Raw genomic sequence first — 72,089 nt, forward strand, 5'->3', positions numbered from 1 at the left:
GAATGGAGCAACCCTTAAATTTGGGCATCGCCTTTCAAATCTGGCCTTCCGCGTATTCTCCCATCGACCTAAGTAGTGTTGTTCTTATGCGCCTTTAGGCTGGAATAAGTCCAGCGCCCCTTGAAGGTGTATTATTATATTGCACTTGAAGTGTTACATGCATTGTGCACCACACATAATAACATTATAAAAGAAACTTGTCAGAAGCTGGAAGAGACGGGACGCAGACTGTGAGGAAAAAAATACTATTATTTATATAAACAGAAGGCGATAAATTAACAGAAAACTGTCTCACAAAATGATCGGTGAAAAACAAAAGAAGGCAAGTGCAAAAGTAGATGCACAGGGCATAAAGTATCTTTTGTCAAGGGAACAACACGTGTACGTCAAGCAAAGCAAAGCAGTGCGCGAAGCAATGATCCAACCTTGTCTGAAATAGGAGACTGATTGACAACCGGGTACAGCTGTGTCTGGGTTGCCAGTCAGGCAGCAGGTGTGGAAGCCTGTGCACGGCGCGAGGAAGTGAAACTTCCAAAATAAGGTCACAGGAAAGGAACTGAAATGCACACACAGAGAAAAAGCAAACATGAGTCCAAAAACAGCTATGATGATGTCACCAAACTCTCAGCAAACTATCAAATCTATTTTGAATGCTTTGAATAAGAAACCTGGAAACTTCCATTGAGATGAAGACAAAAGGACCATAATGCTACTCTGTATTAACTAACTAAGCACAAAATACACACTCTAGTCTTGTGAGTGTGACCCCAGTGGAAGGGGACTCCGTGTATATCTGCCATGTTTGAATATCCTGGTACAAACGTTCAATGCAGCAATTTCATCTGGATCTGTGATCATTGAATTATGCGACTATTTAATAGAAATCGCAAATATAATGTAGCGTCTATCAATTGATACCATTCATTTCTTTTGACGGTTTCTGTCAGCTGCTACGCATCCCGTGCAAGCACACGGGGACACACAAACAGCTGTCTTCGTCTCCTCTGACGTGTCACAGCTTCACAAATATTCACACTTAACAGAACTATTAACATCACCAGTAACACGGTAGTTATAATAACAAGTAAACAAAGTTTAATCTACAGATTATTATTTGCATCCAGCCAGGAAGAAGAAGCTGTTGTAGCGTGCATACACGCACTACATTACCATGACGACACACGTTCAAGTGACAATCACTGCCTGGAATAATACGACCTTTTCAAATTTAGTGTTATCTTTTACACAGGTTTCTACAACTTTCGCAGGTGTTGGAAAAACTTCACCTTCCACAATTTTCCTGCAACCGAGAAAAAAAAGGCATCCACCACATTGGTAGTGAGCTCGCCTTCATTCACGACTTAAGCACATTTGCCTGATTTATGCGGGGTGGGCGAGTCCGCGGGCTAGATAGGGAGAATACGAACAAGAAAAAGGTGCAAAACTTCAGCCATGCAAAAAAAAATCACTTAAGCACAAACTGAAGAATAGGGCCCATGTTGCTTTTTACAATATAGATGTTCACATAACTCTTTATGCAATATATATGTTCACATAGCTCTTTATACAATATGGATGTTCATATAGCTCTTTATGCATTATATATGTTCACAAAGTTCTTCTTTTCAAATACATGGACCTTGTTACAAATGCAACTTCTATGTTGTTTCACTTCCTCCTAACAATGTTCCATCGTTCTGTTTCTATTTGCAGTCACATGCTGCCAGACCGACTCTCCAAGGGGGAGGAGGTACACTCGCTTTTCTTCTGTCATTCTCTGTTTGTATGACCATAACAATGATGGACTGAGTGTAAGGAGGTCAGCTTACAAACAGGGGATCAAATACTTATTTGACATACTTTATATCTTTCTCTTTTTTTTAAAAAAAAGGCAGGATGGAGACTTTCCAAAATGCGGCCTTTGGGGCAAGATTTCAAACTAAAACATACAAAACATGAAATTGTATAAAAGTTATTTGAAGGCTGTATAAACACATTTTATTGTTCAGAACATTTAAAATACAAAAAACAAATGTCTTTGTTCCTAAACCAGTTGAAATCATATACTGTCAATCATTGTCTCATTCTCAGTTTGTTGGCAAGAATAGACAATAAAATAATAAAAAATGACTTGATGAATTACTTATACATATTTAACAGAAGGGTTGTGGTTGGTAATGAAAATGTCTGCTCAACGCTAACGATGAATGAATGTTTGTCATTTAATTTGGTGTTCCTCCCTTTGACCAAGGTATTCTTTCTCCTTCAGATTTTCTTTTTCTGCTTCAATTTTTTGAAGCACATTGTCTCAGAGAAATTCTCTGCTGTTCGAAAACAGAGGTGTGTTGTATGTTCATGCATGCCATCCTGATGTCGAGCTGCTGTTTTTCATCGTGCTCTTTGCTTGCAGAAGGAAGAACTCCCACTTGAAGGAGAGCGACTTCACCCTAGAGGACCTCTGCCAATTAAGTAAGTCACTTCATGTTAATCACCGCTCGGACAAAGACATGCACGTGAACAGCGTTAACAATTATGTTGCAATCGCCCCTCCACGGATACATCTCACAAACTACTTTCACTATAGAAAGACCTAAATGTGTGGTTGAATGAATGTGATGATGTCACGACCCGGCTTTAAAGCAACAACAAAGCAAAGGAGACTGGACTACTTATACACTTGACACACTTTCATTGGCAAACAACTGTGACAAAAACACTTCAAATAAAACGCTGCACCAGGGTCCAGGTGTAGATAGTTCACCTGATCAGTCCTGCAGGCCTTGAATTTTAACTTTTTAAGGTCAAGGCAAGTGTTCCTTAAAGGAGGGCTCGTATTTTAGGGCACCAAGGCAAACATTATTTTCTTTGGAGGCAGGGGCTCCCAAGCATGCCTTTATCTTTATTTTTACATTTTGATAGAGGGAGGTTTTTTTTATTTTTTTTTATTTTTTAGTTATGTACCTTTATATGTACATGTAGATGATGTATCGGGACAGATCCATTAAGAGTTTGAGCAGATGTGATATAGGAATTAACTATACACAATAACACATTAACAAAATGCTGTGTCACATGAATGGTTTTTGAAGTAATACGCTTGTGACATGAAAAAAACACAAGTAATGTATAAAAACCTTGTGTTTACTTTTTAATATTAAAATAAAAAACAAAGCAGTTTGGCTAATGAAGATGAAGTCTAATAAACAAGCTTTGTTCTTCTCTTGGTTCAGTGCAACAGTTTGGCCAACAGAAATAAAGAGTGACACCTCTCACATTGAATACACAATCTTCACAGCCGTCGTTCAGTTCGATGAGATGACAAAACATTTTAGCCAGTATTGATGTTATTTGAACACTAATACAGTTTGCAGTTAAATAAAGGAGGAGTGAACATCCCAGTAAACAAAGTAAAGACTTTATAAAGAAGTTGTGACAACATTCACGACACATCGCCTGCTGCAAAATATCAGTTTTCTTCTTCGCTGTATACCTTTAGTGTGGGGACAAGTGTTTCCAATATTGTCCACACCTGTCTCCATCTAAACACAGCAGTGCGCTCTTAAATGCATGGTGGGAAGCGAGGGAAAATGACGTTAAAACAAGTGCTTGGCTCCTCTTTGAGGGGAAATCTCCGCAGCCAAGTCTGTGTCGCTTGTCCGCCATGATTATCAAGCCAAACGACGCTAGTGCGCATGCCCCTGACTTCGTGTTGCCTAAAATGCATTAATAAATGACAGTTTTTCGATAATCAAAAAACTTGACGGTATTACTAACCGTCTGGAATTGAATCGCTAATTATCATTACACTGTTTACTGTTACATCCCTCGTCCCTTAACAAGTAAAAAGTCAAGGGCGGTCACGTCATGTTCTTGCCGCAGATATTGGTCAATTTTTTAGGGCTCACTGCAAATGACGGAGACGGTCGCGGCTTTTGTCGCAGTTGCCGTGGTTAAATTCGAGCCCTGGTCCTGAGATAGAGAGAGGAGAGGAAAGAATAGCAAAAGTGAGAAAAGGATAGAAGGGTGAGAGAGAGGTAGAGAAAAGACTAAAGACGTATGATTCTTTCAATCTGACCTGTATGCTGTGTTCTTCTTGGTGAATCTGCACCACAACACACTTCTTGCTTGATAAATGTGTAATTTTCACACACAGTGCTGAATGTTCGTCACACACGTGAGCTCTCCCAGTGCTTTTCTAGTTATTTATGTGTTTATTATTATTTGGCTGTTATGCCTGTCTACAAAGCATATGTATTACCCAATCACACACTCTATATGTAATGCATGTATTGGTAAAAAAAAATCAAGATGGTCGAAAAATTCAAAATAGCTCAAACCTGCGTATAGTGGCCCCCTGTCTATAGTGGCCACTTTGCTGTTTCCCTTGAATGTTGGCTATAGACAGCTTAGACCAGGCCTGGGCAATTATTTTGCCTCAGGGGGCCAAATTTAGAGGAAAAAATGTGTCTGGGGGCCGGCATATCTATTTTTAGGAACACTAATACAAAACTTTTGCGATGAGGTGGCGACTTGTCCAGGGTGTACCCCGCCTACCGCCCGAATGAGATAGGCTCCAGCGACCCCAAAAGGAACAAGCGGTACAAAATGGATGGATGGATAATACAAAACCTCACAATAATGTCTGAATGCTAAAAACGTTATGACAGACCGCCTTAAAAAACTGAATGGAATTTAATTTTGTTTTTACTGAATGAGACACCCAGAATGTACATGAAAATAAAGAATGTGGGATTTACAATATTAACTATGAACGATAAAACACTGAATATTGACAACATATGAACGTCACACCCCCTCTCCATCGACATATTTTACAATCAAGCGAAATGCAACAAAAATGCAACAAACGCGAAGGCTAAAAAAAACACCTACTATCTGACATATAACTAAGCTTTACAACTTTGTTGTAAAAATCTCCTTCCGCGTCTGTCCCTGACCTGATAAATGGATGCATACAGTATAACATTACACAGTTTTGAGACACAAACATTAGACATTAACAAAAATTAATTACAAACATACAATTCATCATACAAAAATACATGTTGCTTTCATATTTGGCTGTGTTGTATGATGTTTATTCATCAATAGGCTGAGTGTAATTAGTCTATCATTTATAACAACTTAAAAACTACATTTTAAACCCTGTGTATTTTATTTGTGGTATTTTCTACCTGTTTTTATTGTGGCTTGAAATAGCTGTTCTGGTTTTTTAAAACTTGACTTTTCATTTCGTGATGTGTTGTTCCAGAGTCTAGGGATCATGGTAGTGTGACCAGTCTGAGCAGTGAGTTTTCCCTAATCACTGAGGAGGCAGGTGTAGCTTCCAGCTTCACCAGCGACACTGTGGACCTCTTCACCAGCCAGCCTCCACTGTCCACTTGGTCGGTACCACACACTCGTATTAGATCTTCTGTGGCATCCTATGCTCACTGTTTGACTCCTTAGGAAAAAAGGCACCACTTCCTCTCCTCAAATGGTCGTGTGGGCCAAACCGAACCCTCTAGATGAACCGCTCCCAAACCCCCTCAGTGAGGCCAGGTCTTCCAGCAGTTCCTCCTCCAACCATTCCGAACATGCCGTCACACGCACTGGCAGCAGCCCGTTGGCTGTCCCTGGCCGAAGGTGAGGAGAACCAACAGAATCTGGTAAAATTGCACTGCTTTACAAGGACTGTGACAAGAATGTTTTTAAAGCCAACATGCACACAAGTGTAGTCAATTATAAAAAAAAGGACTGAAATGGGATGGAGTGGATTTATACTCTTTTAAGAGAAATAGTGTTCTAAAGAGTAGGGATTCCTAAACTGTGGTACGCGGGCATCAACGTTCCCTCTAAGGTGCGCGCCTGCGCAATTGCGCACTGCTCAAGCGTCCTCTGCGCACAGCAAATATATGCCGCGCACCAAATCAAATCCCATCTGAATTCTAAACAAAATAAACACATTTATTCTGTGTAATTTTGCAATGCAACTCTGAGTGACAGTGACAACAAGCGGCCCTAACGGTGTTCGTCAACACCGTTCAATTGAACACCGTTCAATTATTGTAACGTCTATCGAGATGCTTCGAGGACAGGAATTATATCGATCACTTTATTGAGCAAAACTCTTTATATTCGGCCATAATCACACCAAAAACATGAGTAAAAAACTTCTATCTCGAAAAACTAGTCATTTTCTGCCGTACAAACCAGGCCAAAACCAACTTGTCATCTGTCACCAACACGCATACCACTAAGCCACTGGTGCGTTTACGGCCACACAAAAAGTCGGACAACGCAAACACCACACAAAGTTACACTATGACTCCTCAGTCATACATATGCTTATTCTACTGTCATTTATTATTAATGTTAATTTATTGATATTAATCATAGAATGCTGTTACTAGAGAAAGTTACAGGAATGCACACTTCATCCTATGCTTACATTTCATTGTGCAACATGAGGATGTTTAAGGGGAACTAAATGTGATCTCTGAAAGGGGTACAAATGATTTCCAAAGCAGGACCCCCACCCAGACATATTGTACAATACTAATCCATAGCTTAAGAAAAACAACATTTATTTTATTTTCATTACAAGTGGGCCAAATCACTAATATTACAAAATAATCTCATGAAAATGACTCCTCTCATTTGAGTGTTATTATAAAAGATTGGTTTGAGACAGGTGTGCTGCTAGTATTGCCACGTGTGATGTTGCTCACATGTGCTCCACTGAATGCTCAGGGAGTTTTTGTGTTTGCTCAGACACATGAACAATTAGAGGGAACATTGGCGGGCATCCATCTAGTCGTACACCAAATAATCATTTCAATAAATATTCAAACAGTGTTACTGTTTAAACTGTGTGCAATGTTACAGTGGTCAAAATATTAAATATACTTGTTAAATAGAACTTCTGTCTTGTTTTTAATGAATATCAATAAATCAACGTTTACTTATATAGCCCTAAATCACGAGTGTCTCAAAGGGCTGCACAAGCCACAACGACATCCTCGGCTCAGATCCCACATCAGGGCAAGAAAAAATTCAACCTAATGGGATACAATGAGAAACCTTGGAGGGGACTGCAGATGTGGGCGACTGGTGCAATGGACGTCGAGTGGATCTAGCATAATATTGTGAGAGTCCAGTCCATAGTGGATCTAGCATAATATTGTGAGATTCCAGTCCATAGTGGGGCCAGCAGGAGATCATAAGTGGAGACAAGTCAGCAGCGCAGAGATGTCCCCAACTGATGCACAGATGAGTGGTCCACCCTGGGTCCCGAGCAGAAAATAAACGGCAGATCAACTGGTCTAAAAGGGGGTCTATTTAAAGGCTAGAATATACAAATGAGTTTTAAGATGGGACTAAAATGCTTCTACTGAGGTAGCATCTCTAACTGTTAACCGAGAGGGCATTCCAGAGTACTGGAGCCCGAATAGAAAACGCTCTATAGCCCTCTATAGCCCGTAGACTTTCTTTTTTAGGTAGAATACTAGAATATAAGTAGTAGAATACTTAGGTTTACTATTCTACTGTTATTTAATGTTGGTCATTAAGGTTGTACTTGGAGAGACAATTATTTTCTGAGGTAGTACTTGGTGAAAAAAGTTTGAGAACCACTGATTTGAACTATTCATCTTCACTGAGGTCGGCTATTCAAGTTACTTCCTTCTGCAGTCACAATGTTCTAAAGTATAAAATATGTCTTTACAGCTGGAGGGGTCCACCTATTACGCCTTAATCTGAGAAAAACAATGTTGGACTTACTTGTGCATCGCTAGGTATTGTATTTGATTTGACAATAACAAGTGCCGTATTGCTGTGATCGTGACGTTAATGAGAAAAATAATTTGTTCAGTTTTTGCTGTTGATTTCCTGGTGCAAATATGTGGCTGTCCTCTACCGTCCATGTCTGCAGTTTTAATGGTGTGAAGTTCATATTTTGTCTCATTGTTTAGTTAGATTTCTTGCTCAGCAATCTTTGGTTTCCAACATTATTTAGCAATATCGAGATACAGTATGGTGATGCTATTGAATATGCAATTAGATTATTAATCTAGTTATTTAATACTATTAAGGATATTTTCTTGCTAAACATAGCACCAAAGACGCAATAGCGTCAACAACGCCCATTCCGTGTGAGTTTCCTAAATTAAAGGGGAAATATGGAAGTTTTGAAGAATAAAAGTATATCATAAGCATGCTTTTACAGTTTAAGTTCGTACAGACATTGACAAAGTAAACGCTGGAAACTCCAATTGGGTTTCTCACTTGGCTCCACTCGATGTGTGACAGGCTTGAAAACGGAGAGCAGCAACCTTGTCTCTGCTTAAATTGATACATTAAAGCCAAAATACCAATCACATATGCAAGCGCTTTCTGTCCCGTCCTCCTGCAGGTTAGCAGCCGACTACGCTCGCTCTGGGTCTTCCCTGTCGACAGAGTACGGCAGTTGGCAGATAGTATCAGGTTGCGGCAGCATCCATGATCATCTTCCCTTGCCGCCGCCTCTGGCCTGCGCATCCTCCACCTCGTCTGCCGTGGCTGCTCCCTATGACTCCCCCCTGCCTTTCAGCTTCCAGGAGGAGGGTCCCAATGGGCGCATGTGAGTACAGCTGCTTCCTCTGGTGGAGGCGTGCTAAAACACTTGTTCAATTAAAGTTATTCATTTTCATTTACCGTATTTTACGGACTATAAGGTGCACTTAAAATCTTTTTTTTTTCTCAAAACTCGACAATGCGCCTTGTAACCCGGTGCACCTAATGTACGGAATAATTCTGGTTTTGCTTACCGACCTCGAAGCAATTTTATTTGGTACATGTTGAAATGATAAGTGTGACCACTAGATGGCAGTCATGCAAAAGAGATAGTGTAGACTGCACTATGATGACAATATGACCATTTTATATGTGCCATTGATAATATAGAACAATCCACATGGCGCTCAAAAATCTGTCAAAATGTTTTAGTAAGACTTTGTAAGGTAGGAAGCCGCACCGCTTGATGGATTGTACTGTGCTTCAACATAGGAGTATTATTATGGTGTGTGTGTATAAGGTTTAAACATATTATCTGGCGTTTTGTTTTCGCAATATTATGCAAAAGCAGCTTTTCTTACCTTCTGGTACCTGCTGATCTGTATTTGGAATCTGCATTAATCTTGAAAAATTGCGCGCGTCCGTCTTTGTAGTCCATGTCGACACCGTAGTTAATAAGCTTCTTCTTTTTCTCTATCTTCTTGTTAAGGGACATTCATCCTCTGCTGTTGCCATTTCTAATATGAAGTAGCGCCTATGAAAGCGCTAAAACATAGCGGTGTAGTGAGTTTACATTATTCACCCACTGAGCTTTAGTAATTACAGGTAAAAGCCAGTAAATTAGAATATTTTGAAAAACTTGATTTATTTCAGTAATTGCATTCAAAAGGTGTAACTTGTACATTATATTTATTCATTGCACACAGACTGATGCATTCAAATGTTTATTTCATTTAATTTTGATGATTTGAAGTGGCAACAAATGAAAATCCAAAATTCCGTGTGTCACAAAATTAGAATATTCCTTAAGGCTAATACAAAAAAGGGATTTTTAGAAATGTTGGCCAACTGAAAAGTATGAAAATGAAAAATATGAGCATGTACAATACTCAATACTTGGTTGGAGCTCCTTTTGCCTCAATTACTGCGTTAATGCGGCGTGGCATGGAGTCGATGAGTTTCTGGCACTGCTCAGGTGTTATGAGAGCCCAGGTTGCTCTGATAGTGGCCTTCAACTCTTCTGCGTTTTTGGGTCTGGCATTCTGCATCTTCCTTTTCACAATACCCCACAGATTTTCTATGGGGCTAAGGTCAGGGGAGTTGGCGGGCCAATTTAGAACAGAAATACCATGGTCCGTAAACCAGGCACGGGTAGATTTTGCGCTGTGTGCAGGCGCCAAGTCCTGTTGGAACTTGAAATCTCCATCTCCATAGAGCAGGTCAGCAGCAGGAAGCATGAAGTGCTCTAAAACTTGCTGGTAGACGGCTGCGTTGACCCTGGATCTCAGGAAACAGAGTGGACCGACACCAGCAGATGACATGGCACCCCAAACCATCACCCAACCATGCAAATTTTGCATTTCCTTTGGAAATCGAGGTCCCAGAGTCTGGAGGAAGACAGGAGAGGCACAGGATCCACGTTGCCTGAAGTCTAGTGTAAAGTTTCCACCATCAGTGACTGACCTTAGCCCCATAGAAAATCTGTGGGGTATTGTGAAAAGGAAGATGCAGAATGCCAGACCCAAAAACGCAGAAGAGTTGAAGGCCACTATAAGAGCAACCTGGGCTCTCATAACACCTGAGCAGTGCCAGAAACTCATCGACTCCATGCCACGCCGCAGTAATTGAGGCAAAAGGAGCTCCAACCAAGTATTGAGTATTGTACATGCTCATATTTTTCATTTTCATACTTTTCAGTTGGCCAACATTTCTAAAAATCCCTTTTTTGTATTAGCCTTAAGTAATATTCTAATTTTGTGACACACGGAATTTTGGATTTTCATTTGTTGCCACTTCAAATCATCAAAATTAAATGAAATAAACATTTGAATGCATCAGTCTGTGTGCAATGAATAAATATAATGTACAAGTTACACCTTTTGAATGCAATTACTGAAATAAATCAAGTTTTTCAAAATATTCTAATTTACTGGCTTTTACCTGTAGAGAGTTCTGGGCGGACGTTTTTTCACGGGACACATTTCCGGTGTTGTTGTTTCCGGATGAGGAGATGCTGCGCCGTTATTGATTGAAGTAAAGTCTGAATGTCATTAAAACAGTTAGCTCCATATTTTGACACTTCAACAAAGATGACGGGGAGAAGACGCTGTCGAAGGTGAGCCACGTAAATAAGACCGCCCACAAAACGGCGCATCTGGAAGCGACTGTCAGAAAGCGACTTGAAGATGATCTGTAAAACATCATCGATGCAACATTTTGACCAAAGAACCACCATTATATTTTATGTAGACCAGTGGTCCCCAACTACCCGATTGGTACCGGGCCGCGGCCCGATTGGTACCGGGCCGCACAAGAAATTTAAAAAAACAAAACAAAAAAATAATAATGTTTTTATTTTATTATTTTATTAAATCAACATAAAAAACACAATATATACATTATATATCAATATAGATCAATACAGTCTGCAGTGATACAGTCCGTAAGCACACATGATTGTATTTCTTTATGACATCCTCAAAGTTGCTTAGTGCCAGTGAAAGCGATACAAACCCCCTCAGGCCATGACAGAGGAGTCATTCAACTAGTTGTATGTCCATGTAAAAAAAAAAAAAAAACAGTGAAGTTGTCACGTTGTGTAAATGGTAAATAAAACCTGAATCCAATGATTTGCAAATTCTTCTCAACTTATATTCAATTGAATAGACTGCAAAGACAAGATAATTAACATTCGAACTGGAAAACTTTATTTTTTGCAAATATTAGCTCATTTGGAATTTGATGCCTGCAACATGTTTTTAAAAAAAGCTGGCACAAGTGGCAAAAAAGACTGAGAAGGTTGAGGAATGCTCATTGAACATTTATTTGGAACATCCCACAGGTGAACGGGCTAATTGGGAACAAGTGGGTGCCATGATTGGGTATAAAAACAGATTCCATGAAATGCTCAGTCATTCACAAACAAGAATGGGGCGAGGGTCACCACTTTGTGAACAAATGCATGAGCAAATTGTCCAACAGTTTAAGAACAACATTTCTCAACCAGCTATTGCAAAGAATTTAGGGATTTCACCATCTACGGTCCGTGATATTATCAAAAGGTTCAGAGAATCTGGAGAAATCACTGCAAGGCCGAAAACCAACTCAGGCGATACTGCATCAAAAAGCAACATCAGTGTGTAAAGGATATCACCACATGGGCTCAGGAACACTTCAGAAAACCACTGTCAGTAACTACAGTTCGTCGCTACATCTGTAAGTGCAAGTTAAAACTTTACTGTGCAAAGTTAAAGCCATTTATCAACAACACCCAGAAATGCCGCCGGCTTCCCTGTAAAAGTGTTCTGTGGTCTGACGAGTCCACATTTCAAATTGTTTTTGGAAACTGTGGACGTCGTGTCCTCCGGAACAAAGAGGAAAAGAACCATCCGGATTGTTATAAGCGCAAAGTTGAAAAGCCAGCATCTGTGATGGTATGGGGGTGTATTAGTGCCCAACGCATGGGTAACTTACACATCTGTGAAGGCGCCATTAATGCTGAACGGTACATACAGGTTTTGGTTTGGATTTACAAATCATCGTATTCTGTTTTTATTTACGATTTACACAGCGTGCCAACTTCACTGGTTTTGGGTTTTGTATCATCCCAAAAGTTATTAAACTATTTTAAAATGGTTGAAAAGTTACTTAGTGCTGCTTTAATGCAGCATATTCTTTACTTTCACTTGAGTATTTTGTGAAGAAGGATGCTATCTGAAAGTATCTTTAAGATCTCGTATGCGACGTAAAAGAACAACAAAAAGACAGAAGAATGATAATTGAATTAATTTACAATGAATTGATTAACGTGGACCCTGACTTAAACTAGTTGAAAAACTTATTTGGGTGTTACCATTTAGTGGTCAATTGTACGGAATATGTACTGTACTGTGCAATCTACTAATAAAAGTTTCAATCAATCAATCAAAATTTGTATTTTAAACATTTGATTTGCTTTTTATGTTGTTCATTCACTTTTTATCATTCAATTTAGACTTTTTCAGTGGTTTGCATCTTGGTGTTTGCCAACAAAACCTCCTTGTTCTTCAACACAGGCGTTGCTTGCCCTCCGAGCGTCAGGCCCGTCTAGAAGCGGTACGGGAAACCTTCCTGGCAGCCTACAGCTCCACGGTAGGTTTGAAGTCCGTGGTGTCCAGCCCCTCCGCCGCAATCTCAGGCCTCCTCGAGCAGTTCGCCCGTGGCGTCGGCCTTCGAAGTACCAACGCCATCGTCTGACCGCCTTTTCTCGGAATCGACTGTGGACGACAGTAAAGTGCCAAACATCCCTCATACAGGAAGTTCTTCTCCTCTTAAAATCACCCTTTTCTTATGTCACTTTTTCATCAGTCCATCAACAAGTTGAACCTGGTCCAGACCCTCTCATGGAGTCTGGTTCCACCTGGTTCCAATCACCTTTATGTTTACCCCATTGGATGGTGGCTCTATGGGGGCGGGCCTTTTTTTCTTTAGGCACCTAACTATTCAATCCCATTTCTGGGGTGACGATTGTATTCAGATTCATTCTCGATTCAAATCGAGTCTCGCAATGTATTATTTGGTTGAATATACAGGTAAAAGCCAGTAAATTAGAATATTTTGAAAAACTTGATTTATTTCAGTAATTGCATTCAAAAGGTGTAACTTGTACATTATATTTATTCATTGCACACAGACTGATGCATTCAAATGTTTATTTCATTTAATTTTGATGATTTGAAGTGGCAACAAATGAAAATCCAAAACTCCGTGTGTCACAAAATTTGAATATTACTTAAGGCTAATACAAAAAAGGGATTTTTAGAAATGTTGGCCAACTGAAAAGTATGAAAATGAAAAATATGAGCATGTACAATACTCAATACTTGGTTGGAGCTCCTTTTGCCTCAATTACTGCGTTAATGCGGCGTGGCATGGAGTCGATGAGTTTCTGGCACTGCTCAGGTGTTATGAGAGCCCAGGTTGCTCTGATAGTGGCCTTCAACTCTTCTGCGTTTTTGGGTCTGGCATTCTGCATCTTCCTTTTCACAATACCCCACAGATTTTCTATGGGGCTAAGGTCAGGGGAGTTGGCGGGCCAATTTAGAACAGAAATACCATGGTCCGTAAACCAGGCACGGGTAGATTTTGCGCTGTGTGCAGGCGCCAAGTCCTGTTGGAACTTGAAATCTCCATCTCCATAGAGCAGGTCAGCAGCAGGAAGCATGAAGTGCTCTAAAACTTGCTGGTAGACGGCTGCGTTGACCCTGGATCTCAGGAAACAGAGTGGACCGACACCAGCAGATGACATGGCACCCCAAACCATCACCCAACCATGCAAATTTTGCATTTCCTTTGGAAATCGAGGTCCCAGAGTCTGGAGGAAGACAGGAGAGGCACAGGATCCACGTTGCCTGAAGTCTAGTGTAACGTTTCCACCATCAGTGATGGTTTGGGGTGCCATGTCATCTGCTGGTGTCGGTCCACTCTGTTTCCTGAGATCCAGGGTCAACGCAGCCGTCTACCAGCAAGTTTTAGAGCACTTCATGCTTCCTGCTGCTGACCTGCTCTATGGAGATGGAGATTTCAAGTTCCAACAGGACTTGGCGCCTGCACACAGCGCAAAATCTACCCGTGCCTGGTTTACTAAATTGGCCCGCCAACTCCCCTGACCTTAGCCCCATAGAAAATGTGTGGGGTATTGTGAAAAGGAAGATGCAGAATGCCAGACCCAAAAACGCAGAAGAGTTGAAGGCCACTATCAGAGCAACCTGGGCTCTCATAACACCTGAGCAGTGCCAGAAACTCATCGACTCCATGCCACGCCGCATTAACGCAGTAATTGAGGCAAAAGGAGCTCCAACCAAGTATTGAGTATCGTACATGCTCATATTTTTCATTTTCATACTTTTCAGTTGGCCAACATTTCTAAAAATCCCTTTTTTGTATTAGCCTTAAGTAATATTCTAATTTTGTGACACACAGAATTTTGGATTTTCATTTGTTGCCACTTCAAATCATCAAAATTAAATGAAATAAACATTTGAATGCATCAGTCTGTGTGCAATGAATAAATATAATGTACAAGTTACACCTTTTGAATGCAATTACTGAAATAAATCAAGTTTTTCAAAATATTCTAATTTACTGGCTTTTACCTGTGTGTATATATAGTACAGGCCAAAGGTTTGGACACACACTCTCCTCATTCTATGTGTTTTCTTTATTTTGATGACTATTTACATTGTCGATTGTCACATCAAAACTATGAATGAACACGTGGAGTTATGTACTTAACACAAAAAAAGGTGAAATAACTGAAAACACGTTTTATATTCTAGTTTCTTCAAAATAGCCACCCTTGGCTTGCACACTCTTGGCATTCTCTCGATGAGCGTCAAGAGGTCGCCGCCTGAAATGGTTTTCACTTCACAGGTGTGCTTGAAGCTCATAGAGAGAATGCCAACAGTGTGCAAAGCAGTATAATATAAAGAATATAAAACATGTTTTCAGTTATTTCACCGTTTTTTGTTAAGAACATAACGCCACATGTGTTTTATATTCTAGTTTCTTCAAAATAGCCACCCTTTGTTCTGATTACTTTTTCGCACACTCTTGGCATTCTCTCCATGAGCTTCAAGAGGTAGTTGCCTGAAATGGTTTTCACTTCACAGGTGAGCTTGAAGCTCATGGAGAGAATGCCAAGAGCGTGCGTAAAAGTAATCACAGCAAAAGGTGGCTATTTTGAAGAAACTAGAATATAAAACACGTTTTCAGTTATTTCACCTTTTGTTAAGTACACATGTGTTTTATATTCTAGTTTCTTCAAAATTGCCACCCTTTGCTCCGATTACTTTTTCGGACACTCTTGGCATTCTCTCGATGAGCTTCAAGAGGTAGTCACCTGAAATGGTTTTCACTTCACAGGTGTGCTTGAAGCTCATGGAGAGAATGCCAAGAGTGTGCAAAGCAGTAATCAGAGCAAAGGGTGGCTATTTTTAAGAAACTAGGATATAAAACACGTTTTCAGTTACCGTTATTTCACCTTTTGTTAAGTACATGTGTTCATTCATAGTTTTGATGTGACAATCTACAATGTAAATAGTCATGAAAATAAAGAAAACGCATTGAATGAGAAGGTATGGCCTGTACTGCATATATATATATATATATATATATATATATATATATATATATATATATATATATATATATATATATATATAAATAATTATTTTATTTTATTTTTTCAAAACAGGTTATAGGTTAGAAAAGCAAAAATGTTTCCTTTTTTTTTTTTTTTTTTTTTTTTTAATCCATCGATGTTTTTAAAATTATGGATCGATTTAGAATTGGAATGAATAAGAATCACAATTTGATTGTGAATGGATTTTTACCAGGCCCTCACCTCAAAGCCCCTCCCCCACATCCAGGTTTTCTTAATCACTAATCTTTGTCTGTCCTTTATTGGATTGCTTCATCTGTTTACTGCCTTCAGAGTTTGGGAGGGAATGGTTTTCATTCATGTAACAAAACGGGCGTGTGATCAGACTCCATTATTGCCTTCTGTTGGATTTAACGCCAATTTAGACCAACTCAGCACTTATTGGCTGGTGACGAAATTGGCATCCTCATGCTGACATGTCTTCACGGACATCCCATTGAGGATACTCGTATACAAAAAGGTCTTGGACCCCCTGCTGCTTGAGTGCGTTGAACCCTTACAAAGATGTGAAGAGTAGAGGGACAGAATGTCAAAGAGAATTAGTTTAACAGTAAATATTCACCATTTCTTGCCCAAATAGTGCTCTCTTTCTCACCAAGCTTCTTGTTGATGATCCACTCCAGCTCCTTTCACAGCTCTTTGAGATCAGGAGTACTTTCTTTAAGGAACAGGACTCAAAATGTGTGTTTCATGGACACTCAACCACTTTGTGGGGTCACAACGCTTGCTACTCATTACAGGAAGTTATGTCATCCTTGCTGTCGGTCAGTCAGTTAGTCTTCAAAATATCTCACAGAGTTATGGCCAGATGTTTGAAATAGGATCAGGAACAGGCGTTTAGATTTTGGGCCTAATCCGAACCGTTTCTGTGGATGACTGACAAGAGAGTTCGCTCTGTTTCTTTCTTTCCGCTTTAAGTAACTCAAAAAGTTATGAACGGATTCTCGTGAAACTTTCCAGAAATGTCAAAAACAGGATAAGGAACAACTGATTCGATTTTGGGCCTGATCCTAATACTTTCCACTGTGTTGCTTTACGTTTGTCTTCTGTGTGTGTGTGTGTGTGCGCTCGCTATCCCGTTTCCACCCACAGAGACAAAGAGAGGCTTCACTTTGTAGCTTTCATTCCGTTATAATATAGATGGCTCCAAACGTTATGGCTGTATTTTGACAAAACTCTCAGAAATGGGATAAAGAACTCGTGATGAGATTTCGGGGCTGATCCAGATCACCGTCTGCATTCAGGACTTGTTTGATATTGGGAAATAAGGCCTGGTGGAGGTCTGCGGCTCAAAACTTTGTTTTACATTCTGTCTCTCTGTGACAAATAAGAAATGTTTATATCTTTGAAGGGGGTAACGTTACAAACTCAACAGGGGATCAAATACTTATGTTGCTACTGTACGTCAGGAAAGCTGTTGTGTAAATGGAGGCGGGGGTTGTCATCCAGACACTCGTATTCTAAGGACTCTGTATGGGTTACATGATTTGTTTGACATTTTGTTGATGTTCTCTTCAAATTTTAGTCACCAGCTTTGATGGCTTTTGTACCTCAGGATGCTTTTGGTGCTTTTTGTGTTCGTGTTCATGAACGACTGATCCCTTCTCGAGACTTTGGCTCAACGGTTCAGGTGCGCTCACGTGGTTCATGTGGAAATGTTTAGTTTCAGGACTTGTTCGAATATCTTTTTTTTTTTTTCTCCGAATTGAGCAGTAGCATCGTTAGCTTTGCAATAAACAATATGTGTTGATGACATAATCATATCACAATCGCTTGTGTGTCTTACGGCCGAAGGAAAGTCACTATTTGGAGAAATGCACTTACTTCCTCATGCCAAGACTCCAATGAGAAGGGGCTTTGTATGCTTTTATTTTTTCTATTTTATTTTATTTTTTAGATCTGGACATTTCTGAAAGCTCTCCAAAAGTGACTACCGGTACTCAAATAAACATGGCACTTCTGCTGATTCAGAGTGTTCACATTTTTATACTTCGGACTTTTGATCTTTTTTGAGCACACATCTCACAGGCGGGTAAGGGAATAATTATGATGCTGCTCGCAAATGTTCCCTCTAATTTTTTCATGTGTCTGAGCAAACGCACAAACTCCCTTAGCTTTCAGTGAGCAACATCACACCTGTCCTAGGGCCGACATAAGTTCAATTTCTTATTATAATAATGAAATAACAGCAGTCATTTCCATTGTATTATTTTCTAATATAAGTGATTTGGCCCACTGACTGAAAATTAAAAAAAGTTTGTTTTTCATGAGCTGTATGTTGAATGTCTGGGTGGGCGTCCTGAGGTCAGAGATCACATTTAGTTCACCTTAAAACATTTACATTTTGCACAATGAGCTGTAGCACAAGCATGGGATAAATTGGACAACTTTTTGTCTGTAAAATATATATATCATTGCAGAGTTTTTATTAGCATTTATGTAATCTAGTAACTGCATTTCATGATTATTATCCAAAAATTAACATTCTTAATACATGACACTGGTAAAGTGCGATACCACTGATTTACTTTACGATTTTACTCAGTAAAATTCAGGCTGGTATCGGATACATTGACCTAATACTTTGTGGAAATATATTTAACGAGTCTGGTAAAATTTTAAATTGTGTATTTTTAAATACCATATCTATTTTAAAAAAACAACAGAAAAAATGTAAGAAAAAAACAAAAAAATGGAATGTAGTTAGAAATATATACACACACACATATATATATATATATATATATATATATATATATTGTGTGTGTGTACAGTATATATGTATGTGTGTGTGTATATATATATATATAATGTGTGTGTACAGTATATATGTGTGTATATATATATATATATATACACATATATGTATGTATGTATATATATATATATATATATGTAAAAATACAGTATATGTATGTGTATGTATATATATATATATACACATATATGTATGTATATATGTATATGATATATATTTATATATGTATATGATATATATTTATATATGTATATATATATATATATATACATACCAGAGGTGTGGACTCGAGTCACATGACTTGGACTCGAGTCATGAATTTGATGACTTTAGACTCGACTTGACAAAATGTAAAAAGACTTGCAACTCGACTTAGACTTTAACATCAATGACTTGTGACTTCACTTGGACTTGAGCCTTTTGAATTGACATGACATGACTTGACATGACTTGCTACTTTCCCCAAAACCCAAAGATGAAAAAGTTATTCGGGAGCGCTCCGTATTTTTCATTGTGTACTTGTCTATCAGCGTTGCGTGTGTCAGCTGGTGTGGTCTCAGTACAACAGCCAATCAAATTAGATCTACTTTGTTTTCATCACACAGCATTCATCCAATCAAATTGCAGGACAACCAAGGAAGAAGACATGTCCAAACCACACGCCAGTGAACAAAAAATGATACCTAAAATAATTTTGTTTGGGTATAAAAATTACGAGGTGGTCAACACAAAACGGTTTGCAGTATGCAACACATGCGGTTCGAAAATTACTGATGGAGAGGAAACAACTTCCAACTTCGTCCGGCATTTGAAGTTGCAGAAAGAACGGTAAGTTTTGAATGAAAGATAACGTTTATTGGCTAAGTAATGTGACTTTTATTTGCTGTGTAGTTAAATCAGTGAGGCTGTAAACTCACTGCTAACGTTGTAACGTTATTGCAAACACGGGAATCTGTTGCAGTTCACTACCTTATTCATACTTTTTGTTCAGTGATTTTTTTTTAAGCAGGGTTACGTTAGTCAATATATCACACGTAACGTTAGACGGCGGTCAGCAGCACCGCGTATTTTAGCCACCTAAAAAAAGACAAAAATAGTAAAATAAAGGTCAGTTAAAATGTATACTATATTATGAATATGTGTACCGTTTTAGCTAGCTTTCTGACATACTGTTGGTTGTTTACCTCAGTGGTCCCCAACCACCGGGCCGCGGCCCGGTACTGGTCCGTGGATCGATTGGTATCGGGCCGCACAAGAATGTTTTCTTTTTTTTTCTTTTTTTAATTAAATCAACATAAAAAACACAAGATACACTTACAAGTAGTGCACCAACCCAAAACAACTCTCTCCCCTCTTTTGTTCTGGGCATTGAACATGAAGACTCTTCCTTCACTGTTCCGAGTGGCCATGAGAGTCTTGGCAGTGCCTGCCTCCAGTGCTCCAGTGGAGCGATTTTTCAACCATGGTGGCATCATACTACGCCCCCATCGTGCACAAATGACTGACAGACTCTTGGCTAATTTGGTCTTTTGCAAATGCAATGCAGCATAGGGCCCTGACATATAAAAAGTACAACTTTTTTGTTATGTTCACGTATATGTCATGTTTTTTCAATGTTAACACTTTTGTACAAATAAGTACATTTGCACTTTATTTTTCAATGTGTTTGTTCTGTAAAGGAATGAGTTAATGTTTAAAATGACTGGTTAATAGTGCTATTATAAAGTGCAATGTCAGCACAATTTTCTTTCCTGCAATTTAAAATGCACTTGTTTTAATAAATAAATACAGCGTTTGAAAAGCATACACAATCTGTGTTAATATATTAGTCTGTGGTTAAAAGGACTTGAAAGGACTCGAAACTCAAAATGCAGGACTTAGGACTTGACTTGAGACTTTCCAGTCTTGACTTTGGACTTGACTCGGGGCTTGCCTGTCTTGACTCGGGACTTGACTCGGACTTGAGGGCAAAGACTTGAGACTTACTTGTGACTTGCAAAACAATAGTCATTGTTTTGCAAGTCACAAGTAAGTCTCAAGTCTTTGCCCTTTGTCCCACCTCTGATATATACACACACATATATATATATATATATATATATATATATATTTGATATGACGTTCGCGAACGTCACATCGTAAGCACCTATGCGGGGTATCAAACTAATTTTTTATTGAGGGCCACATCGCAATTATTGCTGCCCTAATTGGGCCACATTTAACACTGAATATTAACATATAATAGCCTTGTGATATAATTTACAAATGCAACTCTTTTTAATTATTATATTTTTGACAGATTGATGAGTAGTTATACAATTGTTTATTTTTGAAAACCAAAAAAAATGGCTGTAACATCATATAATATTAGAGTGTAGAACATATGCAACAGTTTTCTGTAAACATTGAAAGAACAAAAACAATTAACCAGAAAGGGACTTTTTATTTCCATCCTTTCGCAGGCCACAAAAGTGATGTGTTGGGCCACATAAAATCATTTGGCAGGTCACTTTAATGACCTTGTCAGCCACTTAAAATGACGTGGAGTGCCACATTGAAATTATGTTGCAGACCACATAAAATGCCACATTAGACTTGTGTGGTATGTCACATTAAAATTAAGGGGTGGTCTACATTAGAATGATGTGATGGGGCACATTAAATTAAAGGGGTGGGTGGGGGGCACTATAAAATTATATGGTGGCTAAATTAAAGTTAAGGAGTGGTCCACAGTAAAATGATGGGAGGGTCACTATAAAATGTTGTGGTGGGCAGGGACGTGCACATGATTATAGAGGGGCAGGGGCTCAAAGTCAGAAAAGGGCAGGACATTTTTTTTTTGGTCCTTTGCACAATATGGAAATTAATGTAAAATTAAATTTGCTAATAGGAAGCTAACTACTTAGCTGTGTGTCCTTTGTAGGTAAAAGTGATTGCCATTTCTTTTGTGTCAACAAATTATTGTCATAATGAGTTAATTCACATTATCATAGGCTTGGAAGACATGAAAAGCAACACAACACTGGTTTATTATTAGGCTATTTATTGTTAAAGATAAGCACTTTAATATTGAACATTGAACAGTGCAACATGAACTTTGAAAATATATACTCAAATGGAAAAAACTTCAATGAGAAAATCTGTCCTTCTTCCCTTAACTTGATGAAAACACCATCAAGTTGTAACTTATGGTCTTTCTCACTTAATGCTCAGACTAAACAACTGAAACGCAATACAGGGCCAAAAATATGGACCATGCAGGGGCCAGTAGAGGGCTGTAGGATGGAGGCCACCCATACCCAAATATGCTCCTCAATGTAAATTCAGGGCTTCCATGATGCAAGTACTTGGTTTTAGCCATACATTAAGAGGTCTGCTACCCTTAGCTGCTTCCTGGCGCTCCTTCTCCTTCCTTTTCTGTATCCTTTCTTTTTTTGGCATTGTGCTGCAGGCATAATCAACATGAATCAAGTTTGAATACAGATGGTAATATTCCTAACAGATAACCTACATCTTATATCCCCAGAATGCTGAAATTATTATTATTAATAATAACAATAATTATTATTATCATTATCATTATTCTTCTTATTATTATTGTTATTATTATCATTATTATTATTATTATTTTGTTAACCCACACAGTAATAGCAAAGTCACAATAAACTTTATATCTAAACCTCTACTGTGAGAGAAATGTGATCCGCCGTAAACACAGTGCATTTTATTTTTGAAAATTAACCTGGTGTTTTATTTTGTATTTTGTACACTACTTCCTGTCCCGCACGATCCGCTCTGCTCTGTGCGGACTTGATGTGCCGTGCTCAATTGATGCGCCGTGCTCCGACGTCCAGCAAAAACAGAAACTGACACATTGAATAATAGAATAATACAGCGTTTTTCTGAAATATTACCCATATTAGATGCTGAATAAGTGGACGGCGACTAGACCATAACTCACAGGTTCAAGTTGCTCCACTGTCACGTGACGTCTCCTCAGGGGCGCAGTTGGCTCTCTCTCCTCTCACTTACTCACTCACTCACTCGCCCTCTCTCTCTCTCTCTGGCGGAAGCGGCAGGCTCAAACAACCCGGTATTACAAGAAAACGTGGAGTTTTTGTACCGCTGTTTTTTTTTACATCCCTGACAGGAATTTATTAATGTTATTTACAAAAAAACAAAACAAAAAAAAACACACACACACACAGGCAGAGGGCACTTTTCAAGACGAGGCAAAAAAGGGCAGGGGCTCAAGCACCCATAGGGCCCTATGTGTGCACGTGCCTGGTGGTGGGGCTCATCAAAATGACAGGGGGTACATTAAAAAGATGGTGGGGGCCACTATAACATGATGTGGTGGGGCTCATCAAAATGACAGGGGGTACATTAAAAAGATTGAGGGGTCACTATAAAATGACGTGGTGGGGCACATTAAAATTGTGTGGTGTGCCACATTAAAATTAAGGGTTGGTCAACATTAGAATGACGTGGTGGGACACATTAAATTGATGGGGGACACACACACACACAAAATTGTGTGTGGTGCCACATTAAAATGAGATGGTGGGTGAGGCACATTAAACTGATCTGGTGGAGCACATTTAAATAATGTGGGGGTGCACATTAAAATGTTGGGGGGCCACTATAAAATGTCATGGTTGGGCACATTAAAATTGTGTGGGATGCCACATTAAAATGATGTGGTGGGTTGGGCACATTTAAATAATGTGGGGTGCACATTAAAATGGTGTGGTGGGGCACATTTAAATGATGTGGGGGGTGATGCACATTAAAATGGTGTGGTGGGTTGGGCACATTTAAATAATGTGGGGGTTCACATTAAAATGATGTGGTGGGGCACATTTAAATAATGTGGAGTGCACATTAAAATGATGTGGTGGGGCGCATTTAAATAATGTGGGAGTGCACATTAAAATGATGTCGTGGGTGAGGCACATTAAAAACATGTGGTGGGTAGAGCACATTTAAATAATGTGGGGTGCACATTAAAATCGTGTGGTGGGGCACATTTAAATGATGTTGGGGTGCACATTAAAATAATGTGGTGGGAGAGGCACATTAAAATGATGTGGTGTGGCACATTTAAATAATGTGGGGGGAGAGGCACATTAAAATGATGTGGTGTGGCACATTTAAATAATGTGGGGTGCACATTAAAATTATGTGGTGGAGCCAGGGGCGGATTAAGAAATTTTGGCCCCCTGGGCCTGACATGGTCTTGGCCCCTCAACCCCGCGCGTGCACGCGCACACACACGCACGCACTATGCAAGAAATACTGTATACTGTGAACAGACATGCACACTGTACTGTACAGAAGAGTGCACATACTGCACACACACTATTAGGTATACCACACAGACAAGCACAGGTTTCACACAGACACAGGTAGGGGGAGGGGATAAATGGCCTAAAAATAAAAATTTTGGAAAATGATTACGCCCACTTCAGTGATGGTGCATTGGGTCATTTGAGAGATATTATGTATTGGAAGTTGGTACCTATCATGAAATAAACCCCCCACCCCACCCAAAAAACTAAATTGGACATGATTTTTGCCCCCTTTTCCTCCCTTCTATCATTAAAAATAAAATAATATCTTAGGAAAACACTTTGGCATAACGGCAGCTGTGCAGCAAATTGAGGCTCAAAGTCTGTATCTATTTTGTGGGAAAGCTTGAGGAGGAGAAGGAGAAAGGTAAAATGATAACACATGCATCGGAGAGCACCACAAAGAAAGGTGTAGGCCAGTTCATGGTACAAGGGCTGCATGCAGGTCAAGATAGCCCATTTCCTCTGCCTGTCTTACCCATTCACCGAGAGACCACTGAGGACATAGAAATGCAAGTGGATATGGGGTTCGAAATACTGGCGTCGGTCAGAGGAGTCAATGTGGAGGATGTTTATAAACTTGTAGATGCACATATGACTGACAGCACAGAGCACAACAAAGGCTTTTCAAAGCTGTTGGCAGAGATGAACAACTTGGAAAAACCAGCAGGGCAGATCTTTTGTGGCACCCACACTACACTGGGCTTCAGCAGTGCCATGAATAAAGTGATGCGGTTGGCGGAGGCCGATATGAAGATGGAGCAAGTGCTACAGAGTTTCATGGTGGATCTGGATGTAGACAGCAAGAATGCTATAGTGGCTGGACAGGCACTGGACATGTCCTGAACTCAGTGTCAGACGTGGCTGCCGAATACTTGGATGAAGTGAAGCAGCTGACATATCTCATGCTGCCCCATCTGAAGACTGTCCTGGCCAGGCAGAGGATGGACTATGGGATGGATGAGGAGACCTTCCCAATGGACCCTGTCAGGGAACAGGCTAGTAACATTGATGGCACCCCTGTGCACAACATTGGGATGGAGAGACAATGTGGCAAGGTGGACTACAGACTGAAGAAGTTGGGCACACTGAACGCAGTCAATAGGTCAATAATTTTACAGAAGAGCCAGGAGCTTCAGAGGTTTCAAGGCAGCAGCACAAGCAAAAAGAGAGGTTGAACTCAACTGGAGTAAACTCATGAAGGCAAAATTCGAGAGTTGGGCTGACGAGAAACAAGAGATGGCTCAAAGACAGGAGAAGAAGAGACTAGACATGCTGGACACACTGAAATCTTTTGGTGGCCCCTTCACGATAGTGGGGAAGTTGAAAAGTTCCTTGTCGATGAAAGTCTGAACAAGAATGCAAAGCTGCAGAGAATGAAGCTTGAGGTTCAGTTTGCCAGAGAAAGCACCAAGCTTCTGCCTAAAGTCAATCCTATCTTCAGAATCCAGGTGACAGACAGTTCCCAGAAATGGCGAAAGTGCAATTCTCCCAGTCATAATGGATACTTAGAATTTTATGGTGGTGGTAAGTATTCATGAAAACAGGTAGCCTAACATTAGTGAATGGGTGAATTCTGGAAATAACAACCTAAAAATCTTACACAGTGCACCTTTAAGCAAGGGGTTTCTTTCGTGCTTTCAATTTCGCAAAATCATCCACCACATCATTGAAGTCCAACTCTCTTGTCAGCTCACTCTCAATTGCCATTAGAGATAACGCATTTAATCTTTTCTGAGTCATTCTTGTGCGCAGCTCATTTTTGACTCTTGACAAAAGAGAAAATGAGCGTTCTCCCTCACAGTTACTGACCGGTAGAGTGAGAAAAATCTGTAGCGCAATGTATGTATTAGGAAACGTAGGCTGTAGTCCAAAATGTATTATTGTTTTGAGCAGTCCTGAAGCGGTCCTCTCCTCATCAGTGTTGTTGAGCTGTATAAAAGATTTGAACTGTATAAGCTCCTGTCCAAGACTTTCATTGAGGTCAGATGAGTATGATTCAGTGAGAATCTTGGCCTTGTGAAGGACTGAAGCATTGGACTCTGTATCCAAAGAGAAAAGGACACTGAACAAATTGTTCAGATGTTTGTAGGCCTCCAGACGGTGATTAAGGCTTGAACTCAGTTGATCAATAGAGGCAATAAATGTCTCTATTTGAAACAGTTGCCTTCCCTCAAGCACAACATCTGGGGATGCTGATTCATCAGCAAACTTTTTACGTTTCTTCGTCCGTTCAGCCCTGTAAGATGGGGTGCCACCCAACATGTTTAAGGATTTCTGCTCAAAATGATCAAATAGATCTCTTTGGGAGAGAACAAAGGTGCGCAGAGATTCCAGCAATCTAACTGCTGTACCAAGGTCCATGTCTGCTTTTTGAAGTTGCAGACTTGTGGCCTGAAATCTGGACAGAACAGTGTCCCAAAAGCCTGCCATGAAGGCCATCTCAAGTGAATCCAGCTTCCGCACTAGACTGTCAGCTTCAGTTTGTGTGTCTCGTTTCTCTGTGTCATCAGTGGAAATACCCTGTAGTGCTGCTCTTATTTTACTGTAGTTCTGCCACAGTGCTTTGGTAGATTCTGTACGGCAACTCCAACGCGTGTTGGATAAAGCTTTAAGTGTGAGATCTATGTTGGAATTGCCAAATACCCTGTCCCATCGGTGTGTGGATGCAGTTGTGAAGTTGTAAATAGACTGAATCAAGTCAAAATACTTAGAGACTTCATTTCCACATCTGTCAATGCTGTTGACTCCCACCAAATTCAAAGAGTGAGCTGCACATGGAATATAGTGTATTAATGGGTTGCTTTTCTTTAAGTGAGCCTGCAACCCATTATACCTCCCTGACATGTTGCTGGCATTATCATAAGCCTGCCCCCTGCAATTTGACAGCTCTAACCCTAGATTTTCCAACACAGACATGACACAGTTAGCCAAACTTTCACCTGTATGGCTAGTAATGGGCTCAAAACCCACAAAGCGTTCAACAACACTGCCCTCTTTGCTAACAAAACGGAATATGAATGTCAATTGGTCCACATGAGATAAATCTGGGGTTGAATCCACAATGATAGAGTAGTATTTGCTTGCTTGCAGTTCATCTGCTATAGCCTGTTTGGTTTTTGCACCCATCAATTCAATGAATTCCTCACAAATGGTGGAGGACAGATATGAGGTATTACCTCGACCCATCTGCCCAAACTTTCTGATGTGATCCTTTAGAAAGGGATCAAATTCAGCCAGGACCTCCAGAATACCAAGGTAGTTCCCATTGAGAGGAGACCCTAACGATTCATTTTTACCCCTAAATGCAAGGCCCCTTTCTGCAAGGAATTTAATGACTGCAACAACTCTTTGTAACACCTGCCTCCAATAGCTGCTCTCTGCCTGAAACTGTTTGAACAGGTCTGCATCAACTGTGGCACCTGTGGCGCGGTTCAAGACTGCTTGCATGCAGGTTATGTGCTCAGCACTTCGCTCATGTTCACCAAATCTTTCTGAGTGTTTCCAATCACAATAGCCTGTCACAAAAGAATGTGTTTTTGGGGAAAACAGTTTGCATGCAAAGCAGTAAACATTACCAGTAGAGGGAGAGTACATCATCCACTCTCTTTGTACTCGTTGTCCATTGGGCAGGTGTGAAGTAAAATGTTCATTGTTTAGGCATCGGGTTTTGCCTCCTAGCCCACTGTTCCTCACAGAAGCTGGATAATGGCTGTGACGGTTGTGAAATGATTTTGCACCTCTTTGAATAAGAACTTCCTTCATTGACTCAGTGAGGGTATCAGCCCATTTAGCGGGATCACTAGGTAGAGTTGTCACTGTAGATGGTGTTGAAGAAAGATTCAACTCATTTTCTATGCTGTCCAGAGGTGCAGTGACCTCACATTCATCCGAGCAACTGGCTACTGCTGAGTTGGTTGAATCATTAGCATCCGAAGCATTTGGTTCAGTGCGTACACTTGTAGTGGTCTCAGGATCTTGGGAGCTACATGCTAGCTCAGGTGCATTGCTAACCTTAGCTGAATTTGCAGTAGCATTTATAGAATTGCTTTCAGCAGATGTCTTTGTACTGGAGAAGCTGGAGATATTTGGAACACTCTCAAGTAAAACTGATTCCTTTTTTTTCTTTTCTTGCTGAATTTTTTTTCTAGCTCCTCCACTTAAGACGTTTATGATCCATATTTCCCTTCTTTCTGTGCACATTGGCTCTTTGCCTATCACAACAGCTTAACCAACTATGTGTGTGTGTGTGTGTGTGTGTGTGTGTGTGTGTGTGTGTGTGTGTGTGTGTGTGTGTGTGTGTGTGAGTGATGCAATTTTCAAAACTAGCAATCTAGCATTAACAGTCAAAAGCAGAAATCAGCTGATTTCTATAAGAACTGATAACAGATTTCCAATCAATGCTAAACTCAGACAGCGAAAGTCACTAGATGACGTTTTGAGTCGCCAGTCATGTATGGCCAAAAGTCTCTAAATCGAATGCCAACGTTGCTTAATCGCCAACACACTGGGACTCACTGAAGGACTGACAGTGAATAAAAAAAGATGATTAAGATAATTGTGTACTTTTCTCTTCTGATATTTTCACTAAGGACCCCAAGCTATCTGCATGCAGCAACAATGTCTGACAGACAGGAGAGCGGAGTGGTCAGTGATGAATGGCAAGGGAACAGACTGATTTGTACTGAGGAGAAAGAGAGAGCCAATTACAGTGAAATAAATTCCAAAAGAGCCAATTGACTAGCTGAAGGCAGGGACAAATGCCTTGGAGTGACCAACAAGAGTGCAAAGTACCAAATGGCAAAATGTGGGAAGACCAACAGGCAGACCTGCTTTTGCCACTTATCTTCACAACCAAAAAGTCGCTAAATGATGTTTTCAGTCGCTAGCCAGGTATGGCCAAAAGACGCGAAATCTAGCGGTAAAGTCGCTCAATCACACTGACAGTGAAACAAATAATTTTTAAAAAGATAGTAATCGTACAATGTCTTGTACTTTTGTCTTCTTTCTTAATATTTCTCAAAGGACACCAATATGTCGCTGTCTGCAGGCAGCTTGCTAGCTATGATGGCAGCAACAATGTACCTTAGAGTGACTGACCAACAAGAGCTCAAAGTACCTAATGGCAAAATGTGGAGAGACAGACACAATAAATTGCATTAAGATGAAGAGAACTGTTGCTATTATTAATTTTAACAACAACCAGAAAGTCGCTAAATGTCACCAGCCAGGTATGGCCAAAAGTCGCTTAATTGGCCACACACAGTAACAGAGAAACAAACAAACAAAAAAAAAGATCATAAAGATAATAGTTGTACAACTTTGTGTACTTTTGTCTACTTTCTAAATATTTTCACAAAGGACACCAAAATGTTGCTATCTGCAGGCAGCTTGCTGGCTATGATGGCAGCAACGATGTCTGCCAGACAGGAGAGAGTGGTCAGTGACGATCGAATCGAGAAAATGACTCAATCAATCAATCAATCTTTATTTATATAGCCCTAAATCACAAGTGTCTCAAAGGGCTGCACAAGCCACAACGACATCCTCGGTACAAAGCCCACATACGGGCAAGGAAAAACTCACCCCAGTGGGACGTCGATGTGAATGACTATGAGAAACCTTGGAGAGGACCGCATATGTGGGTAACCCCCCCCCCCTCTAGGGGAGACCGAAAGCAATGGATGTCGAGTGGGTCTGACATAATATTGTGAGAGTCCAGTCCATAGTGGATCCAACATAATAGTAAGAGTCCAGTCCATAGTGGGGCCAGCAGGACACCATCCCGAGCGGAGACGGGTCAGCAGCGCAGAGATGTTCCCAGCCGATGCACAGGCGAGCGGTCCACCCCGGGTCCCGACTCTGGACAGCCAGCACTTCATCCATGGCCACCGGACCTGTGCCCCCCCCCCCCCCCCCCCCCTCAAGGAAAAGGGGAGCAGAGGAGAAAAGAAAAGAAACGGCAGATCAACTGGTCTAACAGGGGGGCTATTTAAAGGCTAGAGTATACAAATGAGTTTTAAGAAGGGACTTAAATGCTTCTACTGAGGTAGCATCTCTAACTGTTACCGGGAGGGCATTCCATAGTACTGGAGCCCCAATAGAAAACGCTCTATAGCCCGCAGACTTTTTTTGGGCTCTGGGAATCACTAATAAGCCGGAGTTCTTTGAACGCAGATTTCTTGCCGGGACATATGGTACAATGCAATCGACAAGATAGGACGGAGCTAGACCGTGTAGTATTTTATACGTAAGTAGTAAAACCTTAAAGTCACATCTTAAGTGCACAGGAAGCCAGTGCAGGTGAGCCAGTATAGGCGTAATATGATCAAACTTTCTTGTTCTTGTCAAAAGTCTAGCAGCCGCATTTTGTACCAACTGTAATTTTTTAATGCTAGACATAGGGAGACCCGAAAATAATACGTTACAGTAGTCGAGACGAGACGTAACGAACGCATGAATAATGATCTCAGCGTCACTAGTGGATAAAATTGAACGAATTTTAGCGATATTACGGAGATGAAAGAAGGCCGTTTTAGTAACACTCTTAATGTGTGATTCAAACGAGAGAGTTGGGTGGAAGATAATACCCAGATTCTTTACTGATTCGCCTTGTGTAATTGTTTAGTTGTCAAATGTTAAGGTGGTATTATTAAATAAATGTCGGTGTTTAGCAGGACCGATAATCAGCATTTCCGTTTTCTTGGCGTTGAGTTGCAAGAAGTTAGCGGACATCCATTGTTTAATTTCATTAAGACACGCCTCCAGCTGACTACAATCCGGCATGTTGGTCAGCTTTAGGGGCATGTAGAGTTGGGTGTCATCAGCATAACAATGAAAGCTAACACCGTATTTGCGTATGATGTCGCCTAGCGGCAGCATGTAAATACTAAAGAGTGCAGGGCCAAGAACCGAACCCTGAGGGACTCCGCACGTTACCTTAACATAGTCCGAGGTCACATTATTATGGGAGACGCACTGCATCCTGTCAGTAAGATAAGAGTTAAACCACGACAAAGCTAAGTCTGACATACCAATACGTGTTTTGATACGCTCTAATAAAATATTATGATCGACGGTATCGAAAGCAGCGCTAAGATCAAGAAGCAGCAACATAGATGACGCATCAGAATCCATCGTTAGCAGTAGATCATTAGTCATTTTTGCGATGGCTGTCTCCGTAGAGTGATTTGCCCTGAAACCGGATTGAAAAGGTTCACAGAGATTGTTAGACACTAAGTGTTCATTTAGCTGCTGTGCGACAATTTTTTCGAGGATTTTCGAAATAAAGGGAAGGTGGGACACCGGTCGGTAGTTTACCATGAGGTCAGGATCAAGGTTAGGTCTTTTGAGCAGAGGATGAATAACCGGCTTTCTTGAATGCTAGGGGAACAGTGCCAGAGGAAAGTGATAAGTTTATAATATTTAGCACTGATGGACCTAATAATACAAAAAGCTCCTTGATAAGTTTCCCAGGAAGTGGGTCAAGTAAACATGTTGTTTGTTTTATCCCACTTACACGCTGTAATAGTTCCTCTAATGTTATTTCATCAAAAAGAGAGAGACTATTTTGTATTGCAGTATCCGTCATAGATACAGTTGTATCTGTGTTCATAGAACCCAGTTGTAGCTGGGATGCGTTGTCTTTAATCTCCTTTCTAATGAGTTAAATTTTCTTATTAAAGAAATTCATAAAGTCATCTGCCGAGTGGGTGGAGCTATTGGGAGGAGTCCCTTGTTGGGTTAGCGATGCTACTGTACTAAACAAAAATTTAGGGTCGTTTTTGTTGAGGCGGATGAGATTTGAGTAATATTTAGCTTTAGCTAAGGTAAGCATGCGTTTATACGATATTAAACTATCACTCCATGCTTGATGGAAAACCTCAAGCTTGGTCGCGCGCCATTTGCGTTCCAACTTTCTACATGATAATTTATGAGCTCTGGTTTCCTCTGTAAACCATGGGGTGGGTCAAAGACCAAAAAGTTATTAACTGACAGCAGTGACAAATGTCAGACTGTAAACTTTTTTGAAAGAAAAGGACAAAATGGGAAGATGCTGATAATAACAGCAAAATGGAAAATATAAGAATTTCCAAGTAATGCTCAACTCAAGTGTGTGTGTGTCGTGTGTGTGTGCGCGTTAAACTTCTTGTGGAATGATTTCAAATTATCTCTGAGTCTGAACTGAGGGAAAGGAAACCAAATTTTGAGCAGTCACTCACGAGTTCAAAGTACCAAATGAGGAGATTCTAAAAGAACAGACCGGTTTATGAAAGACTCGATGGGGGAGGGGCACAGCTAAGAATACTTGAGTGAGATTCTGTGATCCAAATTCGAGATAGAGCTTTTTGATAATGATAATTTGTCAGAGTAAGGTTGTGTAATCAAAATTTGAGAATGAGCTTTGCCAATCAATCAAAAATATTTGCATTAAGTTCTGTTATCAAAATTCAGAAACAACCTTTAATAATTGATAAAGAATATGTGAGTGAGGTTGTGTGATCCAATTTGAGAATTAGCTTTGATAATAATGATTGAGAGCCTCTGGCCCTCTGTGGATCGTGGCCGCGGGGCCAAGTTGGCCTGGCCCCTTGGGGCCTCTGACCCTCTATGGATCGGGGCCAAGTTGGCATGACCCCTCGGGGCCTCTGGCCCTCTATGGATCGTGGCCGCGGGGCCAAGTTGGCCTGACCCCTTGGGGCCTCAGGCCCTCTGTGGGTCGCGGCCGCGGGGCCAAGTTGACCTGGCCCGTTGGGGCCTCTTACCCTCTATGGATCGTGGCCGCGGGGCCAAGTTGACCTGGCCCCTTGGGGCCTCTGGCCTTCTGTGGGTCGCAGCCGCGGGGCCAAGTTGGCCTGGCCCTTTGGGGCCTATGACCCTCTGTGGGTCGTGGCCGCGGGGCCAAGTTGACCTGGCCCCTTGGGGCCTCTGACCGTCTATGGATCATGGCCGCGGGGCCTTGGGGCCTCTGGCCCTCTGTGGGTCGCGGCCGCGGGGCCAAGTTGACCTGGCCCCTTGGGGCCTCTGACCCTCTATGGATCATGGCCGCGGGGCCAAGTTGGCCTGGCCCCTTGGGGCCTAAGATTATTATTTTTGCAAAAGTAGTTTTGCATGCGTCGCGGCCGCGGGGCCAAGTTGGCCTGGCCCCTTGGGGCCTCTGGCCCCCTGGGCCTGGGCCTGGTAGGCCCGTTCATTAATCCACCTATGGGTGGAGCGCATTTAAATAATGTGGGAGTGCACATTAAAATGATGTGGTGGGTGAGGCACATTCAAAATGTGGTGGGTTAGGCACCTTTGAATAATGTGGGGTGCACATTAAAATAGTGTGGTGGAGCACATTTAAATGATGTGGGGGTGCACATTAAAATAATGTGGTGGGAGAGGCACATTAAAATGATGTGGTGTGGCACATTTAAATGTGGGGGCGCACATTTAAATAATGTGGTGGGTGAGGCACATTTAAAAAATGTGGTGGGTTGGGCACATTTAAATAATGTGGGGTGCACATTAAAATTGTGTGGTGGGGCACATTTAAATGATGGGATGCACATTAAAATAATGTGGTGGGAGAGGCACATTAAAATTATGTGGTGTGGCACATTTAAATAATGTGGGGGTGCACATTAAAATGGTTCTGGTGGGGCACATTACAATGATGTGGTGGGAGAGGCACATTAAAATGATGTGGTGCACATTTAAATGAAGTGGTGGGTGGGTGTACATTTAAATAATGCAGCGGGCCAGATTTGGCCCCTGGGCCTTGAGTTTGAAACCGGTGGCCTATATATATATATATATATATATATATATATACACTCAAAGTAAGTACGGTGCCATTTGGAGCAGAGTTTATAGTTATGTGGCAGCTACTATATCCTGTGATAACCACATTTCCTCCTAAATGTGTCCCCACGTCACTCCTATATGGACATGGCCGATGAGATGGCATAGTTGGCGGGTTAGGGCAGTACTTGGTGGACTTAATGGCGCTGGTGGTGACAAGGGCGGGTCTGCGTGCTACAGGGATTCCAACATGGAATTTCAGGGGCTCCTTCTTTGTGCCTTAAACATCCCCTCACTCTTTTCCCCTCGTCTGTTGTTGAAGAGCAGTGTGTTAGTGTGACACGACGATGAAGTGGGATCGCCTCCATTTGAACATGAAAGTCATGAGCCATTGGCGTAAAATGGTGGCGAGGCTGAAGCTTCGCCCACTGACAAAAGCAGCGGCGTGGACGACATACCGAGTGGGACACTTCGTGACGTGAACACAAGACGCGACGTGTTGGCTTCGGTAAGTCCCGTTTGAGAGCTAAAAGCACCGAAACTGTTGGAATGTTGAAAAGAGGAGGGAGAGGTGCGCGTTAGCGGCGGCAGCTTTACGGCAGACGCCATTTTTTATTATTATTTTTATTTATTTTTATATAAACCTTTATTTATAATATGCAACATTTACATACAAGCAAATAAATAATAATAATCAGAACAAGTACAGAAACCGTACAAAACAGCGGGGTTACGGCAGCCGCCATTGTTGCCACCGCCGGAGAATCCCCGACAAGACGGCGGAGGAACGCCCAGGAATGACACCGACTACCTCCCAGCGTCTTCCAGGATGACACGGAGTAGAGCCACCGACTTGGCTCGTCGTCTGAAAGTGAGACCGAACGAAGCCGACTTCTCGTGAGCCCCATGGAGTTCGGAGGCGCAAATAATAAAGCAATTGTTTGCGCTTCGAACGAGACGCAGGACGTGAAGAAAGCAGACGAGGTGGAACATCAAGCCCGCGGATGGCCGAAGCAGGCCGGCTTCTACCGCACAGTCGAAGACGTTGTTTTGACCAACAAGTACGGCGAGAAGATATGTGGACAGATATGTACCGAAAACAAGGCCCGGCGGGAGCTTTCTTCTCAGGGCCGGAACGAGCTGACCAACGAACTAATGTGTAGAAACCCAGACGTTGAGGCAACTATGGACGCGGATTTAATTCTGGACTCTACGAGGCTTGAGGACAGCACCAACTCTGGCAGCCTTTCTGCGAGTCCTCCCGAGAACGAGAGCTTCTCTGGGACCATCATGATCAACAATCAAAGCATCATCGTGACCATAGAAAATGGAACTTTGACTCTCGCTGCCCCACCGGACGGATATGACAACAAGGAGGACGACATGGTGAGCCTGAAGGAGCATTTAGGCATGAAGGACCATGAGGATATTGTTCTTCTCAACTATGACGGCGGCACCAAGGCCATAGGGAAGATCAGCACGTTGGCCGTGTCCAGCTCGGGCTACCAGGAGGAGACCAGATCTGGGTTGTCCGGATGCGACTCTGATCCGGCCCTGGGGGACAACACACCCTCGCCATTCTCCGGTAGCTCCTTTCAGCCATGTGGAATGGCCAAGCAGGTAAAGCAGACCAACGTAGGGACCCTCCCTTCTAAAGCCACAAACTCTCAATGTGGACCGCTTGTCAGGTCCAAGAAAGTGATGGTTTCTTACCCGTGCCTGGTAATGGGTTGCTCCTGTACGTTTGACACGCGGCAGAAACGGAAAGTGCACCTCCTGGATCACGATGAAGACCCTCGCCCATACCAGTGCACAGTGGACGGCTGCCCCTGGTCTTTTACCACTTCCTACAAACTCAAACGGCACCTTCAGTCTCATAATAAGCAGCGGCCACACACTTGCCCGTATGAAGGCTGCGGCCGCTGTTTCACCACCATCTACAACCTTAAGGCCCACGCCAAAGTCCATCAGCAGGACGATGCCTTCATCTGTGAGATCTGCAGCGAGAGGTTCCGCAGTGCCACCCGACTCAGCAATCACCAGAAAGTCCACGTTGAGCCACTGAGGCCGTACAAATGCGACTTTCCAGGTAACACACGTTGGATTATATTGCGTATAAATTGACCTTGTGATGGCCGAGTGAAGCTTCTTGAAGCCATAAAGCTTGTTAGCAAAGTATGGTTCATTTCTAAAGGTTTCAAATGCATATTTTTAATCATGGGCATCCTCTTGGCCTTTACTAAAAAGTGTTAAAAACACACAAAGGTCTGCATGAAGTAATTAAAATCGTGCTGTGTTTGTCATCAGCTGCCACCAGTCACAAATAACCCAAAAAACTTCCAAACTAAATCCTTACAACCTGAGCTAATAGTATTACTAAACAGACTTACAGGAATCTACGTTTAAAACTATTTGTTGTGATCTAGATTATTGATTGATTGATTGATTGGTACGCCAAAGAATCACTTAGATATTTAAACACAGTGTTACTGTTCAAACTGTGTATTGTTATTTTTTTTATTATTTTGAGAATTTTATTTTCCTTTTGCCTTTCTATTATTTGTAACTGGATTTGTGTATTATTTTACTTTGAACTTTTGAAAAGGACCCCAGGAAGACAAGCCTGGCGTTTGTGCGTCGGCTAATGGGGATTCTCAATAAACTTGGAGAACCAAGTGTTTTCTGACATCAAACATTTTTTTACTAAGTACCTCTTCAGAAAACACTTGGCTCTCCAAAAACCACCATAATGACCAATATAAAAATACAGTAGCCAGTAGGCCTAAGTGTTCATTAAAACTAGGCATAGGTTTTATTTACTAAGTATATGTAATATTTTGGTCACTGTAACATTACACAGTTTGAACAGTAAAACTATGTTTGAATATTTAATTGATTCGTTGGTGTACAAATAGAGCCTGCGTACCACAGTTTGAGAATCACTGGGCTAGATAATCTGTATTGGATATGCTGTTGCGTAAATTTTGCCCCACAGTCACGTTTATAACCTATTTTTTGAGTCTGTTTGCAAGATGTTTGGTTTCTGGATGTGTTCCCAGATTGCAAATGAACCCCAAAAAAGGATCACATTTTATATTTTAAAAATGTACACTATCTAAATATATATATATATATATATATATATATATATATATATATATATATATATATATATATATATATATCTAAGTCGTCACCGCTATTTTTTTCCAGACACGGCCGAAAATAAACTTCACAAACGTAGGTTTACCTGGTCACATTAGGTACACCTGCACACTCTCAGATCTACTCTCGCATTTGTCACTGCATGTCGGTGTTCAAATGCACAAGATTGGATGGAGATATTACTTTATCCTACCATATATATCCGTTCATAATGTAACAACATGCTGGTGTTAATGTTTATGTTCATGTGTTATCGATGTTCAGAGTTCCCATGATCGTGAACACAAGGTGACTGATATTAGCAGAGAATTGAGTCTCAGAGTGAAACACGGAGGTGGACGTGTTGGACTTGGGCCTCTTAGTGTAAGATTGGCAATAAAAGTAAAAAAAAAAAAGCATCAGACTTTGTGTGTCTTCTTCTGGACGCTACAATACATTATATTACTTTTGTTTTCATGTAAAAAACCCTCGTTTTTAAGGTGCGTCAACTTTTATATTTTATATTAATCAGATTTTAGAAAATAATCAATGTATTATACAAACACCTGATGCGTGCCTCTGTATCGAACCAACATTTTCTTATCGAAAAATCAGATTACAGACACATGTACTGTGACACCCCTACTGTATGTACAGTACGTACTGTATATCCCTCACCTGTGAATGTACTTGTCTTTATAAAATATGTTGGGGTTTTTTCTTTAAGGCTGTGAGAAAAAGTTCATTACCTTCAGTGCCTCCTTCTCCCACAACCGCACGCACTTCAGAGAAACGGGCCACTTTACCTGCACCTACCCGGGATGCGGCAAGATGTATGACAAGGCCTGTCGCCTCAAGATCCATTTGCGGAGTCACACCGGTAAGCTGACTTTTCATAAGAACTGTCACATTAAATCCCTGTGTCTTTTAAATTGACCACATCAGAGTAATGTGGCTTAAATTGAGAGACTTAATCGCACTACGGTCAGTGTGTCGATTATCGCTTTCCGCCGATTTTCCGAACTATATATGTAATGCTCATAAGGGTATTCAGTGTTTCCCACAGGACAGGCATCAATTTGTGGTGGTGTGGTCGGGGGGTGGGGGTGGCGGCGGCAGCGGCGATGACCAAGAAGAACGCGGAGTTGGAATATAATTACAACATTTTATGTACATATTTATATACAGATTTGAACAATTAGTGATTCACTGAAATATATTTATTAATTGTGGTTCTTACAAAAAATATATCTTATAAAATATAAAAGCTAAAATGTCTCTTAAAGCTCTGCCCCTTTAATTAGTGAGTACTAAATAATTTAACTTTAGCCTACTACTACAACCATATTATTTACCAGCAACATGAAGTGAAACAGAGGCAGAGGTGTCCTGCCACAGTCAGTCAACCTCCTCCTCCTCCTCCTGCTGCTGCTGAACAGGTCGCACCTGTGGTCCGGACTGCAGGCCTACCTCCTCTCCAAGTCGAGCCCTTTTCGACCGTTGAAAATATTTTTCTATACTCATCTGTGTGAAGGAGTGAACATCCAACATTAGAATTTATTACTAACGAGCAGAACCGCTCTATGTACAGTGCCGTCTAACCTTAAGCGGCAGCAGCTCAACACATGCAGGGTTCAACGTTAAGGTTTTTTTCTACTTGCCCGACTTCTCAAATCTACTTGCCCCAATATTTTTACTTGTCCTGCCTAGGTTTTTTTCTGGCTGTGTAGTGCTCATGGCTTATATCTTACTAAAATCCTTCCTGTTGACTATTTACAACACTACACAGTATTTATTATTATTATTATTATTATTATTATCTATAATTACATTTAAATGGCATTGCATACATGTAAAATTAAATGCTATTTCACATTATTTGACCAGTAGCAGTTACACTCATCTGAACAGGTCAGCCACCTGTTTAAAGCCCGATCACAGTTGAAATCTTGAAATGAACGGCCTTTAATGGCCAAAACATTAACCTGGACAACATTTTAACAGCTGGTTGGCTCAGATTTCATTATTTTCATTGCATTCACATGCTGCAGTGGACAGTGGACAATTTAGCTTCAGTCCATGTGTGTTTATCAGGGGCGCCGCTAGGGATTTTGGGCCCCATGAAAATAATCTTTACAGGGCCCCCAACACAGCGGCAACATTTTTTGATGCTATTTTACATACAATTATGCATTTTAATGGTATTTTTGACTATCATTACCATATTTTTAAAAGAAGAACAGCATCACAGTTAACATGTACAGCAGGGGAATAACTGAGCACTCTGAATACAATGGAATTCATTTTGAGTCATTTATTTGCTGCACCACTAATTCTTAAATTGGAAATAAACTCTTATTGAATAAGAACAGCTTGATAAATGTTTGACTGGATTGATTATTTAACTACCGTAATATAGCAGTAAAATGTAAAAATCCAGAGTTTTCTTGAGCTAGCTTATTACCACAGACAGGGACAAAGTTAATATGCATAACTTTCCACCACAACTAACAAACCCACCTTTTTTTTTTGGAAATATTGGGTGACATATTGTCGACCCTTCAACTCCTTCTCCTCTCATTTTCTTTTCCTTTCTTTTTTGGCTGCCTGATTTTTGAGGCATACTGCTGTCTCCTCTGCTTTGCCGCTGTCTGTGACAAATCGCCAGTGTGCTACCTGCAGCTGATCCAGTCGGACTGAACCATTTTACGTAAATAGAGGGGGGAGGGAGGGCCCTGCAGGGGTTGATGCTTCCAAAACAAATAAAGGTATTGTTACCAGGACATGGAAAATAAAACATATGTGATTATATGTTAGTTAATAACTTAGTGTCATTATTTTTCTGTATTATAATTTCATCATCATTAGGGCCCCCCTCCATCATGGGCCCCTAGAATCCGTCTCCTTTACCCCCCCTTTTCGGCGCCCCTGCTGCCACCGTCAGTGAAACGCTCGGTGAAATCGCGGATTAACGTTAAATATATGACGAGCCGCGAGCGATGCAGCTATAACCTATATACTTATAACCTATATTACCCTCGTATTTTGATCCCGTCCGTCCGTCCGTCCCTCTTCTTCTTCTTCTTCTTCTTCTTTTTCTTCTTCTTCTGGCCCACCAGGTGAAGTAAGTGCTATTGGCGGAGTTACAATGCTACCGCCACCTACTGCACCGGAGTTGTAACTACAAGCAACATTCACAGACAGTCCCATTGCTTTTATGAGCGGTCGAGCGAGTCAAAAGCCGAAAAATCCATTTGTGGCGGACGTAATTCTTTCGTGGCGGGCCGCCACAAATAAATGAATGTGTGGGAAACACTGGTATTGAACCCAAACAATTTATAAAAAACTTGCCTTTTTCCATACAAGCCGTTTGGCCTTCCTGACGAATGTGACATATTTCCCCCAGTTACATCAGCGCTTATCTTCATATATGGTAGCAAATTACCCGAAGAGCTTTGCGCAAGTCCACCATTTTTATTCAGTTGTAGTCCAACATTTTTTTGTTGTGGGGTAGACTGAGCCATACATGCACATGCATGCTAATAGTAGCGTATAGTTTTAACTTGTATATGTCAGTCGACTCGTTTTGGAAGAGCCAAAAACTAATAGCTGTCAGGGTGGAGATGCAGTCGAAGGAGGCTTGGCCTCGAGGAGGGCTTCAGCACGTAAATAAGAAAACCCACAAAACAGTGTATTCTGAAGAGACGGTCAGGAAGTGGTTTGAACATAATCTGTGCAACATTTTGACCAAAGTACCACCATTACATTTTATTTAGGCCACAATGAAGTGTTTTAAATGTAGAAAAAAAAAATCATAATATGACCCTTTTTAAATTTGTAATTGCTGATTTTGTTTTGTCATACGTGTCCATCCATCCATTTTCTCCCGCTTGTCCCTTTCGGGGTCGCAGTGGGTGCTGGAGCCTATCTCAGCTGCAATCGGGCGGAAGGCAGGGTACACCCTGGACAAGTTGCCACCTCATGGCAGGGCCAACACAGATAGACAGACAACATTCACACTCACATTTACACACTAGGGCACGCTTAGTGTTGCCAATCAACCTATCCCCAGGTGCATGTCATTTATGACAATACATTTTCCCCTTTTGCAGGTGAGAGGCCATTTGTTTGCGACTGGGAAGGCTGCGGCTGGACCTTCACGAGCATGTCAAAGTTGCTTCGTCACAAACGGTAAGTAAGCTTTCACCTTCAGTATCGTGTTAATGCCCATAGAAAGACACAAAAGTCACCTTGTAATTATAAATAATCACAAGTACGGTTGTTGGAAGTTGCGTTAACATATCACCACGTATTCTTTTTAGTGGTACTCATTTCTTTATGACATGCCTGGCATGTCCTGTAGTTTTGTAGCAACTGGAACTGATGCTGCTGGAACACATGCATAAAACCAAGTACCGTATTTTTCGGAGTATAAGTCGCACCTGCCGAAAATGCATAATAAAGAAGGAAAAAAACATATATAAGTCGCACTGGAACCCGGCCAAACTATGAAAAAAACTGCGACTTATAGTCCGAAAAATACGGTACTAACTAGAGATCAACTGATATGTTTTTTTAGGGCTGATAACGATGAGCCAATAACCAATATTTTGAGCCAAGAATAATTTGTTCAGTTTATTTAATAATATAGCACATTTAAAAACAACCCCAGTTGGCCAAAATGCTTTACAGACTTAAGAAACAATAAAAAAAAAAATAGTGCAAGCAGTGTTGCATGTATTTGCAATAAAAGTTAGCTAAACATGAATAGTATATGTTGGTAAATATGTGTCACTAATATTGTGGTTAATTTAGCACCAAAAAACAGAAGGGAATTTCACAAACACCTTTATTATGTTTGTCTATTTCTGCTGCTCAGAGGAGCAGTATCATTCGCATTTCAAAAAATCACATTATTAGTTAAATTTAAATAAAAAAAATCTAGTATGAAGAACATTTACTCTTGTTTTACTTAAACCGTATTCTTCTCCTGAACAGAAAACATGACGACGACCGACGCTTCATCTGCAGCGAGGAAGGTTGTGGGAAGTCTTTCACCCGAGCAGAGCACCTCAAAGGTCACATCATCACTCACCTGGGCACCAAGCCCTTCCAGTGCCATGCTGAAGGTAACCCAAATGAGAAATGTACATTATTTTCAAATCCACTGCAGATTTAGTTAGTTGAAACTAGGGCTGGGCGATATATCGAATATTCGATATATCGCGGGTTTGTCTCTGTGCGATATAGAAAATTACTATATCGTGATATTCGAGTACCGTATTTTCCGCACTATAAGGCGCACCGGATTATTAGCCGCACCTTCAATGAATTACATATTTCATAACTTTGTCCACCAATAAGCCGCCCCGGATTATAAGCCGCGCCTACGCTGCGCTAAAGGGAATGTCAAAAAAACAGTCAGATAGTTCAGTCAAACTTTAATAATATATTGAAAACCAGCGTTCTAACAACTCTGTCCCAAAATGTACGCAAATGTGCAATCACAAACATAGTAAAATTCAAAATGGTGTAGAGCAATAGCAACATAATGTTGCTCGAACGTTAATGTCACAACACACAAAATAAACATAGCGCTCACCTTCTGAAGTTATTCTTCATTCGTAAATCCTTCGAATTCTTCGTCTTCGGTGTCCGAATTGAAAAGTTGCGCAAGCGTGGGATCCAAAAATGGCCGGCTCCGTCTCGTCGAAGTCATCGGATTCAGTGTCGCTGTTGTTGTGCAGCAGTTCTGTGAATCCTGCCTTCCGGAAAGCTCGGACCACAGTTGTGACCGAAATATCTGCCCAGGCATTTACGATCCACTGGCAAATGTTGGCGTATGTCGTCCGGCGCTGTCTGCCCGTCTTAGTGAAGGTGTGTTCGCCTTCGGAGCTGTGTGAAAAAAGCCACCCGGCCTCTTCGCGTAAACTTCCCTTAACCACTCGCTCATCTTTTCTTCATCCATCCATCCCTTCGAGTTAGCTTTTATGATGACGCCGGCTGGAAAGGTCTCTTTTGGCAAGGTCTTCCTTTTGAATATCACCATGGGTGGAAGTTAGCATGGCAAGCTAGAACCACAGTGAAGGATGACTTCTCATTCCCTGTGGTGCGAATATTCACCGTACGTGCTCCCGTTCCACAGTGCGGTTCACAGGAATATCAGTTGCTGTGAAATACGGTAGTAATCCGTGTGCGGATGGAGAGATTGCGTCTTTTTATGAACCGGATCCTTGTCGCTGAGTAGGAGCCATTTTGTGGTCTTTACAGATGTAAACAGGAAATGAAACGTACGGTGATATCCGCGCGTTTTTTCTTCTTCTTCCGGGGGCGGGTGGTTGCTTACAGTAGAAGAAGAAGCGCTTCCTGTTCTATGGGGGCGGGTGCTTTCCTTGGCGGTTGCTTGCGTAGAAGAAGAAGCGCTTCCTGTTCTACCGGGAAAAAAGATGGCGGCTGTTTACCGAAGTTGCGAGATCGAAACTTTATGAAAATGAATCGTAATAAAGCGCACCGGGTTATAAGGCGCACTGTCAGCTTTTGAGAAAAATTGTGGTTTTTAGGTGCGCCTTATAGTGCGGAAAATACGGTATACGTTCTCACGCAGTTGCTTTTAGCTGCGGGCATTACATTACATGCGTTTTTCACTCTTTCTTGTCTCTCCTTCTCACAGAGACATAAAAAAAGCGCACCTTGTTACATACGTCACATACGTATACGCCCTCGCGGAGCAGAGAGGTAGCGGCATGGGTAACATTCGCTGTGATGCTAGCGGAGCGGTGCGAGTGGTAATACGAGAGAAAGAAGGTGCGAATCTGGCAACAAATGAAGGAATAATTAATTCCCAAGAAAAACAGCACGGGGTCCATCGTCTGGCGGTGGTTTGGCTTCAAGCGGGAATATGTCGAGCAGACAACCGTAATATGTCAAGTATGCGGCAGAAGCGTTGCCACAAAAAGTAGCACCACTGCTAATTTGTAGCATCATTTGAAAAGTCACCCGCTAGAGAATAAGGAGTGCTTGAAACTCTGCATGTCAACAGCTCCGGCCGGTGCCATATCCACAAAATGCCGAAGCAACCAGCACTGACCCAATTGAGCCTGGCGTCTTCCATTTCCACATCTAAACTAGTCAATAACAGAAGGAGATAACATCCACAGGATCCTACCACATAGTGAAGGACATACACTATTTGATTTCCTATTAAGCAGCTAATTTTTATTTGACAGTTATTGAAATATCTTGTGTGACATCATGCACAAAGGTGCACTTTATTTGTTTTATAATATTGTAGTGGCGTTCTGTACAAAAAGTGCACTTTATTTTAGTGTTGTTTTAAAATGTAATTTTAGTGACATCATGCACAAAAGTGCACTAATAGGTTGTTTTAAAATGTCTCTGACAATCTTGCGCGTTCTGTTTTGGAAATTACATGAATGTTTGTGCCACTGCTTAATAACTGTTTAATAAATACAGTTTTGGTAAATTGACTTAGTTGTGATTTCCCTCTCTGCATGAAAGTTTAAAATGAGCATATATTAATGCAGTATGAACAAGAATGTTTTAATGTAGACACATAGAATCATCATACTGCTGTGATTATATGCATCAAGTGTTCATTCAAGGCTAAGGCAAAAATATCGAGATATATATCGTGTATCGTGACATGGCCTAAACATATCGAGATATTAATAAAAGGCCATATCGCCCAGCTCTAGTTGAAACCCTTTCAAAGAAGAGTCGACAATTTTTATAGTGTATTTATTTTCCCAAATGCCATTCAATAAAGATGATAAGTTGCAAAGAGGGAGATAAGTAGTATGAAATGGTTTTAAGGTACAAACCCCGTTTCCATATGAGTTGGGAAATTGTTGGATGTAAATATAAACGGAATACAATGATTTGCAAATCTTTTTCAATCCATATTCAATTGAATGCAGTACAAAGACAAGATATTTGATGTTCAAACTAATAAACTTTATTTTATTTTTTTGCAAATAATAATTAACTTAAAATTTCATGGCTGCAACACGTGCCAAAGTAGTTGGGAAAGGGCATGTTCACCACTGTGTTACATGGCCTTTACTTTTAACAACACTCAGTAAACGTTTGGGAACTGAGGAGACACATTTTTTAAGCTTCTCAGGTGGAATTATTTCCCATTCTTGCTTGATGTACAGCTTAAGTTGTTCAACAGTCCGGGGGTCTCCGTTGTGGTATTTTAGGCTTCATAATGTGCCACACATTTTCAATGGGAGATAGGTCTGGACTACAGGCAGGCCAGTCTAGTACCCGCACTCTTTTACTATGAAGCCACGTTTATGTAACACGTGGCTTGGCATTGTCTTGCTGAAATAAGCAGGGGCATCCATGGTAACGTTGCTTGGATGGCAACATATGTTGCTCCAAAACCTATATGTACCTTTCAGCATTAATGGCGCCTTCACAGATTTGTAAGTTACCCATGTCTTGGGCACTAATACACCCCCATACCATCACAGATGCTGGCTTTTCAACTTTGCACCTATAACAATCCGGATGGTTCTTTTCCTCTTTGGTCCGAAAGGACACAACGTCCGCAGTTTCCAAAAAGAATTTGAAATGTGGACTCGTCAGACCACAGCACACGTTTCCACTTTGTATCAGTCCATCTTAGATGAGCTCAGGCCCAGCGAAGCCGACAGCGTTTCTGGGTGTTGTTGATAAACGGTTTTCGCCTTGCATAGGAGAGTTTTAACTTGCACTTACAGATGTAGCGACCAACTGTAGTTACTGACAGTGGGTTTCTGAAGTGTTCCTGAGCCCATGTGGTGATATCCTTTACACACTGATGTCGCTTGTTGATGCAGTGCAGCCTGAGGGATCGAAGGTCACGGGCTTAGCTGCTTACGTACAGTGATTTCTCCAGATTCTCTGAACCCTTTGATATTACGGACCGTAGATGGTGAAATCCCTAAATTCCTTGCAATAAGCTGGTTGAGAGGTTTTTCTTAAACTGTTCACAATTTGCTCACGCATTTGTTGCAAGTGGGCAGCACGGTGGAAGAGGGGTTAGTGCGTCTGCCTCACAATACAAAGGTGCTGAGTAGTCTGGGGTTCAATCCCAGGCTCGGGATCTTTCTGTGTGGAGTTTGCATGTTCTCCCCGTAACTGCGTGGGTTCCCTCCGGGTACTCCGGCTTCCTCCCACCTCCAAAAAACATGCACCTGGGGATAAGTTGATTGGCAACACTAAAATTGGCCCTAGTGTGTGAATGTGAGTGTGAATGTTGTCTGTCTATCTGTGTTGGCCCTGCGATGAGGTGGCAACTTGTCCAGGGTGTACCCCGCCTTCCGCCTGATTGTAGCTGAGATAGGCTCCAGCGCCCCCCGCGACCCTGAAGGGAATAAGCGGTAGAAAATGGATGGATGGATGGATTTGTTGAAAAAGTGGTGACCCTCGCCCCATCCTTGTTTGTGAATGACTGAGCATTTCATGGAATCTACTTTTATACCCAATCATGGCACCCACCTATTCCCAATTAGCCTGTTCAAATGTGGGATGTTCCAAATAAGTGTTTGATGAGCATTCCTCAACTTTATCAGTATTTATTGCCACCTTTCCCAACTTCTTTGTCACGTGTTGCTGGCATCAAATTCTAAAGTTAATTATTATTTGCAAAAAAAAAATGTTTATCAGTTTGAACATCAAATATGTTGTCTTTGTAGCATATTCAACTGAATATGGGTTGAAAATGATTTGCAAATCATTGTTTTCCGTTTATATTTACATCTAACACAATTTCCCAACTCATATGAAACGGGGTTTGTACTTGAAGCTACCAAAATACAAAAAGTTTTTCCAAATAAACAAAGAACTGCACGTAATTCTCCAATGGGGAAATTAATAAATATTTAAGGGGACTTATGATGCAAAACAAACTTTTCTTACTTAATGGGTAGGAACAACCTGCTTCCTTTCATTATGCAGCATGTCAGTAACTTTTGCACACTTGACTAGCTAAATACAGTTTTGATGAGTTTTGAAAATATATTTTTTAAGTAGGTTAATTGTACTGTTGTCATTTTTATTTTCTATAGGTTGTAGTGCTCGATTTTCAGCTCGCAGCAGCCTATACATCCACTCCAAGAAACACAAGCAGGATGGCAGCACACTTCGAACACGGTGTCCTGTAGCCAGCTGCTCCAAGCACTTCTCTTCCCGCAGCAGCTTGAAGAGCCACATGCTGAAACAACACCAGCTCAGCCCTGGTCAGTAGCCTTCACGCTCTAAAAATACTCTCTCATGTGTTCTTTCTATAAAAAAAATTCCATTATACAGTAGGACTTGGTTCTTGAACAGGGTTTGTAAATCGAAAAGTTTGTATAGTGAGGCAAATTTCTCCATAAGAAACAATATAAATATGAATAATGGGTTCCAGTAAGACTTTTGAACGCATCATAATAATCCCCTCAATTCCCCCCAAAAATGGATTGACTCTCTGGAATATAAAGACAATATAACATACATCCATAAACGTGGATGCATATGCAAAAGTGCAATATATTTATCTGTACAGTAATGTATTTATTTATATCTGCACGTTATTGCTTTTTTACCCTGCACTACTATGAGCTAATGCAACGAAATGTCGTTCTTATTTGTACTGTAAAGTTCAAATTTGAATGACAATAAAAAGGAAGTCTAAGTCAGTCTTGACCAAAGTCCATGTTTTAGTGAAGGTTTGTACACAATATAAATTGATATACAGTACTGTATATCAAACCTAAAAAGGGGGTGATGGATCAGCTTTCTATTTAATATATTTGATTTATGCAATACATGCCTCTCTGCCTACCTACGCACACACACACAGAAGTCTCTTTGGTACCCACAAACGATCAGAAATCACAACAATCTTTAACTTTAACAAGCATATTGCTACAAAAATAAACATTTAAGAAAGTAAATTCTTCTTACCGCAAATTCCGGACCATAAGCCGCAACTTTTTTCCTACGCTTTGAGCCCTTATAAAACGATGCGCCATATGGATTTTTGTTGTTGTAACATTATGGCATAATAATTAAAAAATAAAGACAACTTCAGATTTTCTTTATTTTACTTTGGCCAAAAGTAGAACACACATTCTGAATATGTACATGTAAAAAATTATCCTCTTTACAAAACACTTTGAAGTAAGTTGAAAATTCTGAGGAAGAAAATTGGTGCAGTTTCAAACACATAACAAAGTACACAAAGAACGTAGACTGTCTGTGTATCTACAAAGCCTTTAAACTTTAAGTCACAGCCTGGGATTGAACAAAATACTAAATAAATAATAAAAACTCTTCTAGGTATTAAATTCGGTCTGTGTACGTGCAGCCATCTGTTTTTCTTTTAGAAAAATAATTTTTTACATAAAAATCAATTTTCTCAGTTTTTTTGGTTTGATAACAAAAAACGGAGAGAGTGTAATTTTATGTAAAAAATTGGATCGAAAATAGGAGTCAAAACAATTTTTTTTTATCACCAGTTCAATGTTTGGAGACATGGTAGATTGCACATGCACAGTGTATTTTTTCCGTTTCCTCGTCTGTGAGTGACCCGCCACCACAGAAGAAGCAGAGCAGCGTTTGATTGGTCGATGGAGAACCAATGAAATGGGGTCACTTTCCATGTCTCCAGAGAGAAATAAAACAGAAGGGAACTATTGACCGTTCACAAGTGTCTGTGTTAGTATTATTAACTTACAATGGCATTCTTTTTTGTATTGTTTCAGTTTCACTAATTCCTCAGTAAATTCACCAAAACGTCACTGTGGAGTTATTGAGTCTGTTTAGCTGATTGGAGAGCTATCTTCTACAGCTAGTGGTTGCATGACGATGACGTCTGTTTTGTTGGATCAGCCGTTTTACTGCCGTGTTACAGACACCGTTTGGAATTAATTATGGTATGTAAATAAACATTTAGAAAATCTTTCTGTGTTAACAACTCATTTCACAACGTTCAGAATCAGAATAGTTTTTATTGCCAATGTTTGAGAACGGCTTCACAAACTAGGAATTTTTCTTGGTGCAATCGTGCAACATAAAACATATAACACAGAATAGGTAATAAAAAGAGCTGTAAATGAGCTATCAGATCTTGTTATTGTTCATGTGCCTGATGGCCGAGGGGAAAAAACTGTTCATAACTGGTTTATAGTCCGGTGCGGCTAATATATGGAAAAAATAGTTTTTCTTCTAAACTTTAGTGGATGCAGCTTATATACCGTTGCGCTGTGTAGTCCGGAAAATGCGGTACATTGGCAACATTAGCAAGGAGGAGCTGACTAGGAAGGAAGCAGCAGACAGAGGGGGAAAACGGGGTAGAGAGGCTGTGTGCGCTTTGACAAAAGGGGCTGCTGAACAAGAGATGGCTCTTTTCTCCACTATGAAATGTTTTGGCATCTTTTTCCAGGAAAGTCCGGTCTCGTCACAATTAATTAATTAATTATGAAGCCTGTTTTGTTTATTAATCCATACTTGTGAGCGCCATTAATGTACTCCTCGCTAATAGTCTTTTCTTTTCTTTCTTTTTTTTAACTCCACGGCGATTCCCTTCTTTCTACGCTTGTCTGTTGCTTTTTGAGACCCATTTTGAGTTAGCAAAATGAACAAAACTTGTCAAAAAACACAGAAAAAAAGGCACACACTTTGAAACCTTGTAGTCTCCTGGGCAACAAGTGACGTGGAGGGCTTCGCCTTCCCAAAAATGCTGCACCCTGCTTGTTGCCCGCAGGCTTGATGCAAAATGAATGACTGAATGAAGTGTTCGCCCACAGAGACATGGTTCACACACAAGGCATATTTGGCTAGATCTAAAAATCTTTAAATCGAAAATTTTGCAGATAGAGGGGTTCGTAAATCGAGGTTTCACTGTAAAACAGTAAACCTGGAGAAAACTTATTTTACATGTTTGGTCCCTCTTTACACATTCAATAAAAACTAACCTTCCTCTGTTCTGTTCTAGATGTTCTGAACCAGATGGAGACCACGCCCACCCTGACCCCAAGCAGTGAGCTAATTAGCCATACCCCAGCGATGGTTGCCGGGCCAGGTATGGCAGGCAGCGAGCAGCTGACGAACTTGGACCTGAGCTCACTCTTCTCTAATGTTCCTGTATCCGCCACATCCACTGGCATTGGGGTGGGACTTCCTATTGGTGGGAGCATCTCCACTGGCACTTTTACTATGGACCTCTCCCTGGTTAACTCAGGCATCCTCACAATCGACCCCTCTACAGTTGGCACCGCTCTTTGTACTTCCACTGGCACTGCTTTGACCAAAAGTGCGGACCCTCTGATCCTGGCACCCAGTATCGACATGGCTCCCCACCAGAGTTTGGAAGGCACCGTGGGAGATGTTCTCCCACCTCAGGGCACCCTCAACTTGGACGACGTGCAAAGTGTCACACCAGAGGCCTTGGGAACTCTATCGTCTCTCTCCATGCAGGGTCCCAGCACCCCTATAGAGCCCACCCTTCAGCACCCGCTTAGTTCCTCCAGTGCGCTTAGCGCAGAGGCCACCGCCACCCTGGCAGCTGCCCCGATTTCTGAACTTTTGTCGTCACCCTCCAAGGGGGTGGAGGCCGGTGGCCCGGCGGGGTCTGGGCCTCTGCTGAGCTGTGTGGGGGTACTGGGTGGTCAGGAAGGAGCCAAAGTTCTCACACAGTTTGTTTTCCCTGGTCACACCAACGGCTTTAATCTGCAGAAAGACACTGAAATCCCTGCAGTATCACCCAGCAGTTTCATGGTAAGCCAATCCCCTTTGACCCAAATATTATTCATATTTTTGTTTTTCTAATGGGCCGAAGACAAATGAAAAGAGGTGCAGTGACTGTGGTACCTTGCACAGAAAATGTTTGATGAGAAATATTTTCCTGCAGGATAGTGGCGGCTCAGCAAGGACAGACTACCGAGCTATTCAGCTGGCCAAGAAGAAGAAGCTGACTGCTCCCTGCGGCTCTTCTGGTAACACCAACCAATAAGCAAAATCTGACTCGCTGTATCATTCATTGGTATGTCTCTCAACAAAATCCAGGTGTCTCGGGATCAAGTCAGAGAAAAGCAAAAGGATCCAAATCTTCCTGCGCTCCGTCAAGTGCTCGCTACGGTGAAGGAGCCACACCTGCTAATGGGGGCCTCACTCTGCGTGACCCTGTCACTGGGGCCCAATATGTCCAAATTCAGCTGCTACAGGTGATATTACATTTAATGCCATTACCAGTGTAATGTCATTTACCTGAGCACATTTTGTGTAATGCAGGGGTGCAGCATGAATTATGGAATGGAATAGCTTTATTGTTATTGCACTAAAAAAAAATACAACAATGTTTAATTTGAGTAAAAAAAGTAGACATACAATACAGTTACAGGGCTATACAGAACCGGAAAACTAATGGGTCGCCACTATATGCTTCTATTCCATCACGTGTAAACCAAGCTAAGATGACTGGGTGCTGGGGGTCAGTTTGAGACCAGCAGATCAATAAACCTTGAGCAACAGTAAGCACATATGAACACAAGTCACCACACAAAAAAAACTAAGCTGCAGCCATCAGGACGCTGCTTCGTAAAACATCCCACTGCAAGAAGTTAAGCGGCGAAGGCGTGGGGTGTGAGTATGTGTCCGCAACTGTGTGAAGTTCATGGGTGTGTGTCATGTCTGTAGGCCTGTATATCGCTCTACTTAGCATTCACGGAACAGAGTCAACATCCCAGTTGAAGGAGGAGGAAGGGATTTTTCTGGGCATCTTTCGCTGCACTGGTCTCGCTGGGGAGTTTACAGCACGACCTTGCCGTGGTTGTTTGCAGACAAAGTCGAATTGTAGAAAATGATTATTTTTGGTTGGAGTGGGCAAACACACTCCAATTATTTATCAGCTCTAATTGTCCATTTTGGCTCCCAAATGGATCATAATTTCACTTTGCAGAGTGGAAAGCCTCTCCGGGATGTTATCCAATTTGCGATTCAATTCCGAGATAGCAAGCGACAGATATTTATTGGGCTGATAATTATGACATCCTACCGATAAATCCCATAACACTAAAAAGTAGCACCAATAAATACATTTAAAATAGAAACGACTTAATGAGGCAAGAGTACCTGTACTGTACTGTAGGGGGGTTAATTTGGGCAAATCAAGTGCTTCTTTTCTCCTCTTCGAGCGGTAAACCTCCCCTGAGCTCATTGTAAACATTTGGCGTAGATCGTGTGGGACTTTGTCACTGTTTCAGCGGAAAATGTTTTACATGCACTTTGTACCAAATGTTCTGTTAACCTTTTGCGAGGGGAGAAACCATCTGTCATCAAGACATCAAACCTTGTCAGCCAGCATCGCTTCAACTGTGTTTTGAAAACCTACAAAGTTGCTTGCTCCTAAAGAAGCTGACCTAAAGCCATCCGTTAAAGTTCTGCACAAACAACAATTAATCTACATTTAAAAAACAATAGATAAAAATATGTTTATCTGTATTGGCTTAAAAAAAAAAAAAATATATATATATATATACCGTATTTTTCGGAGTATAAGTCGCTCCGGCCGAAAATGCATAATAAAGAAGTAAAAAACATATAAGTCGCACTGGAGTATAAATCACATTTTTGGGGGGAAATGTATTTGATAAAACCCAACACCAAGAATAGACATTTGAAAGGCAATTTAAAATAAATAAAGAATAGTGAACAGGCTGAATAAGTGTACGTTATATGAGGCATAAATAACCAACTGAGAACGTGCCTGGTATGTTAACGTAACATATTATGGTAAGAGTCATTCAAATAACTATAACATATAGAACATGCTATACGTTTACCAAACAATCTGTCACTCCTAATCGCTAAATCCCATGAAATCTTATACGTCTAGTCTCTTACGTGAATGAGCTCAATAATATTATTTGATATTTTACGCTAATGTGTTAATAATTTCACACATAAGTTGCTCTTGAGTACAATTCGCACCCCCGGCCAAACTATGACAAAAACTGTGTCTTATAGTCCGAAAAATACGGTATATAGTGCAATCCTAATGTAATGCAATGTCATGGCCTGAATGCTATTAAGTTAACATCTGAGGAGCACAATCAACTACTGCAGTTAAACATAATAATAATAATAATAATAATAATACCTGGGATTTATATAGCGCTTTTCTAAGTACCCAAAGTCGCTTTACATGTAGAACCCATCAATCATTCACACCTGGTGGTGGTAAGCTACTTTCATAGCCACAGCTGCCCTGGGGTAGACTGACGGAAGCGTGGCTGCAATTTGCGCCAACGGCCCCTCCGACCACCACCATCATTCATCATTCTATTCACCGGTGTGAGTGGCACCGGGGGCAAAGGGTGAAGTGTCCCGCCCAAGGACACAACGGCAGCGATTTTTGGATGGTAAGAGGCGAGGAGCGAACCTGCAACCCTCAGGTTTCTGGCACGGTTGCTCTACCCACTACGCCATGCCGCCCCTAAACATGAACCTTTCCAAGTTATCTGTGGTGACGAATACTTTCAGGATTGCTTATATTTTATTAGAGAATAAATGCAAAATGTAAGATAAACCTTATCATTTTTAATATGTACTTTTACTTGCTATAATATAGCAACAAAGTGGCTAAAGTGCATCACAGGTTATTTCTGCTATGTCTTATTCTCTGGTAAATCAGGCATGAATGAGGTGTTGTGAAGCCAATTTATGTCCTACTTCCATTATTTGTTTATAATCAAGGGCAAACCGGAAGCGCCACGTCTGCACTTATGACAGGCTTTCAGAAATAAGTAAATATATGGAAACACTGGATAATTTTTTTTAAGACCCTAGGCTTTCTTCTTCTGCACCGACCCAGTGCTCACATGCTAAGAGATGCAAGTATTGATGTATTTTTAGGGTGTTGGTATTGACTTGGTATTGAAGTATGGATACTTTGGACCACTGGTTCTCAAACTGTTCTGTAGTAGGCCAAAATATTAATTAAAAACAAGGCAAAGGTTTTATTATACAAGTATATTTAATATTTTGGCCACACATTTTCAACAGTAACACTGTTTGAAAAGAGGGGGAAAAAAATTGTACTTTAATCAAGTGATATTTTGCCGTACCTCGCGGACCACTAGTGGTACACGTACCTCAGTTTGAGAATCACTGCTTTAGACAACATTAGTATGTAGTTTAGTATTTGTGTTATTGATTGTTCAGGATGATCCAGCCACTGATGGAGAACTGGCCTTCCAGCTCAGCTCGCAGACATCCTCCTCTCACTCTCAGCTCACAGTTGACTTACCAGTCAACATTTTACAGGTACTTTCTGTTTTGTTCTATCGCATTTGTTTGTGTTCACAGCATGTAGGAGACACACATATTTTCCTTAAAAAAGTGCTTTGACTGCTAATGAAAGACCGATAGAAGTGAAAAGGTTTGTCATGTGTCAGTTTAACCAAGGCATGCAGAGAGCGAGAAGACCATACTTGATTATAAACACTCTTCCTTTTTGTCAGCTCTGGTGCAGAATTTGATATCAATTATATAAATTTCGCCGACAATAGAGCTTTTATTCCCATTGTTATTTTGTGATATTGCATGTTGACGTGTGTGTGCGCGCCCTTCTTGTTGAGACATCAACAAGGAAAAGTACCTTTCAAATGAGGACCGGTGAACAAGTTAGGACCGAAATCATAGTCCCAATATGGAAAACCATTGCATCTAATAGAGAATGTGTCATTGTTGGTGAAATCTATCAAAATTAGGGTGATCCCAAAAAGGAGGGATTTTTCAACTTGACTGTGTATCGGTTTTAAAAATGCTCCCCCTCTGGCCAACATATGTAATAAGTGTGTGTAAGAAATTGAAATGCGTCCCCTTTGGCCAAAATGTATTAAAAATAAATAAATATGTGTATAGAGACATACTGTAATAACTTCAAGTAAATAACGAAGATTAGAAACTAATTACAAACAAAAAAATTCAACAAAAAAATAAAAGCTGTATTTTTCTCACAATTTGTCGCTTTTTTTCTTATAAAATTGGGAACAATTTCTCATATACTTTCTTTTTCTGTAATATTGAAATATTTTATTGGAAAAGTATTACTTTTTTTATGTAAAATTATTACTTTTTTATGCAAAATTGTGACATTTGTCATATAAAATTCTGACTTATCACAATATTGCCAATTTTTTTGTTGCTGTAAAATAGTGACATTTTTTGAGTAAATTATGACTTTTGTCATAATTTTGCCAAGTAATATTCCGACTATTATAATATTGCCAACATTTTAAAGTTTTCTTATAAGATTGTGACTTTTGTTGAGTAAAATGACGACTCTTTTCATAAAGTTGCCAACATTTTAAGCTTTTACTGTAAAATTGCGACTGTTATTTATTTCGCTAACTGCTTCTTTGCTATCACTTTTACCATCATATTTGTACATATCCTATTTGCTGATGTTGCTCTATTGTTGTTGCTGTTGTTGCTTTTGTCTCTCTGTCTGATCCCCCTCTTATCCCCACAATTTCCCCCTCTGTCTTCCTTTTTTTCCCTCTTTATAATATAAATACATTTAATGAAGTCAAGTACAAATAAGGCAACAAGAGAAGTATCCTACACTTCCCTTTTGTAAAGTAAAATTCCAACTTGTATCATATTGCAAAAATGTTCAGTTTTTCTTGTAAAATTTTGACTTGCGTTGAGTAAAATTACGACTCTTATTATAATACTGCCAAAATTCTAAGTTTTTCTTGTGAAATTGTGACCTTTTTCTTGTGAAATTCCAACTCATTTTTTACAAAAAGCTTTTTTATGTTTGACATTAGTCCCTGGACATAGGTGAGCTTTAAAGGCAAAAACCAAAAGCTTTAAACCAGAGCCAATGGTCAGAAGTACATTTAATATTTTTAACTGGTATTGGTACATGCTGTTTTTTTCCTGATTATATTTGTGATCGAAATGTAATCATTCAGTGATCTTGAAATGTTGATGTATCAGCATTGGTATGACCAACACTGTTACTGTAATTACTTGGTATTGGATCATCCAACGCTAATGTCAATTGAAATGCTTCTATTATTTTCTGTATATGCCAAATAATATGCTGTGACGTATATCGTTATTGCAGGAGAATAACATTTATATCTTGATATAAATTTTAGGCCATATCATTCATCCCAAATACAGTAATAAATGTTCTGTACTGTATTTTCCCACAGGAGCCCACAGTTGTCATCGAGGAAAACAATGTGTGTGACAACTGCCAGTTCACAGGAAGCACAATCAATCTTCAAGACTTGGAGTGACAGATGTCACATTCAATGTTTACATCAGAAAAATGCTGCAACCTTAAATAGTCTTTTTTTCATTCGAATGCTTTATGAAGTCGTCTTTGGCCGAGAGACCAAGTACAAACCTGTCGATGATGCACCTTGAGAAGAATCTGGCTACCCTTTCCCCAAGAGTACAGGAAGTGCTTTTGTTGTTTTCCTTTTTTCAGCCCGAATCACACGAGAAGGCACTGAATTCTTGTTCCAAAAAGTCTGAGGAATGCAAGTCCATTTTGAGCTTCTTAACTTTTACAGCCCACATTTTGCTTTTGTTTAATAGTCTGAGGGCCAATTAAAAAAACAAACCTGCAAGGACGCACTTTGGCTAGCTGTTGTTACGTCCAAACATACTTTGAAGGATCATCACTGACCTGCTGTGGAAATAAATCAAATGAGCTTATTTGCTAATGTATTAACACGTTGTTGAATCCTATCATACACAAATACGGTAATGCTCAATTCTGTAAAAATGGATTAACAGTCGTTTCATTGTTTGCTTTTTACTTGTCTGCCTTAAAAGTGACAGAGAGGGTTGCAATGTGGCTGAATCCTGTTTTTCTGCAGGCAGTTGAAATAGATTGCTTCAGAGAGTATAAGGTAGGAATGGCAAACTTTGTTTAATACGGAAAATATAGAAGGGGAGTTGATATTTCCTTTTTTGTTGGATACAACCAAAATAGTTCAAACGGTCAATGACAAAAAACATCTACATCTCAGTCTGTTTTTTTATATAGGCATGATTCTTTACCTCATCAGCATCTTGCAACCTTTATTTTGTATTTTTTTTATTTGGGCCCCAATCCTTAAAGATTTGGAATGTCTGAATGCGGGCCATGTTTAATTTTATTTTAGGAATGAGCTGTAAGTCAGTTTTAACAAAAATATCAATCAAAAGCTGGACTTTGGACATGACCTGTGTTAAAGCTTTCTAAAAAAATGTTAATATATTCATGCGTTGTATCTTGAGTGATACTTGAAAGCTAATAAAATAATTTCAAGCACAATCACATTTGTTCTTTCATGCAGCAGAATGATGAAAAATGCACATTTCCCAAGCTTTGTAAGAGAACATTTATGTTTCTCCTGGACAGTGTCCAAATGTTTCATATACAAATGAGATGCACGTACATTACACACTACTACATTGAAAGCGGAAAAAAAGCACATGTGGACTTCTAGGCTAAGAAACATAATAAATATACACTATATAGCCAAAAGTATTTGGCCACCTGCCTTGACTCACATTTGAACTTGAAGTGCCATCCCATTCCTAACCCATAGGGTTCAATATGATGTCGGTCCACCTTTTGCAGCTATTACAGCTTCAACTCTTCTGGGAAGGCTGTCCACAAGGTTGTAGAGTGTGTTTGTAGGAATTTTCTACCATTCCTCGAAAAACGCATTGGTGAGGTCACACACTGATGTTGGTCGAGAAGGCCTGGCTCTCAGTCTCCGCTCTAATTTATTCCAAAGGTGTTCTATTGGGTTCAGGTCAGGACTCTGTGCAGGCCAGTCAAGTTAATCTACATTAGACTCTGTCATCCATGTCTTTATGGACCTTGCTTTGTGCACTGGTGCACAGTCATGTTGGAAGAGGAAGGGGCCCGCTCCTAACTGTTCCCACAAGGTTGGAAGCATGGAATTGTCCAAAATGTTTTGGTATCCTAGAGCATTCAAAGTTAATTTCACGAGAACTAAGAGGCCAAGCCCAACTCCTGAAAAACAACCCCACACCACAATTCCTCCTCCACCAAATGTCACACTCGGCACAATGCAGTCCGAAATGTAGCGTTCTCCTGGCAACCTCCAAATCCAGACTGGTCCATTAGATTGCCAGATGGAAAAGCGTGATTCATCACTCCAGAGAACGCGTCTCCATTGTTCTAGAGTCCAGTGGTGACGTGCTTTACACCACTGCATCCAACACTTTGCATTGGACTTGGTGATGTTTGGCATAGATGCAGCTGCTCGGCCATGGAAACCCAGTCCATGAAGCTCTCTGCGTACTGTACGTGGGCTAATTGGAAGGTCACATGAAGTTTGGAGCTCTGTAGCAACTGACTGAGCAGAAAGTCGGCGACCTCTTTGCACTATGCGCTGACCCCTCTCTGTCAGTTTACGTGGCCTACCACTTGGCGGCTGAGTTGCTGTTGTTCCCAAACTCTTCCATTTTCTTATAATAAAGCCGACAGTTGACTTTGGAATATTTAGGAGCGAGGAAATTTCACGACTGGATTTGTTGCACAGGTGGCATCCTTTGACAGTTCCACGGTGGAAATCACTGAGTGCGGCCCATTCTTTCACAAATGTTTGTAGAAACAGTCTCCATGCCTAAGTGCTTGATTTTATACACCTGTGGCCGGGCCAAGTGATTAGGACACCTGATTCTGATCATTTGGATGGGTGGCCAAATACTTTTGGCAATATAGTGTATTTAGGAAGTCAAATATCAGCTCATATAAATGGTGGGCTATAACATTGTAACTGCGCATGCTTACTGCTTAAAAATGTTTTATGTGGACAATCTCAAAGAAATCGCTTTTGTTTGTACAAGTGGTACTGTGAAACGACTCAATGAAATCCTCCTTTTATTTGCGTCCACATCTCATGAATCAAATGTTACAAAATGACACAGCACGTTTTCAAATAGTAGGTACAACCTTACTGCTCCCTTTTGGCCAACCTAATCAAAACACAGGCTCACGTACGACACGACTCCTGTTGCTTACATTTGTACAAATATTGTTTTTTTTCTTTTACTGTGATTAGGTTGTTGTATTTTTATATTTGTAAATATATAAGTTCTGTATATTAAAAAAAAAAGGAGATTTTTCATCGTTGTTATTCATGCTTGTCATTTTCCGGCTGCAGGAAGTACTTTGCTGACGCGCACCAATCACTGCACAGAAGCGCAAGAAGAAGGCGAATGATTGGTTGTGTTTGGCGCCAATTTGAACCGGAAGTTATGACCATATCAGACTTGGCTGCGTCATTTCCGGGTACCCAGGCGAGCTACACAGACATCAACAACAACAACAAACTACAACTTGTTATTTTGGACTAAGTTATTTAGTTACAGCTAGTTATTAAACATTAAAAAACAAGATGAAAGAAGTTTCAAACTTCTGAAAGATAAGTAAAATGACTTAAGTTTATATTCATTATGTAGCAGATATACTTTTTTGGTGTTGACCGAATGATACGTAAACACTTACAAACCCCGTTTCCATATGAGTTGGGAAATTGTGTTGGATGTAAACATAAACGGAATACAATGATTTGCAAATCATTTTCAACCCATATTCAATTGAATGCACTACAAAGACAACATATTTGATGTTCAAACTCATAAACTTTTTTTTTTTTTTTCAAATATTAACTTAGAATTTCATGGCTGCAACACGTGCCAAAGTAGTTGGGAAAGAGCATGTTCACCACTGTGTTACATGGCCTTTCCTTTTAACGATTGGGAACTGAGGAGACACATTTTTGAAACTTCTCAGGTGGAATTCTTTCCCATTCTTGCTTGATGTACAGCTTAAGTTGTTCAACAGTCCGGGGGTCTCCGTTGTGGTATTTTAGACTTCATAATGCGCCACACATTTTCAATGGGAGACAGGTCTGGACTACAGGCAGGCCAGTCTAGTACCCACACTCTTTTACTATGAAGCCACGTTGATGTAACACGTGGCTTGACATTGTCTTGCTGAAATAAGCAGGGGCGTCCATGATAATGTTGCTTATGTGGCAACATATGTTGCTCCAAAACCTGTATGTACCTTTCAGCATTAATGGCGCCTTCACAGATGTGTAAGTTACCCATGTCTTGGGCACTAATACACCCCCATACCATCACAGATGCTGGCTTTTCAACTTTGTGCTTATAACAATCCGGATGGTTCTTTTCCACAGTTTCCAAAATCAATTTGAAATGTGGACTCATCAGACCACAGAACACTTTTCCACTTCGTATCAGTCCATCTTAGATGAGCTCAGGCCCAGCGAAGCCGACGGCGTTTCTGGGTGTTGTTGATAAACGATTTTCGCCTTGCATAGGAGAGTTTTAACTTGCACTTACAGATGTAGCGACCAACTGTAGTTACTGACAGTGGGTTTCTGAAGTGTTCCTGAGCCCATATGGTGATATCCTTTACACACTGATGTCGCTTGTTGATGCAGTACAGCCTGAGGGATCGAAGGTTACGAGATTAGCTGCTTACGTGCAGTGATTTCTCCAGATTCTCTGAACCCTTTGATGATATTACGGACCGTAGATGGTGAAATACCTAAATTCCTTGCAATAGCTGCTTGAGAAAGGTTTTTCTTAAATTGTTCAACAATTTGCTCACGCATTTGTTGACAAAGTGGTGACCCTCGCCCCATCCTTGTTTGTGAATGACTGAGCATTTCATGGAATCTACTTTTATACCCAATCATGGCACCCACCTGTTCCCAATTTGCCTGTTCACCTGTGGGATGTTCCAAATAAGTGTTTGATGAGCATTCCTCAACTTTATCAGTATTTATTGCCACCTTTCCCAACTTCTTTGTCACGTGTTGCTGGCATCAAATTCTAAAGTTAATGATAAATTGCAAAAAAAAAACGTTTATCAGTTTGAACATCAAATATGTTGTCTTTGTAGTGCATTCAATTGAATATGGGTTGAAAATGATTTGCAAATCATTGTATTCCGTTTATATTTACATCTAACACAATTTCCCAACTCATATGGAAACGGGGTTTGTATTAAGAAGTATATTTTGACTTCTCTTCAACAACACTTTCACTTTCAGTACATATAATACTCAAGTAGATATAGTTTGAGTTTGAGTTTATTTGGAACATGCATGCATCACAATTTCCAGTTTCTCTATTCAAGCTGTTCGAAAAGGAGTAGGAAGAAGCAGATCTTATTTAATCCTACCCATTTTCCTTTTACATAGCAGTTGCTAAAACTGCTATGTAAAACCTTCCTGTTCTGAATTTATTCACAATATACTCCATAAGTAATAACAATAAAAATAGATAATAATTGGTGAAGTAAGTTATATTTTATATGGTGAGATGAGTAAGATTATCTAGAAAATGAATGGATGGATGAGATAAATTCAGAATGTTTATCATGGTTCTTCTTCTTTGAGTTTCTTAAAGTGGATCATATTAGTACATTGTTTGATTTCTTTGCTTAATCCATGCCATCATTTAATTCCACATACTGATATACTGAAGTGTTGTACGTGTCTTAAGTGTTGTACGTGCGTACAAATGTTTTAAATTACATTTTTCTCTAAGATTATAGTTAGCTCCGTACTTTATTGATCCTAAGGGAAATTCAAGTTTAAAATTAAGTGATTATAATTCAAATAATACATTTAAATCGATATGAATATTTACTGTTTAACATTTGACAAAATCCCAACACTGTGGATGGTGTGAAAATAAGATGTTTATTTTGATGTACAGTATGTGACATCATACATAGGTGAATATAAACGGATTTCATTTGAATTGCCCAGGTCTGTACCAAGTACATCATATCAAAATATGATTTTTAGTTTTTATTCTAATTAGGGTCCAATAAGCTCAAATAGCAAAGAAAAAGAAAAAAAAGCATGTAAACAAACAGCTTGGGCCTTAAGAGGGTAAGGAGGTTGCCACGGAAGTAATCAAGGTAGGAATCAAACTTTCATACTCTTAATATCAAATTATATTAGATAGATAGATAGTACTTTATTGATTCCTTCAGGAGAGTTCCCTCAGAAAAATTAAAATTCCAGCAGCAGTGTACAGAGTTGAGATATAATTTTAAAAAAAGTAAATAATAAATCAAGGGGTTATATGTTATTGTTTTGCATCCCCTGTCATCCTAGTATCAGAGGTGGGACCAAGTCATTGCTTTGCAAGTCACAAGTAAGTCTCAAGTCTTTACCCTCAAGTCTCGAGTCAAGTCCCGAGTCAAGACAGGGCAAGTCCGAGTCAAGTCCAAAGTCAAGACTGGAAAGTCTCAAGTCAAGTCCCAAGTCCTGCATTTTGAGTTTCGAGTCCTTTCAAGTCATTTAACCACAGACTAATATATTTACACAGATTGTGTATGCTTTTAAAACGCTGTATTTATTTATTAAAACAAGTGCATTTGAAATTGCAGGGAAAAAGATAGTGCTGACATTGCACTTCAAAATAGCACTATTAACCAGTCATTTTAAACATGTAACTCATTCCTTTACAGAATAAACACATTTGAAAAAAACAAGTGCAACTGTACTTATTTGCACAAAAGTGTTAACATTGTATATCCATGGCATATTGCATTGTAACTAGTTCCACAGCAGTTTCTATCCTGTTCTTACCTTATCTCATCTCATACTGTATGTGTGTTTATGTGTGCGTACACATGAAAAACATAACAAATATATGAACATAACAATGAACAGAGTTGTACTTTTTAGATGTCAGGACCCTATGCAATATGTACACATATTCTTAATATAGTATACATTTTAACTGACCTTTATTTGACTATGTTTGTCTTTTTGTAGGTGGCTAAAATACGCGGTGCTGCTGACTGCCGTCTAACGTTACGTTACTGTGTGTGATACATTGACTAACGTAATGTTACTGTGTGTGATACATTGACTAACGTAATGTTACTGTGTGTGATACATTGACTAACGTTACGTTACTGTGTGTGATACATTGACTAACGTAACGTTATGTATAGGTACCTCATGAAACCCTGCTTAAAAAAAAATCACTTGACAAAAAGTATGAATAAGGTAGCAAACTGCAGTGGACGCAACAGATTGCCGTGTTTGCAATTACGTTATAACCATAGACATCTTATAAGTAGACGCAGCATTGGTTGCTGTGACGTGAGCAATTTGCCCGCCATCTTGAAGTGCTGACGAGGAGCCGGCGAGCAGCCTAAACTGACAGTTGAAAGGTAGAAAACAAAGATGGTGTTCAGCGTTTTCCTGCTCAAATGAGCAGACTGTTGAAAATAGGAATCAGGGGATTACTTTTCACAAGTAAGATTTAACATTAACGTACTATTGGTTGTATTTTATGAAAATAATATTACCACAGAGTTGAGAAGGATCAAATATATTCAATATTTGTATGTGAAATTCACAAAGAAATCTTCTGGGGGAGGATGACGCCCCTACAGGGGTTTGGTTTACAAACTTTCAGCCCCACCTAAAACAAAATTCACCAGCCACTACTGATTATGATGCATTCTCATTTTAGGCAAAATATAAGACAATACTTTCTTAACAGTATAATTGTAACCAGGAATCAGTCTTCAAGTAACAATATTCAAATACTAACATTGTTGGGTTAAACAGAATTTGGTTTTATTCTGAATCCAGTGAAACAGATTGGTGGTTTTAGCTGATATGAAGACTTTCAGGTGTTTATATATGTTTAAGTATTTGGCAGACGCTTTTATCCAAAGGGACTTACATAAAATAATACATATAAAACAATCACTGCAAACATTATCATTTAAGGGAAGAATGTAATAGAAAATATCAATACAAAGTGTCAAGACAGAATAAACTCTCTGCTGCTGAAGCAACAGAGATACAGTCTATAGGTCCCTAAGATATATAGATATCTAATGTATTCATACATTGTTTATGTAGGATACACGCATATGTATATATAACCTAATCATATTGTTTCTTCAACTTAAAAATAGTTTACCGTTTTTTTTCCCCTTCTCTGGGATTATATTCCCAGTTTTGATCTCGGACGTCTGGTCACTTATAGCGTATAAGAATATTATATTACTGTTAAGCAAACTATGAATAATAAAACACGCCAAAACATGTGTCTGTTACACACGTATGACAAAAAAGGGGGTGAAAATCAGTGGTATTCAGTGAGGTAAAATGAATTAAATGCGCTGACAGTTCATTGCTCCTGCCAAATGAATTGCACTGAGTGGAGCGGATCACCACTCCAAGATGGCGGCCCCGCGCCTCGTCTGCGCCAGTAGGCAGTAGCGCTCTATGGTGCGTCTACTTATAAGATGTCTATGGTTATAACGTTAGCAGTGAGTTTGCAGCCTCACTGATTTAACTACACAGCAAATAAAAGTCACGTTACTTAGCCAATAAACGTTATCTTACATTCAAAACTTACCCTTCTTTGTGCAACTTCAAATGTCGAACGAAGTTGGAAGTTGTTGCGTCTCCGTCTGTAATATTCGAACTGTGTGATTTGCATACGGCAATTCGTTTTTTGTTGACCAAGTCGTAGTTTTTATACCCGAACGAAACCAACTTTAACATAATTGTTTATCACTGGCACGTTGTTGGACAACTCTTGGTCATTGGTTGTCCTGCAATTTGATTGGATGAATGCTGTGTGATGAAAACAACGTAGTTCTAATTTGATTGGCTGTTGTACTGACAGCACACCAGCTGACAGGAATAACACGCTGATAGACAGACGAAGAAAATGAAAAATACGGAGCGCTCCCAAATAACTTTTTAAGCTTTGGATTTTGGGGAAAGTGGCAAGTCATGTCAAGTCATGTCAAGTCAAAAGGCTCAAGTCCAAGTGAAGTCACAAGTCATTGATGTTAAAGTCTAAGTCGAGTTGCAAGTCTCTTTACATTTTGTCAAGTCGAGTCTAAAGTCATCAAATTCATGACTCGAGTCTGACTCGAGTCCAAGTCATGTGACTCGAGTCCACACCTCTGGTAAAGACCTTTGTTAGATCGGAATCTGGGTTTAACGTGGTTAGTGGAGCTCCCCCTGGTGTTGTGGTTATGGCGGTCATTTACGTTAAAGGGGAACATTATCACCAGACCTATGTAAGGATCAATATATACCTTGATGTTGCAGAAAAAAGACCATATATTTTTTTAACCGATTTCCGAACTCTAAATGGGTGAATTTTGGCGAATTAAACACCTTTCTAATATATTCGCTCTCGTAGCGATGACGTCACAATGTGACGTCGCATCGGGAAGCAATCCGCCATTTTCTCAAACACCGAGTCAAAGCAGCTCTGTTATTTTCCATTTTTTCGACTGTTTCCCGTACCTTGGAGACATCATGCCTCGTCGGTGTGTTGTCGGAGGGTGTAACAACACGAACAGGGACGGATTCAAGTTGCACCAGTGGCCCAAAGATGCGAAAGTGGCAAGAAATTGGACGTTTGTTCCGCACACTTTACCGGCGAAAGCTATGCTACGACAGAGATGGCAAGAATGTGTGGATATACTGCGACACTCAAAGCAGATGCATTTCCAACGATAAAGTCAAAGAAATCTGCCGCCAGACCCCCATTGAATCTGCCGGAGTGTGTGAGCAATTCAGGGACAAAGGACCTCGGTAGCACGGCAAGCAATGGCGGCAGTTTGTTCCCGCAGACGAGCGAGCTAAACCCCCTTGATGTCTTGGCTTACATCGACCCTTATTCCACCGAAGATGATCAAGAGAAGAATATCGGCCCTAGCTTCCCTGGCCTGCTGACATCAACTCCAAAACTGGACAGATCAGCTTTCAGGAAAAGAGCGCGGATGAGGGTATGTCTACAGAATATATTAATTGATGAAAATTGGGCTGTCTGCACTCTCAAAGTGCATGTTGTTGCCAAATGTATTTCATATGCTGTAAACCTAGTTCATAGTTGTTAGTTTCCTTTAATGCCAAACAAACACATACCAATCGTTGGTTAGAAGGCGATCGCCGAATTCGTCCTCGCTTTCTCCAGTGTCGCTGGCTGTCGTGTCGTTATCGTCGGTTTCGCTTGCATACGGTTCAAACCGATATGGCTCAATAGCTTCAGTTTCTTCTTCAATTTCATTTTCGCTACCTGCCTCCACACTACAACCATCCGTTTCAATACATGCGTAATCTGTTGAATCGCTTAAGCCGCTGAAATCCGAGTTTGAATCCGAGCTAATGTCGCTATAGCTTGCTGTTCTTTCCGCCATGTTTGTTTGTATTCACTATGTGACGTCACAGGAAAATGGACGGGTGTTTATAACGATGGTTAAAATCAGGCACTTTGAAGCTTTTTTTTAGGGATATTGCGTGATGGGTAAAATTTTGAAAAAAACTTCGAAAAATATAATAAGCCACTGGGAACTGATTTTTAATGGTTTTAACCATTCTGAAATTGTGATAATGTTCCCCTTTAAGGAAGTAGTTTGACATGTACTTCGGTATCAGGGAGGTGTAGCGGATTTTATAGACTAGGCTCAGTGCAAGTTGTTTTACTCTGTCCTCCACCCTGAGCCAGCCCACTTTGGAGAAGTGGGTAGGAGTGAGGTGTGATCTGGGGTGGAGGTCTAGAAGTAATCTGACGAGCTTGTTCTGGGATGTTTGGAGTCTAGATTTGAGGGTTTGGAGGAACAGCTATAAAGCTTTTCAATTTTACAGACCATTTTTAATCACCCTGGATAAAACTTGTTTTTAAAAAAAAAAATTAAGTTTCACATTTTTATATGTGAGTATTGTCATTCCATTTGTTATGGAGATATAAATACATTCCGTGGTTGTTTATCAATGTGAACATGCTGTCACGTGTCGACAGGATCCCGCCGCTGAGGACCAATAGGAAGGCAGAGAGGGGACGAGCCTTCCGCGGTACTCCATGTTGTTTTCCTCTACAGTAACACCCACACACTGTAACACCGTGTAACACACTTGCAGTCATGTGACTCTCATTTTGTACAAGTCGCTGGGCTCTCGGTCGTTCGCGGAGTCTCGCCGCTGCTTCTGGAACATTCTCTCAAGGACGAACGTCGAACACATGCGCAGGGCGGCGGCGGCGGAAGGTAGGACATTGTGTGTGTGTGTGTGTGTGTGTGTGTGTGTGTGTGTGTGTGTGTGTGTGTGTGTGTGTGTGTGTGTGTGTGTGTGTGTGTGTGTGTGTGTGTGTTGACGTGCGGGCGTGATGCGGCGGTAACACGTCGTGAGTGCGGCAGCGAGACACGAAAACACGGCCGTCGGTGTCGAGTGTGGGAGGCGAGAAGCGTGGCCGCTGCAACGAGGACCGTCCGTGACACGGGGCGCAGTCCTGGCTCTTTGCCACGAGGCTCCTCACGTGCATCGGGGCAGGTGTCCGAAGTGTGGCGCGTGGATAGTGGTGGTCGCTTTGTTATCGACATATTCCATCATTAATACTACAAACCCCGTTTCCATATGAGTTGGGAAATTGTATTAGATGTAAATATAAACGGAATACAATGATTTGCAAATCCTTTTCAACCCATATTCAATTGAATGCACTACAAAGACAAGATATTTGATGTTCAAACTGATAAACTTTATTTTTTTTTGGCAAATAATAATTAACTTAGAATTTCATGGCTGCAACACGTGCCAAAGTAGTTGGGAAAGGGCATGTTCACCACTGTGTTACATGGCCTTTCCTTTTAACAACACTCAGTAAACGTTTGGGAACTGAGGAGACACATTTTTTAAGCTTCTCAGGTGGAATTCTTTCCCATTCTTGCTTGATGTACAGCTTAAGTTGTTCAACAGTCCGGGGTCTCCATTGTGGTATTTTAGGCTTCATAATGCGCCACACATTTTCAATGGGAGACAGGTCTGGACTACAGGCAGGCCAGTCTAGTACCCACACTCTTTTACTATGAAGCCACGTTGATGTAACACGTGGCTTGGCATTGTCTTGCTGAAATAAGCAGGGGCGTCCATGGTAACGTTGCTTGGATGGCAACATATGTTGCTCCAAAACCTGTATGTACCTTTCAGCATTAATGGCGCCTTCACAGATGTGTAAGTTACCCATGCCTTGGGCACTAATACACCCCCATACCATCACAGATGCTGGCTTTTCAACTTTGCGCCTATAACAATCCGGATGGTTCTTTTCCTCTTTGCTCCGGAGGACACGACGTCCACAGTTTCCAAAAACAATTTGAAATGTGGACTCGTCAGACCACGGAACACTTTTCCACTTTGTATCAGTCCATCCTAGATGAGCTCAGGCCCAGCGAAGCCGACGGCATTTCTGGGTGTTGTTGATAAACGGTTTTTGCCTTGCATAGGAGAGTTTTAACTTGCACTTACAGATGTAGCGACCAACTGTAGTTACTGACAGTGGGTTTCTGAAGTGTTCCTGAGCCGATGTGGTGATATCCTTTACGCACTGATGTCACTTGTTGATGCAGTACAGCCTGAGGGATTGAAGTTCACGGGCTTAGCTGCTTACGTGCAGTGATTTCTCCAGATTCTCTGAACCCTTTGATGATATTACGGACCGTAGAAGGTGAAATCCCTAAATTCCTTGCTATAGCTGGTTGAGAAAGGTTTTTCTTAAACTGTTCAACAATTTGCTCACGCATTTGTTGACAAAGTGGTGACCCTCGCCCCATCCTTGTTTGTGAATGACTGAGCATTTCATGGAATCTACTTTTATACCCAATCATGGCACCCACCTGTTCCCAATTTGCCTGTTCACCTGTGGGATGTTCCAAATAAGTGTTTGATGAGCATTCCTCAACTTTATCAGTATTTATTGCCACCTTTCCCAACTTCTTTGTCACGTGTTGCTGGCATCAAAAAGTTTATCAGTTTGAACATCAAATATGTTGTCTTTGTAGCGTATTCAACTGAATATGGGTTGAAAATAATTTGCAAATCATTGTATTCCGTTTATTTTTACATCTAACACAATTTCCCAACTCATATGGAAACAGGGTTTGTACATTGTACTTATACTTTATATACTTATGATATATATTGTGCACTGTACTTATAATATACGTTTTACATTGTGCTTGTTTATGATATGTTGTACACTGTACATTATATGCTGTACTTATGATATTCATTATACACTGTGTTTGTTTATGGTATATGTTATACACTGTCTGTACTTATACATTATATACTGTACTTATGATATAATTATACACTGTACTTATAAAATACATTATACACTGTATTGATAATGTACATAGTACACTGTACTTATGATATACATTGTACTTATACTTTATATACTCATGATATATATTGTGCACTGTACTTATGATATACATCACACATTGTGCTTGTTTATGATATATGTTATAGTTATACACTGTAAATTATATATGCTATACTTATGATATACATTATACACTGTGTTTGTTCATGGTGTATGTTATACACTGTCTGTACTTATACATTATATACTGTATTATGATATACATTAAGTATACTGGTAATATACATTATACATCATGCTTATGATATACATTACACTCTGTACTTATAAAATACATTATACACTGTACTTATAATATACATGTATACACTGTACTTATACATTATATACTGTACATGTGATATACATTGTACACTGCACTTATAATATTCATTATACACTGTGCTTGTTTATGACATACGTTATGCACTGTACATTATTTACAATACTTATGCATTATACACTGTACTTATACAATATATCCTGTACTTATGATATACATTATACACTGTTCTTCTAAAATACATTATACACTGTACTTATATGCATTCTACACTGTACTTACAGTATAATGTACATTATACACTGTGCTTGTTTATAATATACGTTATACACTGTACTGATATATACTGTATTTATGATACACAATATAGACTCTACTTATAATACACTCTGTACTGGTAATATACATTATACACTGTATTTATGAAATGCATTATACTAGGGCTGCAACAACTAATCGATTAAAATCGATTATAAAAATAGTTGCCGATTAATTTAGTCATCGATTCGTTCGATCTATGCTATGCGCATGCGCAGAGGCAATTTTTTAATTTTTTTTTACATTTTAATTTTTTTAAATGTATAATCCTTTATTTATAAACTGCAACATGTGCAAACAGCTGAGAAACAATAATCAAAATAAGTATTGTGCCAGTATGCTGTTTTTCTTCAATAAAATACTGGAAAGGATAGAAATGTAGTTCGTCCCTTTTATCCGATTATTAATCGATTAATAATCGACAGATTAATCGATTATCAAATTAATCATTAGTTGCAGCCCTACATTATACACTGCATTTACACATTAAATACTGTACCTATGATACACATTATACACTGTACTTACACATTATATATTGTACCTATGCTATACATTGTACACTGTACTTATACATTATCCAATGTACTTATGCAATATACACTGTACTTATGATATAAATATACACTATGCTTATACGTTATACATTGTACTTATACATTATATACTGTACTTATGATAAACAATATACCCTAAACATATAACATACATTTTACACCACTAATGATATACATTAAAGAAACAGTGTTTAATTTCACACATAAAGCATTCAGTCATTGGAAATATATAACTAATTACGTCATCGTTTAAAAAAAATAATTACACATAAATTAAAATGAATACATTAAATAAAAACTATGACATTGCATTATTCATTTATATCATATATTATTAATGTATATTATATTTCAAACATTGTTTAATGTATGTATTTTTGCCAGTGTGTCCAGACTTAGGGGACTTTTTATATATTTCATCTGAATGACATAACACTCTTTAAAATGGTTCTACTTTGAGTTGACTGATAGATGATTCTTATTTCTTGTCCTTTATTTGTGTTTAGTCCGTCCTGGCTGGACCTTCTCAACGCTCTAAAGGACATTAAGGACATGATCCACATTTTATCCATCCCAAAAAGTCTTAAAGCAACAATTCTCTCGCTAAAACCACAAGGTGCACCGAGCCAGCGATGGTAGATCGTTCACAGAAGACCCACGCCCATCAGCTGTCTGACGCGGGCACGGAGTTGGACTACAAGGTGATGCCGTCGCCGTTTTCCGAGGACGACGTGAGCGAGTCCTCCAGTCCTGGTTCTTGCTCCAACCCCAACTCGCAGGTCCTCAGCTCCAGCTTGGGCAGCGCCTCCAGCAGTGAGACCAGCATCCTGGACCAGCTGCTGTCCCAGGACAAGGCGCCGTCTTCTCCGCCGTCTTCCGTCCTCTGGGGCGACGCCGGCAAATGTCCATCCGTGAAGAAGGAAGGTGTGGACCTGTTTTCTTGGTCCGACGCGGTGACGGACAAACAACATGGGGAGTCCTTCCAGCCCACACTGGAGGAAATCGAGGAGTTCCTGGAGGAGAACATGGATGCGGTGACCATGGAGCAAGGAGGCGGTCCACAGATTGGACAAGAAGACGTTGGACTTAAGTCTTCCTCTGAGACACCGCAGGAGGTCACATGTTCAGACCAAAGCGTTGTTAGCGTCAACAAAGCTTCATCTTCCACCGTAGCTTCCAAGAAGACGTGCAGAACTTCATCCGAGGACAACAGCGGGAAGACGGTCCTTCAGATCCAGCCTCTTCACCTCAAACAGCCCTCCCCCTCTTTAGTCCAGGTCTTGGTCAACATCCAAGGTCAGACCTTCGCTCTTGTGCCTCATGCCCTGCCCTCGACCAGCTTCCATGTGGCCTCCAAGTTCGTACGCATCGCTCCTTTGCCCATCGCCGCCCAGCCCGTTGGCGGTGCGGACCACGCGGCCGGCGGCAAATCGGCGGGGATTCTTGTCGGGGGACAGAAGTTCTTAAAGAACCCGGTGGCAGAACTTATTAAAATGCATAAATGCGCGTTTCCTGGGTGCAACAAAATGTACACAAAGAGCAGTCACCTGAAGGCTCACCTGAGAAGACACACGGGAGAAAAACCTTTTGCCTGCAACTGGCAGGGATGTGGATGGCGGTGAGTACCACTGTACTG

General features: G+C 40.4%; 3 protein-coding genes across 4 annotated transcripts in view; all 3 read left to right on the top strand.

Moving 5' to 3' along the window:
* mtmr14 (myotubularin related protein 14) overlaps window positions 1-13,404 on the top strand; it is a 70,970-nt gene extending 57,566 nt beyond the window's left edge. For both annotated transcript variants that reach the window (XM_061937910.2, XM_061937919.2), the window contains 7 exons: window positions 1,714-1,750; window positions 2,270-2,340; window positions 2,411-2,469; window positions 5,273-5,405; window positions 5,470-5,646; window positions 8,414-8,620; window positions 12,828-13,404. In XM_061937910.2, the coding sequence (XP_061793894.1) occupies window positions 1,714-1,750; window positions 2,270-2,340; window positions 2,411-2,469; window positions 5,273-5,405; window positions 5,470-5,646; window positions 8,414-8,620; window positions 12,828-13,008 (865 nt within the window). In that variant the 3' untranslated portion in view covers window positions 13,009-13,404. The remainder of the gene's footprint in view (window positions 1-1,713; window positions 1,751-2,269; window positions 2,341-2,410; window positions 2,470-5,272; window positions 5,406-5,469; window positions 5,647-8,413; window positions 8,621-12,827) is intronic.
* A 20,539-nt stretch (window positions 13,405-33,943) lies between these two features.
* LOC133585671 (zinc finger protein ZXDC) lies at window positions 33,944-57,359 on the top strand. The gene is made up of 10 exons (XM_061937933.2): window positions 33,944-35,954; window positions 37,737-37,889; window positions 41,122-41,200; window positions 42,008-42,138; window positions 47,086-47,256; window positions 49,998-50,779; window positions 50,913-50,997; window positions 51,068-51,225; window positions 54,224-54,325; window positions 56,230-57,359. Exons 1-10 carry the CDS (start codon window positions 34,772-34,774, stop codon window positions 56,314-56,316), a joined length of 2,931 nt encoding a protein of 976 aa, XP_061793917.1. The 5' UTR covers window positions 33,944-34,771; the 3' UTR covers window positions 56,317-57,359.
* A 9,617-nt stretch (window positions 57,360-66,976) lies between these two features.
* The window catches only part of LOC133585681 (Krueppel-like factor 15), a 17,827-nt gene continuing 12,714 nt past the window's right edge, over window positions 66,977-72,089 (top strand). Inside the window, exons 1-2 of the mRNA XM_061937945.2 lie at window positions 66,977-67,136; window positions 70,960-72,071. Of these exons, the coding sequence (XP_061793929.1) occupies window positions 71,086-72,071 (986 nt within the window). The 5' untranslated portion in view covers window positions 66,977-67,136; window positions 70,960-71,085. The remainder of the gene's footprint in view (window positions 67,137-70,959; window positions 72,072-72,089) is intronic.

Source organism: Nerophis lumbriciformis, linkage group LG03 (assembly GCF_033978685.3).
Source record: "Nerophis lumbriciformis linkage group LG03, RoL_Nlum_v2.1, whole genome shotgun sequence".
NCBI classification, from domain to species: Eukaryota; Metazoa; Chordata; class Actinopteri; order Syngnathiformes; family Syngnathidae; genus Nerophis; species Nerophis lumbriciformis.

Bases quoted from the DNA above. Each gene is read 5' to 3' on its own strand.
- LOC133585671 (XM_061937933.2), top strand. From the start codon at position 34,772: ATGGAGTTCGGAGGCGCAAATAATAAAGCAATTGTTTGCGCTTCGAAC. The intron at 42,139-47,085 runs GTAACCCAAATG...TATTTTCTATAG, and splicing joins CTTCCAGTGCCATGCTGAAG to GTTGTAGTGCTCGATTTTCA. The intron at 50,998-51,067 runs GTAACACCAACC...AACAAAATCCAG, and splicing joins TGCTCCCTGCGGCTCTTCTG to GTGTCTCGGGATCAAGTCAG.